Raw genomic sequence first — 71,755 nt, forward strand, 5'->3', positions numbered from 1 at the left:
AGCTGGGTGACTTGAGGGGAACTGCTTTATAGATGATGCAGCAAGACTTGAAGGTGATTTGCACATGCAGTGGGAGACAGTGAAGGTCGATGAGGGCCGGTGTTCGTATCTGCACAGACCCTTGATGAGACATGCAGCCATGTATAGGATACTTCTCACTTCTCATAGGATGACGGGAAGCCTTCAAGGAGTGCATTGCCCAAATCCAGGTGGGATAGAAATAGTGCTTGAGCACTGGATCTAAAGCTGTCCGGGGAGAGGAAGGGTTTGACTCATCGCAAGAGGGAGAGTTGATTCAAAGCGCTCTGAGTTTCCTTAGCTATGTGTGTCTTGAAGGAGAGGTTTTTGTCGATGTGGAACCCAATGGACTTGCGCCTTGGGTGAGCTTGGGTGTGAAGCCCTGAGAGTTCATGGTTGATAGCCAGGTCTGGGTGGTCGGTGTTGTCAGTGAGGAGTAGGAATTCTGTCTTGGAGGGGTAGAGCTTCAAGTATTCACTGAACATCCAAGACTGGATCAGCAAGAGGCATGCTTTGAGCCTATGGATGTCCTTGATAGAGTCAGTCATGAGGTATAGCTGTGTGTCGTTGGTGTATTGGTGGGTGTTGTGTGGCAAGCAGGGTTCCAAGTGGCTTTGTGTATAGATTGAAGATCACTGGGGAGAGGACGGAACTCTGCTGTACTCAACAGGAACAGGTGAAGGGTAGCAATCTAGAGGAGTCCATCGGAAACAAACTGCTTGCTGATGGTGAGGTAGGACTTGAACCCATATAGGACAAGGCTTGTGATCCCCATGCACCATTGTAAGGTGCCTGAGTTAGGGAGCTGTTGATGATGTCCAGTTAGGGAAGGAGAGCTTCTGTGAGGAGGATCTTGAGGATGGGTGCTGGAGGATGTCTTCTGTATACCATGTGTCTTTCAGGACAGCCAAGGTTTCGACCATGTCCTCTGTTGACAGTGTCTGGAATGTTGTCCAGGAGGTGGAAATTTCGCAAAGAGGGACGTGAGGTGGGTCTGTGAATGCAGAGCTGGTGTCAATATGCTGGTGAATCTTGCAGATTTTGTCGATGAAGACAATGTGGATGGCAGTGGATTTTTCGATGGAGTGTGGGTTGGCAGGGTTGGGTAAAAGATACAATGCCAGAAACATTCCTGGGGCATTGCATTTTTATGGGTCTATATATTACCACTGTTACTGCTGACACTGATATTGATAACGTCACACTAACAGGCATTTTTTCGTCCTTCACTTCCAACAGATGCGACTGTTGCTCTGAAGCTACTGCCCAAGAATCGCATACTTCGGCAATCCTTCCTGTTGGAGTTCAGCACATCCCTCCTACTCAGTGCCCACCCCAGCATCATAACTACCCTGATTGTTGCATGGCAGACTGTGGACCACTATATCCTCGCTCAGGAGGTGGCACCGGCTGGGAGTCTTCATTCTCTTCTAATACCTGAGGTACGGAAGCAAAAAAGGGACAAACTAGAATATAGGGCACTACTGCTTACATATTGTCACTTATTAAGCATTGCTAATTCCATAGCTTACACTAGAAGAACTTGGGGTTTACCTGATTAATGGCATGGTAATTTGTCTCCATTAGCCATTAAACATGCCAAATGTTTCGGCATATAGCTCTGAGCTCTTTCTTTGGACATAACGGGTGTACCAATAGAGTCTTGATATTGATCTAAAGACCACATTATCCTCGTCCATTGTCTGGAATACACAAGAAGTGAGCAGGCGCTGAGAACACAAATACATATGCAATGCAGTACAATGAATTGCAATTCTGATTGGTGCTAAATAAGGGCTGTATGAACGATTGATTAATGTTGCGTCTTTTGCTTTTTTCTTCTCTAGGTTGGAATTCCAGAAGCTATGGTGAAGCGGTGTGTGCTGCAGGTCACCAGCGCATTAGACTATATGCATGGACTGGGGCTTGTGCACCGGGATATCAAACCGGACAACATCATGCTCATGGACCCAGAGTGCCGCTGCGTCAAGTTGAGTGACTTTGGGCTTACAACTATGGCTGGCACCAGTATCCCTTCCATGAACTGCATCATCCCATACATGGCTCCTGAACTTTGCTGTCTCAGAAAGCCAGAAACGCTGTTCTTGCACCCCAGCCTTGATGTGTGGGCCATGGCTGTTGTCATTGTGACCACCTTGACTGGCTTCTTCCCCTGGAAACAGGCTTTGCCATCGGACAGGCATTACAAAGATTTTTACTGGTGGCAGATGAGTGGGTACAGTTCACCTGTTCCCGGTTACTGGCAGAGGTTCACCCCTGAAGCCGTGCAGGGCATCAAAGAAATGTTGAGCTTCCACCCACTGAGAAGGTGCTCCATCAAGAACATTCAGCAGTACCTCGATGTGCCTTGGAAAGCAGAGGACTTTGTGGCAGTGGTCAGTTCAGAAAGTGAGGTGGAGGAGGAAGAGCTGGAACTGCAGGAGCATAGCTCAGAAAGTGAGGCAGAGGAGGAAGAGCTGCTACAGCTGGTGCATAGTTCAGAAGGCGATGTACGGGCGATGGAGGGAGAGGTGGGGGATGAAGAAGAGGTGGTGCAGGAAGAAGATTTGGTGGTGGAAGGAGTGGTTATCCAGCCAGAAGAAGTGGTCGAGCACGAGCGAGCGGACATGGAACTTATCCTTGTGTTCACTGAGGGCATTGAGGACTTTCCCCCGGGGACGTCGTTTAGGTTGGAGGTCAAGAACGGGGAGATAACCGTCACTCTTGGACCCGAGGTGGAAGCCACGTGAGCATCAGTCCATTGTTGGGTGAGTAAAATGATGGGTGCCTCTATGGCTCATAGCTGTGTAAATCGTGGACCCCGTTGCAAAGATTTGTAATTCAGGGGATCCAGAACATGAACTGGTGACAGACTGCAGCATTCTGCCACATGCAGGGATCTCCCAAAGGCTTCCCCACCCTGAACACAATGAAGTAGAGTCCCTCCACAAATTTGCGCATAACAGGGCAGATGCTCCTTTGCCCATCCACTGTGCCCTTCCTAAAGCTTGATAACCCATTAAGCAATGCATGAAATTGACAGCTTAACCTCTGGCCTAAATGATGAAATCCCAGTGCTCTCAGTGCGTGCCAGCCGGGTGGTCTAAAAGTCTCTCTGGGGACTTACTCCCAGAATAGCTACTCTGACTTCTACCCTATTCTGGAGAAGTGGAGCAGTAACCAGGAATGGCAGGACTTCTGTTAACATAATACTAAACCCTGCAACTCAAAAGACGGGACAACAAAATCTCTGTGTAGACCTGCCCTTCATGCTTCTGGCCATGTATGGTTCTTCTATGGTCTTGCACACTAGTCCCCATCCATTTCATATTGGCTAGCTCCCTTTTACATAACATATAATTGTGACACATCACTGTCTGCACCAATCAAAATGAAGTTTGGCTCACAAAAATAATATTTAATAATTGAATTTGGTGGCTTCATAGTTTAAGAAAGAGGGTTTGTATGAGCTCTCAGTTGCTGGAACAACATTATTGAATCTCACTGACTCACAGTTTGGGTGAACAAAGGATACTTTATCTCAAGAAATCAGAAATCCCGCCTCTACAAGCAATTGTATTATTAACTAGTGTTTCCAATGTGAAATCCCGGGAATGCAATGTATTCCATTTTTCCACTTAATAGGTAATTGTTTCTTGGCAGAAGAGAACTGGGTTGGTTTTCCTTTGTTGATTTTGTTTTGTAATTTGTTTATGGTGATAGGATACCAGCTTTCACCAAAGAAATGTAAAGTTAGTTGTGGCAATAGTGGCATTTAAAGACCGACTTTTTAGCTTGGTTTGGAAGGCTTCACTCCACGTCATGCCTAGCTATTGTGATGATGTCAACATGTTTCGATCCTATTTAATAATGTTAGGTGTGTGCAGGTTCTTCAGTGCCTTCACACCACCTCTTATGGGGAATCCTTTGTTTTCTAAAGATTGTCTTCATCTTTTTTTGATAATGCTCCCAACGGCAACATTACGGTGTGAGTAGGGGGTTGTTTTTGTCCCTGGTGGGAATAGAAAACGTGCATATGTATTTTTCAGGCATGCGTTCTTCTGTGGGGGTGTGACTCCATGCTTGGTCTTTTCTCTTATGGTAGACGTCCAAATGCTCACCTGCTTTAATCATGCCATCTGCTCTCCTATAGATCTTCCATCACATATCTGAGATGCTACTCACCCTGTGCTACATCTGAGGCATCACACCAGACGATGGTTGATAACAATGGATTACTGGATCAATGGAGCCATCACTGAGAGCAATAGACTCTTTTTTGCGCTGTAGCTTTTCCTCCAACAGTGAAGGCTTTGTAAAAGAATTGTATCCATTGGCAACATCAGATGATGCATGATCTGAATTCAACTGATTTCAGAATTTACAGAAGAGATGGTGAACCCACGTAATGCCTTACCCACCCGGGAAACACGCTGGAAGCTGACACCCTTCATGGGTGGCCAGAATCATGGATGTGCAATTTGCAGTATGCCTAGGTGTAGAGTTAGTGACTTCTGGTTTAGGAGAAATGTCACTGTTTTCAACTGTGATCAGAGGGTGGTGCCAGGGTGCCTGGCTTCGATGTCAGAAGAGCGATGTGCAACCTGTGACTATAGACTATTGGAGTACCAGCAGGCAGTTACATCAACTCACTGAATGCAAGCCTAAATATTAGGAGACAGTCCAGCTGTTTCTGGCTGCAATGGTGTGTTGTTATTCAATGCATTTGACTAAGAAATTAAACACATGTGTTTGAAGACTGTCTAAGTGTGCTTTCTTCAGTGTGTCCCAATGAAATAGTACACAGAAGTTGTTGGCAGAAAGTTTGCCCATTTACATGCTACAGCACCCTGGCATGGACCCCAACATTGCTCACAGTCCATGGCACATTCTCATACTCAAACTTGTCAGGTAAAAGGCATTTATACTGCGCCCATTACCACGGTAGTTGTAGCAATACAACATTTATAAAACATGTGTACAGGGGGTGCCAGATCCTCCCTCCTCAACTGATATATAGATAAAATGGTAGGTAGGTCAAATAGTTCACTCTCCTGGCCATAATTGTAGAAATCAGGATTAGATTGCCTTTATTCAAAGTAAAAAGTCACACACTTAGTTTGGGGTAGCACAGGAAATGTAGTGCTTTAATATTACACACTCCAGAAGAGCACAAGGATATATTATGAATATTGTGTTTACAAAATGAGAGTCACTTAAATAAATGAAGAATATAGCTCCCTGGTAAGAAGAAAAGCAAAGTGCCAGATATATGTTTTTTTTTAATGGATAGTCAAATGTAAAATGGTTTCCAGTCCTACTCCAGGTGGGGAGAACTATAAACCATGCTAATTGCGAATGTAGCAGCTGCCAATGACTGTTCGCACGGAAAGTGTCCTCATAAATGGGGCTAAAATCCCACTGTAAGACGCAAAAGGCGGGTACCCCAATAGATTCCTCTGAGTAAATACGGCTGTCATGAGTGTCCCATTCGTGTGCAAAAAAAATAAAACTCCTCAGCTTAATTGGGAACTCCCAAAACGGGGTCTGTACAAATAGCTTTTTTCAACTCATCAAACCCTTCCTCCAGCGTCTCAGTCCATTCTATTGTTACCTTGTCCATCTGTGCTTTCTTTAAAGCCTGCAAAGAGGTCTTGTGTATGTCACATACCCAGGCTCTAACATAGTTGCATAGCCCCAAAAACTGTTGCATCTGTTTCACTGTGTTTGGCTTTGTGGTTTTCATAATCTCCTCAGACCTTTCAGGTGTCACCTTCTTTCCTTCATGTGAAATCAAATGCCCTATGTATAGCACCTCTTCTTGGGAATATTGCCATTTCTCCTTGTCTACCTTGTATCCCTTGTCTGCTAGAATAGTCATCAACTGAATTGAATCTTGTCTGCACTCATCTTCCGTCATTCTGCAATTTTAAAATGTCATTGACTCACTGTATCACCACGCTCTTCAGATCAATATTGCCTAAATCCATCTCTTAGGACTCTGTGAAAGAACGATGGAGACTCACAGTACCCCTGGGGCAAACGAGTATGTTTTAGACGAGATTGGCAAAAAGTAAAGGAAGTCAAGTCTTGTGAATCTTTGTGCAATGGGATCAAGAAAAATGTTTTTTTCGAGATTCCACGGGGATACTGCATAGAATCGTCACCGGGTTCGGAACAAAAGGAAATTCTGCCTCTACAATCTGGTTAATCTGTCTCATATCTTGTATAAATCTCCAAGAAGCTCCCTTCAATTGTTTGATAGGATACACTGCAGTATTACGGGATGATTCAGATGGCACCAGAATCCCTTGTTTCATCAGTGCTGAAATAGTCTGAAATATACCTTCATCAGCCTACCGAGACATGGGGACTACTGTCTGTCTTTATTTTCACCACTGCCGTCCCAATGTGTCTCTCCAACATTGTCTGCTCTATTGTCGATGAGCCGTCAATGTAAAGCACTTCTCCCCCCTCAAGTTGCTTTTCTCTTACTTTTGGAAGATCATCATTCTGCTCCATGTAGGTGTTGTAGTTGTGCATGTAGTCCCCTCCTACATTGGTTCTGCTACAAATGTCACCAGATTTACAGTCCTGCATCTTATTACCTATATGGCTGGATTTGAGAATATTACCTCGTTCCCTGAAGCCCTCTGCGTGGTCAAAGTACTCTTTGGTCATTTGAGTATTGCAAACATAGCACGTTCCATGAATAGGGTGGTACTGCACCTCATTGTACCCCAGTGTATGTGAATCATTAATCAGGTCCTGGCACCTCTGGTCCAACCGCGGACCACACTCGCTTTAACACTCTATGCTGCTCCAACCTAAGGGGTTTTACTGCTACAGGTCGGTGGAGGCTCAACCCAGGAAAAGTACTGCCACTGAAAACATACTACGACCACCAGTGACCTCCCTCTCCTTCACACTCCACGTGGGACTTTCATTCACTACTCATCTTGGCATTCTTGAAGAGCTGGGACCTCTTCTGCTTTAGTGATAGTGTGGAACCGAGTAGGAGTTTTATTAACTGCTCGTCCTGGCACTTCTGCAGAGCTGGGATCACTGCTGGCTTGGTAGTAGCGTGGGGAAGAGTATGAGGTTTATTCACTGCTCATCCCTGCACTCCTGGAGGGCTGGGATCACTGCTGGCTTGGTAGTAGTGTGGAGAAGAGTAGGGGGTGTATTCACTACTCATCCCTGCACTCCTGGAGAGCTGGGATCACTGCTGGCTTGGTAGTAGTGTGGGGAAGAGTAGGAGGTGTATTCACTACTTATCCCTGCACTCCTGGAGAGCTGGGATCCCTGCTGGCTTGGTAGTAGTGTGGGGCAGAGTGAGACTTTTATTCACTAGTCACCCCTGCACCCGTGGAGAGCTGGGATCACTGCTGGCTTGGTAGTAGTGTGGGGAAGAGTAGGAGGTTTATTCACCACTCATCTCTGCACTCCTCCGGAGCTGGAGTCACTGCTGCTTTAGTAGTAGTGATGGGCTGTGTAGGAGGTTTATTCACTACTCATCCCTACACTCCTGCAGAGGAGTAATTATTTAGTCAGCGTGCCTTTAGTATCAGTTTCTCTGGTCGAATGCATGGGAATATGTGTCATTAAAAGATGACGTTTCGCTAGAATTTCAGCAGAATGCTATATATGTTTAGCTATGGTTACGAGTTGATATGTTTCTCTGCGGCACTGAGTCATTTCGATTAAGCGTTATTATAAATCCTACACGTTCATGCAAGCTTTTCCCCGGGGCAAATGCGCCTTCAGGTCCGCGGACCCAGTCCTGCGGACATGCAAGTGCTGCCCCCCCCTCTTTCCTCTGATGTTTGAGGAAGGGGACTGTGTGACAGCACAATAAAGCTCTTCTCGCGAGATCTCGACTTGTTTTCTTAGCATATAGAAAACCACCCTTCCCCTCTCCCACGTCACCCACCCCACCCCCCTTCAGGTGCGGGGTGCCCTGGCCTGTGAAAGCTCTTCTTCTCCCCGGCGCCCCCCCTTTTCCGGGGGTCTTATCGTTTGCTATTCATGGTGATGGGTTTCCATGCTATTATTGTTGAGCTCATTTGTGCCATTGCCGAAGGGGGCGACCAGATGCCAACAGGTGTTTCGTGAAATGAGTCAGTAAAGGGGGCGTGTCATCTAAGCTAAGGGGTCTTCCAGGCAGGGTATGCGTTGTTTTCTCTGCATTTTAAACACTCCCTGCACCTCTCGCCTTCTGCCCTCCCTGTTCCGACCCTGAGGGGTGTGAAAGCCCCTCTTCTCCCCAGAGCCCGTCTTTCCGGGGGTCTGATCGTTTGCTATTCATGGTGATGAGTTTGGGGGCGGGGTGTGATCTGTGACAGTCTCCAGTAACACACCCTCCTAGATACAGCCGCAATGCACTCCCCCAAATACAGCTGTAATGCACTCTCCCCCAGATACAGCTGCAATGCAACCCCCAGATACAGCTGCAATGCAACCCCTAGATACAGATGCAATGCACCCCCTAGATACAGCTGCAATGCACCCTCCTAGATACAGCTGCAGTGCACCCCCTATATACAGCCGCAATGCACTCCCCCAGATACAGTTGTAATGCACCCCCTAGATACAGCTGCAATGCAACCCCTAGATACAGCAGCAATGCACCCCCTAGATACAGCTGCAATGCACCCTCCTAGATACAGCTGCAATGCACCCCCCTATATACAGCCACAATGCACCCCCCTATGTAAGCCGCAATGCACTCCCCCAGATACAGCTGCAATGCACCCCGTAGGTACAGCTTCAATGCAACCCCTAGATACTGCTGCAATGCACCCCGTAGATACAGCTGCAATGCAACCCCTAGATACAGCTGCAATGCACCCCGTAGATACAGCTGCAATGCACCCCGTAGATACAGCTGCAATGCACCCTCCTAGATACAGCTGCAATGCACCCCGTAGATACAGCTGCAATGCACCCCCTAGATACAGCTGCAATGCAACCCCTAGATACAGCTGCAACGCACCCCCTAGATGCAGCTGCAATGCACTCTTCTAGATACAGCTGCAATGAACCCTCCTAGATACCGCTGCAATGCAGCCTCCTAGATGCAGCTGCAATGCACCCCTAGATACAGCTGCAATGCACCCCCTAGATACAGCTGCAATGCACCCTCCTAGATACAGCTGCAATGCACTCTTCTAGATACCGCTGCAATGCACCCCCTAGATAGAACTGCAATGCACCCTCCTAGATGCAGCTTTTGCTTTAAAGGTGATGTGTTCTTGGTGCCTAGTATTCTACACTCGGGACATGTGCAGCGTCATGTGTGCGTCTGGAATATCTGTATGGAAAATGATTTCCAGGAGTGATGCGCGCCTGCAAACACTCCCGGTCCCATTGCAGGGGTGCAAGGCTGCTGCAGTGTACCCAGGAGGACGTGTGCCCAGGACATGGGTATATCTGGGCCGGGCAATGGGTGCTTGGGAACATGTTACATGGAGCGACTATCTGAAGAAAGAAACGATGTCACGATATCGGTACCCAGCTGATATATCATGATGCGATGTTTGTGTTTTAAAAGGTTATGGAAAGTCTGTATCTTGAAAAGCAATAATACATAAATAAATAATAAATGGCCGTGTGGTGTCTTCTAGGGAGAGCTGTGTCAAATCGAGGCCATTGGCTGTTCAGGGAGGGACACCCCCTTGCTTTTCAGTGTCTGGGATCGGAAACGTGTGATATTCGTTTTACTCCGTTTTTTAACGCCATAAACAAGACGCGCAATTCGCCCAATGATATTTTGAAGTGGCTCTGTCTGGATTTTGGAGATGGCATTTTCGGAATTATAAACCATTTTGAGGAATTACCCGCGTAGAGCGCGAGGGATGTCCGCGGACCCGGGTTCCGTGAATTGTTTGGGGGAAGGCACTGTGTGGTCTTTAAAGGTAGAAACAAAATAGGGGTCCCAAAAGCAAAGGGTTCTTCTTGGCGGTACAGAGTGAGCTTTTCTTTGCATGTAATCCCCTCCCCCCTGTTGCTGTTCAGCCCTCGAGGGGGTGTGAAAGCCCCTCTTCTCCCCGGCAACCCGCTTTCCGGGGGTCTGATCGTTTGCTAGTCATGGCGATGGATTTCAGGGCGGGGGTGTGATCTGTGTCAGTCACCAGTGACACACCTGCGAGGGGAATCAAGAACAGCCCCTCTTTACACTAACGGCGCAGAGAGTGGCATGGAGGGGGGGGGTAGGGGGCGGGGGGAAATGTGTGTAATGAGGGGGACTTCATGCGGACACTTCATCAGGGAATCAAGAGCTTAAGCTCTTTCACTTTCCGCCAGACTTGCCCTGGGTGGCGTCGTCCACGTGCACCAGCCAGACACCACCACCGTGTGCACACTGTACACAAGGGTGAAAAGAAAAGAAGGGTACCTGAGGCAATGGTTTGCTTTAGTATAAACGGGCCACCGTGTAAGGAGCATACTGGTGAAACACGGGGCCTACAGCAGTGTTCACACGGGGTAGAAACACGGCAAAGCACAGGTGCCCGCATGCACACACGGGCCCGCGGCGCCAACAGAGGGTGAGCACAGGGTTCAAACAGAGCGCTCACAGCCAGTTGGAGTCCGACTTCGATCGGGCTCCAGGGTAATTTGAATATACATATAATCGCACGTTCGAAATGAGACGCGGGAGCCGGGGTAAAGAGCTGCACTTCAATTTAATGTTGTCGCCAGAACTGGCGTCGGAGGCAGTAGCCCCGCCTCTTCCTTCTTCCGTGGCCACGCCGCAACCTCGGCGTAGACAAAGAGGAAGGACTCATTCTTTTTACAATGGACAAACCGATGTCCATGGAAATAGGACACAACATCTCCCCCCCACTTAAATGAGGAACTCAATTCTTACATTTCCTCTATCCACCTAGGTGGTCGGCGAATAGTCCGTTTGGATGGGCTTCTCCGTGGTGTCTTCTCCCACCGTACGGGGGTGTCGCTGTCGTCCGCATCCCGTGCTTCCATCTGATACTCTGACTCCACTTCTGATGATTCCTGGTCAGTCCTCGAGCGATCAGTGATTGGTTCGGAGTGTCCTTCAAAGTTCTTGAAGAATGATGAGTTTCTCGTGATGGACCCTGAGGGGCTGGCTGCTGTTATCATGGAGCCACTTACGTGCGTCACTTCTAGGGGCTCAGGTCTGAATGCCGGGGTGTCTTTGGTGTTTTGTTCTTGCCTTACCAGCACCACGTCGCCCACTTGAATGTGACAAGGCTTGGCCTGTCTCTTTAGGTCAGTGTAGGTCTTCGTTAATTGTTTGCTCCGCTTATCTCTTTTGATGGCGTCACCAACGGCCGTTGGCGACGGGCGGGCCTGAGGATTGTGTGGCAGTTGCGTGCGTATGATGCGCCCGAACATTAGTGTGGACGGACACACCCCTGTGGTGCTGTGTGGAGTGTTCCGGTACTCGCGTAGGAGGGTGCAGATGGCCTGCATGAATGAGCGGTTGGTGATGGAACATATTTGGAGGGTTCTCTTGAGAGAGCTCATGAATTTTTCAGCCATTCCGTTCGCTTGTGGCCACACTGGTGTGATTGTTCTATGCTGGAAACCAAGGTGTTCTGCGAACATTGCGAAGTCATGTCCGCTGAACGGTGGGCCATTGTCTGACTTAACTGTCGATGGTATACCATAATCAGCAAATGTCTTGTCCAGGGCGGGTATAACCGCTTGGGCACTAGTAGAGTGAATGAGATGCACCTCCGGGAACCTTGACATTTCGTCTATAATTACCAGGACATATTTCCCGTTTGCCAGGGGTCCAAACATGTCTACAGCCACGCGGTCCCATACTTGCGGGGGCATCTCTGATGGTTGTAGGGGTGCCGGGAATGTTCGGTGGCCCACCGCCTGGCAGGTAAGGCAATTGCCGAGAATCTGTTCTACTTGTTCGTCCAGTTTGGGGAACCAGACCTTTGTTCTGAGTTGTCTCTTGGTAGACACTATTCCGCGGTGGCCAGCGTGAGCTATGTCCAGTATTTGCTTCTGCAAGCTGGAGGGTATTACAATTCGGTTTTCCTTGAGCAGCAAACCTTCCGGGGACACAGATAGCGTGTGGCGTGTCAGTTTGAAAATACGGAGTTGAGCCTGTTCGGCTTCGGTCAGGTCTTTGACGTGCCACCGGTCCGTTCGCAGACACTCTTTGATGATGGGCATCATCTTATCTGTTGATGTGGCTTCTACGAGTTGAGCAACGGAGACATGCTTGGGTAGTGCATTGTTGACTAGAAAGTTGAGGTATTGATTTGCTTTTGTGGATTATCGTTCCACTTGAGCTGGTAGGGGATATCTGGAGAGAAAGTCAGCTGGGTTGGTCTCTTTCCCCGGGCGATGTATAATCTTGAATGAATACTCCTGTAAGCGTAGACCCCATCTGGCGATTCGGGGTGGCATTTTGGCCGTGGGTTTGCCATATATCGTTGTCAGTGCTTGGTGATCTGTCACGACCGTGAATGGGCGGCCATATAAGAAGAGATGGTAGTGCTCGCACGCCCATACAACTGCGAGACTCTCCTTTTCGGGTTGCGAGTACGCGCATTCTGCCTTTGATAGGCTCCGACTGGCGTAGGCTACTATGCGCTTGGGTGCATTGGGCGGTGCTCCCGGTCTGGATTGAGCTAGAATGGCCCCCAAACCTACGGGACTGGCGTCCACTGTGAGTTCCGTGTCATAATCAGGGTCGTAATAGGCCATGCATGACGCTGATGATATGCGTCGTTTGATTTCCTGGAAGGCCTTTTCGCATTCCGTTGTCCATTCAAATTCTTGGTCCTTCCCAGTGAGGACTCTTAGCGGGGTGCTCACAGACGCAAAGTCCTGAATGTACCTCGTGCAATAACTTGCCATGCCCAGAAAGGACCGTATGCCGGATGATGAAGTGGGAGTGGGGGCATCCACCAGGGCTTGCACCTTTTCGGGATCTGGGCGCATGCCCTTGTTTGAGAATATGTGTCCAAAGAACTTCAGAGTGGTCTTGTTGATCTCACATTTTTCCGGGTTGAGCGTGAGATTGGCGTTTTCTAGAGCCATGCAGACTCTTCGTAGCGTGTCATCGTGGCTTTCTTGGGAGGTGCCGAAGATAAGAATGTCATCGCTGTAATTCAGACAGTGCGGGATGTGCTTGATTATTTGGTGTATCTCGTTCTGAAAGATCTCGGCTGCAGATGACACACCAAAACTTAGTCTCTTGTATCTGAAGAGTCCTAGATGGGTTGAGAAGGTAGTTATGTATCGAGAAGACGGGTGAAGTTCGAGTTGGTGGTAACCCTTGTTCAGGTCAAGCTTCGAAAAGACGGTGGCCCCATGTAGGAGGTGTATCATGTCCGTTATGCGTGGAGCCAGATGCCGTTCTCTTTCAATGGCCACATTTGGAGCACGCATGTCTACACAGATGCGTATTTTGGAGGTGCCATCCTTCTTGGGTACCGGTACTATTGGTGAAACCCATGGAGTTGGGCCCGATGCTGGTTCTATTATGCCTTGTTGGAGTAGCGAGTGGATCTCATCTTCAACTTGCCGTTGTATATTGAGGGGAATGCCCCGATAGTGTTGGGCAATGGGTTTTACTTGCTGATTAATGTGCAGCTTGATTTGCTTGTCCTTTAGGCACCCTAGTCCTTTAAAGAGTGACGGGAATATCTTCTGTATCATGTCTTTGGCGCCGGAGGTGTATGCAGACATGATCTGATACATGATGCTGATGAGGCCCATCTGTATCGCTGTGCGGAAGCTTAGGATGCTTCCTCCTGGAACTTCGCCCTTGATTACGTATACCTTTACTTTCTGGCTCTGCTCCTTGTACGTGCAGCGTGCATTGAACATCCCGATACAGTCTAGCGGTCTGTTGGATCCGTAGGGGTATATTAGCGTGTCAGCTTTCTTTAGGTCTTTCTTGATTTTCAATGATTTGTATATCATGTCATTGATGACATTCACGGTGGCGCCCGTGTCTATCAGAAATTCTAGGTCTTGGCCGTTCAGTTGGAGTAGTAAGGTCGGACTGTATTCAGTCGCTGTGGCATTTCCAATGGCATGTACGTAGGCTCGTTTTCTTTCTCCACTGGATGAGGAGGACCTAATTATCTGTCGGTCCTGAGGCGAATCATCCACGTATCTGATCCTATGTCTTGGTCTGCGGTGTGGAGAGTAGCGTCTGCTCTCTCGGTGGTTGGATGTTTCTCTCTCTCTCCTCTCTTCTCGCCTCCTTGATGAGGGCGCTTGTTCTTTGGTTGAGCTGTGAGAGCGTCTCCTTCCATGTGTGGAGCCTCGATGTGAGTTTCTGCGCGGGCTCTCCCGCCTAAAGCGTCCGCCTTCTCTGTTGCTTCCCGAGTTGTGGAGGGATTTGATGTTCTTGCAGACGGACTGGAAGTGGTTGTTCCCCCCGCATTTGTCGCACTGGTGTCCAATCGCCGGGCATGGGCCTACATGGGGAAAACGGAAACCACATCGATAGCATTTCTTTTGTTCCGTCGGGCTAACAGGCGTGCGGATGGGGCAGAGAGAGGCTGATTTTGCATTTTGCGTGATGGAAATGTTGCTTAGAGATTCCGTTTGTAGAGTTAGTGCAGCATCGGCTCTTGCAATTTGAAGGATCTCTTCTAGTGTCCTGCTTTTTTGTAGCAATTTTCTTCGAAATTCAGGGGAGCCGCACCCTGCGATGGCTTGAGATTTCAGGGCCTCTTCGGTGGAGTATTTATCAAAGTCGCAGTATTTGGCTCTTTTCCTTAGCCTCATGATAAAGTTGTCCATGCTCTCATCTTTGTCTTGCGTCGTTGTGTGGAACACGTGTCTCTCGTAGTCGACGTTCCGTAAGGGTGCGAAATATGCATTTAATGAGTCAATTATGCCTTGGAATGAGTTGGTGTTGTCCTCGGGCATTTCGAACACGATGTCTCTCACCACGGGGCCCAATGAATGAAGCAGGATGCCTCGCAAGCGGCGTTCTTCTCGCACGCCCGAGGCGTCGATGTAGATGTGGAGTTCCTTTAGCCAGCGAGCCCATCTGGGTGCCAGGCTGTTGGTGTCCGTCATGTCAAAGTGAGGGACTGCTTGTAGTTGTAGAGATTCAGAGGAAGTGTCCTCTCCATTGTTGGCTGCTCTCGGAGTGGAGCTGGCTTGGGGGCTCTGTAGGCCGCTGTCAATGTTGTCAGTCGACATGTTGGTGGAAACGGCAGGGCTGCGTGGTTGTGGCACTCTGTTCACTGAGGTGGCATGTGCTGATGGTCCTTCGCTGCTTTCGACACCAGCACGACCTCGCCCTCTGAACGTAGGGGCTAGTGGTGACTTGGGCTGCATGGGAGTGACATGAGCAGCAGGCGGCCCTTGGGTGCTGGGCTGCAGAGTAATTTTCTGGTGTAAATGTGAGCTGGTGGGGGCTTCCTTCTCCCCTACTGCTGAATCAGGCAGTATGAAAGGCTGCCGTGCCTGGGCAGCAGCTTAATGATATGGCCCACACGTGGCTCTGTACCTGCCAGCTGATGACTGTGGAGCCGGCGGCAGCGACGCTGCTCCTTGGCCCACACACGATGCTGGAGCACTCTGCGGGTGGGCGTGGGCGGGCCGGCGATTAGTAACAGCGCCGGAGGCAGTAGCGTTGCTTCGCGCTCCACACGCGACGCTGGAGCAGCCTGCTGGTGGGCGTGGGTCGGACGTCCTCGTCGCCAGTGTTGGAGTCCGACTTCGATCGGGCTCCAGGGTAATTTGAATATACATATAATCGCACGTTCGAAATGAGACGCGGGAGCCGGGGTAAAGAGCTGCACTTCAATTTAATGTTGTCGCCAGAACTGGCGTCGGAGGCGGTAGCCCCGCCTCTTCCTTCTTCCGTGGCCACGCCGCAACCTCGGCGTAGACAAAGAGGAAGGACTCAACTTTTTACAATGGACAAACCGATGTCCATGGAAATAGGACACAACACCATGGCACTAGAGCGGCAGAAGCAGGAGGGTCCGCCTGGCAAAAGCACACGAAACAGGGCAAACACTGGGGCTGGGCTTCGATGGTACAAATCAGGCAAGTGCGCCCACCCCTGGAAGCCGGGCATCAGGGCGCTGGGGCGAATTACAGGGTATTCGGCGGATTCCACTGGGAGCAACATGGCAAGGTGGCATAGTGTCTATGAGTCCGGGCAGAGCTTGGGGCTCCATTCCTATATTATTTCAATAGCTTGACGCGGCGCTATCGCCAGCGATCGCCGACTTCTGGGCACTTTTCTGTAAAGTAAACTCGTACTCCCAATACATTGGATGCGCCCATGGCTGGCCTTATGTACCCCCTATTTTCTTGGTCTTCGAGTTGTTTCATTTGGAATATTGCTCATTTCTGCATCGCTTCCTCTTTGAAGATGTCCCCCCCTCCCCCCCAGGAGGGAGATGCCCGCACACCGATGATGGAGTGGAGGGTAAACGCACGGTGCCCTTTCCCATCTCCTGGCGAGCCGCCCCCTCCCCAATCCCCGCCCTCACCTGTGCTGCCCACCCAGAGCCCTGCCATAGGCATCCTGGGCTGTGATTGGCTGAGCGCAAAGGTGCCCAACCAGGGCGCCTCTTTGGAGAGGGGGCCGGCGGGCTCCTTGTCTTCTGGACCCAGGTACAAATGAAACCCTATTCTGGCTCCCACAGGTGAGAGAGACCCCGCCCAGTGAGGACACCCAAGCCTGCGCACCCCCAGACAGACATCCGAGGGCCACCGACCACCCAAGGAAAGCCCGACCCGGGGACCCAGGGCCACAGGGCCAGGAGTGTCCGAAGCCGGAACCCGAGGTAGCAGCACCGGCCTTGAGGTAAGGAGAAGCCGCCCGCTAAATGTAACGTAATGGCAGATCCTAAATGCATCATAATATGAACTCTTCACGCCCCCCAAACCCCGCCAAAAGTGAGATTTTTTTTTTAAAGTTGGTTTTGTTAAGTTTGTTTGATAAGTGCGCTGTTACTCGTCCTCGTGCCCCTGCGACAGCCCGTTTCCAAGGCGCCTCGCGCGCAAGGAGCTCAACACCCGGAGTTACGAGGTTGGGAATACATGTGAGGCTATCGCGCGCAATTTACACGCGTATAAGTGCAGTGACTCCTATGTGGCTTTATAGCGCCTAGATGCGGTGTTCATGGAACTGCGGCCAGCCGTTGCCAGTGGCCAGGACCAGGCTCGGTCGCCTGGCTTCTGTGCTCTAGTAGCGGGCTCACTAGTCGTCCTGGCAGTGCCCAGGCACCACCAGGCCGCTCGTGGAATTGGCTGAGTCCTCCGGCGCCTTCACTGGTCGCTGCGCGTCTGCTAACACCGTGTATCCAAAGGAGCGCCTTCACCCCTAGCATGCCCGACACACACCGAAACACACAGAAAACGCAACCTAGCGCCAACGTGCCTCACATCTCAATCTCACCGCTACAAAACGTTCTGTTATGGGGCCCGGCCACCCCCGTGAAATACAGAAAGCTAAGTCTGACCGTCGTTCCTTGTCTTTAAACTACCTCGCCTCCCCCCCAAACCCGTCACTCCCAGGAAATACAAGTGATCGCTTGCACCCGACCCCTCCCAACCACACGAAAGAGCCTTTCCAGGGCGCGTCAAACCTGCGCTGAGCGCAGAACCAGGTGGGGGTGAGAACGAGCGTTACGATAGCCATCCTGCAACGATAAGCCCCCCGCGACCCCAACATAAGGGCAGCGACAAATGCATTCCGAGGACCCTTGACACAATGCAGTATCGCGATAACTCCCCGGCTTTCCCAGTCCCCTGCGAACACATCCTTACAATATTAACACGCACCCCTTGCAAGCGTCTTCTCTGCTCAGTGACGCCAGAATTACAACACCGACCTTCATCACCTTGCAAGCGTCCCCAGTGTCACACTGCAAGCCTCCCAACCATGTGACAATGTCATTAGGCAGTAACCTGTGTCACAATACAAGCTTCCCCAGTGTTACACTGCAAGCGCAATGTCACATTGCCAGCTTCCCTAGTACCCAGTGTCACACTGCAAGTTTCTCCAGTGTCGCACTGCAAGCTTCCACACTGACACATTGTAAGCTTCCCTCGTGCCCAGTGTCACATTGCAAGCTTCCTGTGCTCTGTCACAATATCATTAAGGCATTTACGTGTGTCACATTGCAAGCTTCCCCAGTGCCCAGTGACAACAGCATTAAGAAAGTGGCGTGCATAGTGGTGGAAATGGAGAAAAAAATGGTGGGGGATCCCACAACGGCTGGGGTTGGGGCAGAGTTTGGAGGAGGCAGTGCCGAGAAGGCAGTGTTTAGCTGGGCTGGGCTGGCAGTTGACCTCCGCTCAAAGGAAATGTCCAAAATAATAGTTTTATAAACGGCGCTATTTCTTTCATGCTGCTTCTTTTCCAAACTATATATCAATTCCACTTTAAACCACTTCAATGGCACTCGTGTTGAGCTACTTCACGATGCGGAAAATAGTTGTGACCAGTGTTGCTGAGTAAATATTCTTAAAGATGCCCAATTTGCATCCCATTTTATTTAACAAGAAAAAAAACCCATGGGGTGGGTACTATTCAAACAGTGTGATTTCTGGTGGTCGCCATAAGCAACGTTTTCTTATACTTGAACCCCACCCTCCTGCAGCTCCCCACATAAAGCAGTTGGGTGGCTGCATCGTGTGTGATGGTTTCAATGTTAATAGGGGTATTTACTCATGCAATGTTGGTCAGATAACTGTATATTTATTTATGGAATATTTGATGGATGTAGGTATCCGTCAAATATTACATACATAAATAAATAATCTGGGTCCATGCATTGACAAACATTGCATAAATACTGTGTCGTGGCTTGAACGGGGTCACCAGAGGAAGTTACAGTTTGCCTGCAGGCGCTTTCTTTTTTTCTTCTTTTTTTGCCCCCAGTGCTGTCTCTGGCCGGATCTCAAGATCTGGCTACACATCTGGTGCCGGATCTCGCATCTGGTGGGAGCCGGCCCAAACGCGAACGCTGGACGTTCATGACATTGCAAGTGTCCCTCATACCCAATGACCACTGCGTAAAGACAGTGGCGTGCATTTCCACGCAAGATTCCCGTGCACACTGACAACAGCATTAAGACATTGACATGTGCCACACAGCAAGCTGCCCCTGGGACAAGTGCATTAAGGCACTGATCTGTATCCCCTGGCAAGCTTCTCATCCCTGTGTAATGTGATAATAGCATTAACAGACTGACGTGTATCATATATATATATATATATATATATATATATATATATATATATATATATATGGAACTATCAGGAGTCACTTTCTCACTCTCTGTAGAGAGTATGCTTTTAATCAAGGACCTCACTCTGCTTAACTTTGTGAAGACGCTTTTCCTCTGACACAAACCCAGATATTCAGTTGTGATTTGGAACCCCTCTGCTTTAAGTTACTGTTTGGGGATTGGGGAGCAATTGTGAATTTCATTTTTATGCACACCTCCCATTAGGGAGTTTTGGGTCTGGCAAAAGAAATAGGTGTACCAAATACTTTAACAGACTGTATTTCTATCCATACTGGAAGCAATGTTGATTTCGAACAGAATCATCCCGTGTCAGTTGGCTATGGGGGAATTTAATTTAATTACTTGGAAGACAAATGCTAGGAATTTGGTTTGGTTGGACAAGTTACTTACATAGAATTGCTCTGGGTTATGTGCTGAGGGAAAATAAAAACACCTAATTTCATAGGGAAAGGACAGGGATATTCCCAAATGGCCACTCCAGGTTCAGTCATGGATGCCTCCACCATCAATCCCCTTTGATTGGCCTCTCCTTGTATGGATCCCAGTTTCTGTCTTTCCCTGGTTTCCTCCAATTCCCGGCACCCAGGCACGGTTTGTTTCACAGAAATTTTTCAGTAGTGCCACTTAGATGGTACCAGGCAGTGCTTCCCTTTTCCCACTGAGCATCTCCATATACCATCTTTAACCACCCCCACCTTATCTATATTATCAGGTGCCAGCTTATTGGCTCTTTATCTGGATTGGACATCTACTTGAAGTAGGTGGGACTCTCCCCTCTTTATTCATATAACATCCCACCCCCCACTTCTGATGTCTGTGAAATGCTATCAGCTCAGGGAGAGGGTCTTGCATTTGATGTAATTCAAGGCTTTTAGAAAGTTCAACTCATTAAGAGCTCCTGTGTCAATTATGACCATCAGACAGATCATGTCACTTTGCAGTTATGGCCATCAATGGCAAGCTATTAAAACTTGCTCTCATAAGCAGCGATCTGTCATGAGCTTTATTACGTCATGTCAAGTATACTTGCAACATATCTGGGTTAGAAGTAACCACACAACTACAATTTGAATGAATTCAGAAATTTCTTGATTCACGTGCATTCTTACACTGAGAGATTGAAAGTGCTTTCTATTGCTTTTGCAGTTTTTGCTCCTTTATAATTGGTGGGGACATAAGCGCTTGTGCATTGATTTTCAATAGACTGTTTATGTTTTAAAACCATTGGATTTTAAAGGCATCATTCTAACAGTTCATGAATAAAGGCCTGTATGAGTATTGCCCTGGGGCTGGTCGTAATCTGTATCATAAATCCTCATTGGTATTATCTACTATGAATCCTCATATGTATCCTCTTCTGTGAAACTTTGACATGTGTTTCCCTAATTTCCCTAAATATGTAACAACTTCCAGGTGCCTCTTAGCAATTCCCTGTATGAAGATTTTAAAGCTATTTCCCAATGTGAAAAAAAATAACCATCTGATACATTGTGAATGCCTATTGATATCTCGGGTGCTCTCGTTGTCCACTATAGTGCCTAAAATAATTACTGTCAAAGTATTCATGAATATACATTTTTTAATCATTTAAAATTGGAACACCGAAAGCTGGGAACGAGAGCTCCATATTTGATTCAATTTCACCATCGCTCAGATAGAAATGCAATCATGCGATTTACATTTAGACCCTGATTCATGGGTTATTTGCCCCGAGAAAAATGGGATTTGTGCGCCATTCTGCCCGCAAATCCCCATTTGTTAAACAGGGATTTGTGGGCAGAATGGCGCTCAAATCCCGTTTTTTTCTGCACAAATAATCCATGAATCAGGGCCTGTATCTCATCATGAGGGACATTATTTATACCCAGGAAAAGCAAGACAATTCACGAGCAATGTGTTGGTATTGGTCAATAGAAAAAGGGAATTTGAAGCATCTTGCCCATGATTGTCTAAATATCATGATTTTTCATATCCTGTATTTAACTTCTTTTGTAAATGACCCTTATTTTATCGTGATAGATAATTTATGGGAAAGGATATCTAATAGGACTTCACCATCATTAATGTATAGTGATTTTTGCACGTACTCAATTTGATAAGCCTATAAATAAAGGCCTAGAATTTTGTAGATTTATGGGATCTTATCAAACAATCATGGATGTGATCAATCCCTCTACAAAAATTAAAAATTATCTGGGATACATTGTGTGTTTTAAAGTTTATTTCGTAAACTAAGCAGATTGAATTGGGAGTTCAATTTTATATGTTGATAATGTTCTATTTTTTGTATGAATTGCTTATACTTCTTTTGGCTTTGTGTAAGGATTGTTTAAACCATTAACATAATTAAAAAGATATACATCTGGTACAAACCATTTTAATAATTGTCATTGATACACCAAATTTGTCAGATGTTGATATTTTCACTTAAATGTATTTACTTGCAAATTGACAACCTGAAATGTGAGTCTTCTTTGCAAGGTCAACTTCAATAGCCTCATGTTTCCACTTGTATCCTAACATGTGTATATAAGAATGACCATTATCCTCTAATTGTAGAATGTACTTTTCCTTATATCATACTTTCTCCTAGATTTTCGCTCCTTTAGAATGTGTAAGTTTCCATAATCATCATCAAATGTGTTTATTTCAGAATTCGATTTTCCATAAAACAGCACATAATTCAAATACACCATTTTTACAACATACACCAAAATTGTTAAATACATACTGCACCAATAAAATTCTACCTTAACTTAACCCCTCTCTTAAATACACCAGGAAAGCCTAACTTGCACATTTTGAATTAGCTGTAAGCAAGTAAAAAAGAGTAGGTCAAAACAGATTACAATTCATTTGTTTTCAAAAGACAAAAATGGTTCTTCTTATGTGAAAATATGCCAGGAAAATGAATCCAAAGTGTAACAGATCGCCTTTGGCTTGGTTGTATAATTGACAACACGTTTCAACTATGACACTCCAAAAGGTCTTGTCACTTTGCAGTTATGGCAATCAATGGCAAGCTATTAAAGCTTGCCCTCATAAGCAGCCATCTGTCATGAGCTTTATTACTCCATGTCAAGAATGCTTGCATCATATCTGGGTTAGAAGTAACCACACAACTACAATTTGAATGAATTCAGAAATCTTTTGATTCACGTGTATTCTTACACTGAGAAATTAAAAGTGCTTTCTATTGCTTTTGCAGTGTTTGCTCCTTTAGACTTGGTGGGGACACAAGCGCTTGTGCATTGATTCTCAATTGGCTGTTTTTTATGTTTTAGCACCATTTGATTTTAAAGGCATCGTTCTAACAGTTCATGAATAAAGGCCTGTATGAGTATTGCTCTGGGGCTGGTCATAATCTGTATCATAAATCCTCATTGGTATTATCTACTATGAATCCTCATATGTATCCTCTTCTGTGAAACCTTGACATGTGTTTCCCTAATTGTGTAGTTCAATCGGAGTATGCATAGACACTCCTCAAGTGGAGTGTAAATTCTATAAAAAATTAAGAAAACAAAAACATGAACCAATTTATGTATAACATTAGAAACCTAATAATATAAACCCGACATGTGGTTTCATTTTTATTTTTTAAATTTTAAACATTGATTGTTCTCTTTAAGATTTTCCTTTTCACATTCTTTATATCTGAAAATAAAGGAAAATGATATAGATGTCTAAAGAGAATTAAATATGTAAATCAGTTTTGAAGATCTCTTATGTAATAGATAATATTGTATAAAAGTATCAAAAAAGATTTCAAGTTTGTTAATACAGTTGTTCAAATTAATTAAATTTAAGATGACTCTGCCATCTCAGTGAATTCAATAATAGGTAGAACTGAATTCAATAGTTGTAGTTGTAGCTATACGCGTCTGTGTCTGGACCGAATGAATTAAATGCAAGATGACTCTCCCATCTCATTGAAATCAATTATACAAGAGGCAGATTTGTAATTGCCATTAATTTGTGTGACTGTTGCAAGTAGGTGTAAATAAAGCTGTCTGTGTCTGTATTGAGTGAATTACATTTACGATAACTCTCACATCCCATTGCAAAAAATAATAGATAGAACTGAATACAATATCGGCAAAATATATATAACAGTGCATTTCAGGGCTCCAGAACTCCACAACTTCACTGTCATAGTTAAGTCATTTTTAGGGAATGTACATTTACATGTCCATCATATGTTAACAAAGTATACAATAGGCACCTTTGTAATTGCCTTTAATTTGAGGGTCTAGCAAGTAGTTGTAACTATAGCTGTCTGTTTCTGGAATGTTGGTTTTAGACAGCTGGGGCATATTTTGTTCCCTGAAGTAGGTGCTTTGCACTATGTAACACTTACTTTTTTGTTGAAATATTCTTATATATCTTGATCTAGTGGAACAAGGTCAGGTTATTTGTGTAAAACTTTTCCAAAATACAATTTTGTAAAGTATATATTGTTATCAGAATTATCTTTGAGCTTTTATTTTGTCGATTATTCACAGTAGAGGATACTTATGAGGATTCCCAGTGGATGGTGCAAATGAAGATATATGATAAATGAAACATACCATTTCTAAGGGGACTTATAGGAGTGGAAATCTCTCGAGGAATTATACCAATGGAAATTTACAAATTCTAATTAGAGGATATTGGACACTCATAACATTCTAATTGCAGGATACCGTTTTGGAAGTGAGGTTTTTGAAGTTGAATATAGAAAGACGACTCAAATTTCAGCATTTTGATTCACAAGTAAAGACTTATTTAAAAAAAAATCAGCATCTGATAGATTTTCTGTTTTTAGGACAATTAAAACTATTTCTACTAATTGTATAAATTCTAACTTTGTATAATATGCAATTAATAATTGTATTAAAATATATACTTTTTACACAATATTTGATATTTGTCTGGTCATGTATGTTGCATGAAGTAGGGCATATTAATAGCCAATCATAATGAGAATCCATATGCCATCAGCGATGATCTGCTTGTGACTGGAAGCTCTCAGTAGACATCAACTGATAGCACTCTTCAATATTTCCATCTCCAGCAAGATGTCTGCCATAGAATTGTCCCTGTCCACAGAACGTGCCCTGACGGACCTGCTATTGCTCACCGCAGAGCACATGGTCACCGTCGAGATTTCAGAGCACTTTGATGTCCTCCGTGAATTGGGGCGTGGAACATATGGACAAGTTGTGCTGGGCAAGCACCGGGGCTCAGGTAAGATATGCGGTTTTAAAATTATGATTATTATGATATTTATTGAGAATGGACTTGGCTTCGAGAAGCAACAGAGCACTTTGCAGAGGCATACACCAATACAGATACATAATGGAGCACTTTACAGAGGTGTACAACATTACAGATGCATAACGTACCGCTTTATACATCGTAACAACGGACAGATATACATCAGGGTAGGATACAGGGGGGTACAGCTGTACCGGGTGGCGGGAGGTAGAGGACCATGCAGCTTCTAACAAGTCGGTGGCACAAGAGGGCCTATGTATTGTGGAGGAGAGACTCCCTGAAGAGGTGGGTCTTGAGTTATTTTCTAAATTTTGGGGGTGAGTCTGATGCTGAAGGGGAGGATGTTCCATCATTTTGGGTTGTAGGCAGATAAGGCTTGTTTCTGGTCCTTTCCTTTTTGCAGTGGCGGATTTCAAATCTGCACCTTGTGAGACAGCCATGATAAAGAGAGACACAGACTCAAGTGGGTTCATTTGAAAACCTTTATTGACTAAAGTTCTGGGTATGGTGTAATGCCTGACTGGCACTAACTCTAAAGGGATAATTCCCTCAACTGATGCCTCTAATGGCCGTCGCTGAGTCCAAAATAAAAGTCACTCTGTGTCTAAACCTATGCTTGCCCTCATTCTATACAAAAATGTGATAGGAAGTCTTTTAAAAACTAAGAAAAAATAGTGGTTCAACAAAATTGGAAACCAGGGTTGTTTTCAGGTGGTCTTCTAACCAGGTGCTGCTGGGTCAATGTCACACAAATAAGTTCAATCCACAGTAAGACCGTCTTCCCAGGTCCCTTCTAGTTATCCCAACAACCTTCAGTATCTTTTAGTCCCTCAGGGTTCCCTTTACCCAGCTTCAGCTTTATCAAGTTTCAAAACACCAAATAGTAACGCAGTTCCTTTTGTAATCTTCCCAGGATTCCCTTCCCCAAGCTTCAATCGTGTTACCACTTCAACAAAAACTAACAAGTCTCTTGACTTGGTGAGGGCTCTTAGGGTTCCTGTCCCCAAGCCCAGGCCCCTTTCAGCTTACAAACACAACATATGATTTCTTGAATTCACAAACCATTCCTTCATGGGGTAGAAACAGAGGGCTTAGAAAATGCCAGGCTCTTCGGATGCTTTCTGCATCCTTTCTCCTTCTGCTTTCCTTTCAGTGCACACCTTCACTTTATTGATTTGCTGTTCTTTCCATGCAGACTTGCACCCTCTTTTTTTCCCGGGCACACGTGCACCTTCATTCGCCTGCCACAGGCACTCTTCTTTTCCTTTCTCGTGCCCCTCTCTCACTACGGGCCACTCGCTGCTTCTTTCCCAATTTCTATCACTTTCAGCTTCGATCAGGCTTTTCTTGCCTTTCACCCCAATCTGCTTTATGTCTCCTTGCTGCACTTTCAGACTTTTCACTTTACTTTCACATTTAACTTTCACACTTTTCTTTCTTCCCAAATCTGTCCTCCGATGGGCAGAGGGAGATGAGGTGAGAGTTTAAACATCCCACAAAGGCTGAGGGAGAGTAGGGTAAGGTGTTTTCAGGATTGGGAAGATACCACGTCTGGCCCTCGGGTATCCTCCCAATCCCCTTTGACCCTCCACTCAGGTGATTCTCAATGCTTGTCCACCCCCAGGGTCGGGCTATAAAAGCGATGGCCCATCCCATGCCACCTGAATGGAGGATCCAGAGGGAGTGGGTGGGAGAATACTGTCACGCTCCTCACAACGTGTCCTTGCTTCTGGTGGTGGGCTGTCCACCGGAGATGCTGAGTTTCCCTGCGAGGTAGCTGGGTGACTTGAAGGGAACTGCTTTATAGATGATGCAGCAAGACTTGAAGGTGATTTGCGCATGCAGTGGGAGACAGTGAAGGTCGATGAGGGCCGGTGTTCATATCTGCACAGACCCTTGATGAGACATGCAGCCACGTATAGGATACTTCTCACTTCTCATAGGATGACGGGAAGCCTTCAAGGAGTGCATTTCCCAAATCCGGGTGGGATAGAAATAGTGCTTGAGCACTGGATCTAAAGCTGTCCGGGGAGAGGAAGGGTTTGACTCATCGCAAGAGGGAGAGTTGATTCAAAGCGCTCTGAGTTTCCTTAGCTATGTGTGTCTTGAAGGAGAGGTTTTTGTCGATGTGGAACCCAATGGACTTGCGCCGGAAGTGAGCTTGGGTGTGAAGCCCTGAGAGTTCATGGTTGATAGCCAGGTCTGGGTGGTCGGTGTTGTCAGTGAGGAGTAGGAATTCTGTCTTGGAGGGGTAGAGCTTCAAGTATTCACTGAACATCCAAGACTGGATCAGCAAGAGGCATGCTTGGAGCCTATGGATGTCCTTGATAGAGTCAGTCATGAGGTATAGCTGTGTGTCGTTGGTATATTGGTGGGTGTTGTGTGGCAAGCAGGGTTCCAAGTGGCTTTGTGTATAGATTGAAGATCACTGGGGAGAGGACGGAACTCTGCTGTACTCAACAGGAACAGGTGAAGGGTAGCAATCTAGAGGAGTCCATCGGAAACAAATTGCTTGCTGATGGTGAGGTAGGACTTGAACCCATATAGGACAAGGCTTGTGATCCCCATGCACCATTGTAAGGTGCCTGAGTTAGGGAGCTGTTGATGATGTCCAGTTAGGGAAGGAGAGCTTCTGTGAGGAGGATCTTGAGGATGGGTGCTGGAGGATGTCTTCTGTATACCATGTGTCTTTCAGGACAGCCAAGGTTTTGACCAGGTCCTCTGTTGACAGTGTCTGGAATGTTGTCCAGGAGGTGGAAATTTCGCAAAGAGGGACGTGAGGTGGGTCTGTGAATGCAGAGCTGGTGTCAATATGCTGGTGAATCTTGCAGATTTTGTCGATGAAGACAATGTGGATGGCAGTGGATTTTTCGATGGAGTGTGGGTTGGCAGGGTTGGGTAAAAGATAAAATGCCAGAAACATTCCTGGGGCATTGCATTTTTATGGGTCTATATATTACCACTGTTACTGCTGACACTGATATTGATAACGTCACACTAACAGGCATTTTTTCGTCCTTCACTTCCAACAGATGCGACTGTTGCTCTGAAGCTACTGCCCAAGAATCGCATACTTCGGCAATCCTTCCTGTTGGAGTTCAGCACATCCCTCCTACTCAGTGCCCACCCCAGCATCATAACTACCCTGATTGTTGCATGGCAGACTGTGGACCACTATATCCTCGCTCAGGAGGTGGCACCGGCTGGGAGTCTTCATTCTCTTCTAATACCTGAGGTACGGAAGCAAAAAAGGGACAAACTAGAATATAGGGCACTACTGCTTACATATTGTCACTTATTAAGCATTGCTAATTCCATAGCTTACACTAGAAGAACTTGGGGTTTACCTGATTAATGGCATGGTAATTTGTCTCCATTAGCCATTAAACATGCCAAATGTTTCGGCATATAGCTCTGAGCTCTTTCTTTGGACATAACGGGTGTACCAATAGAGTCTTGATATTGATCTAAAGACCACATTATCCTCGTCCATTGTCTGGAATACACAAGAAGTGAGCAGGCGCTGAGAACACAAATACATATGCAATGCAGTACAATGAATTGCAATTCTGATTGGTTCTAAATAAGGGCTGTATGAACGATTGATTAATGTTGCGTCTTTTGCTTTTTTCTTCTCTAGGTTGGAATTCCAGAAGCTATGGTGAAGCGGTGTGTGCTGCAGGTCACCAGCGCATTAGACTATATGCATGGACTGGGGCTTGTGCACCGGGATATCAAACCGGACAACATCATGCTGATGGACCCAGAGTGCCGCTGCGTCAAGTTGAGTGACTTTGGGCTCACAACTATGGCTGGCACCAGCATCCCTTCCATGAACTGCATCATCCCATACATGGCTCCTGAACTTTGCTGTCTCAGAAAGCCAGAAACGCTGTTCTTGCACCCCAGCCTTGATGTGTGGGCCATGGCTGTTGTCATTGTGACCACATTGACTGGCTTCTTCCCCTGGAAACAGGCTTTGCCATCGGACAGGCATTACAAAGATTTTTACTGGTGGCAGATGAGTGGGTACAGTTCACCTGTTCCCGGTTACTGGCAGAGGTTCACCCCTGAAGCCGTGCAGGGCATCAAAGAAATGTTGAGCTTCCACCCACTGAGAAGGTGCTCCATCAAGAACATTCAGCAGTACCTCGATGTGCCTTGGAAAGCAGAGGACTTTGTGGCAGTGGTCAGTTCAGAAAGTGAGGTGGAGGAGGAAGAGCTGGAACTGCAGGAGCATAGCTCAGAAAGTGAGGCAGAGGAGGAAGAGCTGCTACAGCTGGTGCATAGTTCAGAAGGCGATGTACGGGCGATGGAGGGAGAGGTGGGGGATGAAGAAGAGGTGGTGCAGGAAGAAGATTTGGTGGTGGAAGGAGTGGTTATCCAGCCAGAAGAAGTGGTCGAGCACGAGCGAGCGGACATGGAACTTATCCTTGTGTTCACTGAGGGCATTGAGGACTTTCCCCCGGGGACGTCGTTTAGGTTGGAGGTCAAGAACGGGGAGATAACCGTCACTCTTGGACCCGAGGTGGAAGCCACGTGAGCATCAGTCCATTGTTGGGTGAGTAAAATGATGGGTGCCTCTATGGCTCATAGCTGTGTAAATCGTGGACCCCGTTGCAAAGATTTGTAATTCAGGGGATCCAGAACATGAACTGGTGACAGACTGCAGCATTCTGCCACATGCAGGGATCTCCCAAAGGCTTCCCCACCCTGAACACAATGAAGTAGAGTCCCTCCACAAATTTACGCATAACAGGGCAGATGCTCCTTTGCCCATCCACTGTGCCCTTCCTAAAGCTTGATAACCCATTAAGCAATGCATGAAATTGACAGCTTAACCTCTGGCCTAAATGATGAAATCCCAGTGCTCTCAGTGCGTGCCAGCCGGGTGGTCTAAAAGTCTCTCTGGGGACTTACTCCCAGAATAGCTACTCTGACTTCTACCCTATTCTGGAGAAGTGGGGCAGTAACCAGGAATGGCAGGACTTCTGTTAACATAATACTAAACCCTGCAACTCAAAAGACGGGACAACAACATCTCTGTGTAGACCTGCCCTTCATGCTTCTGGCCATGTATGGTTCTTCTATGGTCTTGCACACTAGTCCCCATCTATTTCATATTGGCTAGCTCCCTTTTTCATAACATATAATTGTGACACATCACTGTCTGCACCAATCAAAATGAAGTTTGGCTCACAAAAATAATATTTAATAATTGAATTTGGTGGCTTCATAGTTTAAGAAAGAGGGTTTGTATGAGCTCTCAGTTGCTGGAACAACATTATTGAATCTCACTGACTCACAATTTGGGTGAACAAAGGATACTTTATCTCAAGAAATCAGAAATCCCACCTCTACAAGCAATTGTATTATTAACTAGTGTTTCCATAGTGAAATCCCGGGAATGCAATGTATTCCATTTTTCCACTTAATAGGTAATTGTTTCTTGGCAGAAGAGAACTGGGTTGGTTTTCCTTTGTTGATTTTGTTTTGTAATTTGTTTATGGTGATAGGATACCAGCTTTCACCAAAGTCATGTAAAGTTAGTTGTGGCAATAGTGGCATTTAAAGACCGACTTTTTAGCTTGGTTTGGAAGGCTTCACTCCACGTCATGCCTAGCTATTGTGATGATGTCAACATGTTTCGATCCTATTTAATAATGTTAGGTGTGTGCAGGTTCTTCAGTGCCTTCACACCACCTCTTATGGGGAATCCTTTGTTTTCTAAAGATTGTCTTCATCTTTTTTTGATAATGCTCCCAACGGCAACTATCGGTGTGAGTAGGGGGTTGTTTTTGTCCCTGGTGGGAATAGAAAACGTGCATATGTATTTTTCAGGCATGCGTTCTTCTGTGGGGGTGTGACTCCATGCTTGGTCTTTTCTCTTATGGTAGACGTCCAAATGCTCACCTGCTTTAATCATGCCATCTGCTCTCCTATAGATCTTCCATCACATATCTGAGATGCTACTCACCCTGTGCTACATCTGTGGCATCACACCAGACGATGGTTGATAACAATGGATTACTGGATCAATGGAGCCATCACTCAGAGCAATAGACTCTTTTTTGCGCTGTAGCTTTTCCTCCAACAGTGAAGGCTTTGTAAAAGAATTGTATCCATTGGCAACATCAGATGATGCATGATCTGAATTCAACTGATTTCAGAATTTACAGAAGACATGGTGAACCCACGTAATGCCTTACCCAGCCGGGGAACACGCTGGAAGCCGACACCCTTCATGGGTGGCCAGAATCATGGATGTGCAATTTGCAGTATGCCTAGGTGTAGAGTTAGTGACTTCTGGTTTAGGAGAAATGTCACTGTTTTCAACTGTGATCAGAGGGTGGTGCCAGGGTGCCTGGCTTCGATGTCAGAAGTGCGATGTGCAACCTGTGACTATAGACTATTGGAGTACCAGCAGGCAGTTACATCAACTCACTGAATGCAAGCCTAAATATTAGGAGACAGTCCAGCTGTTTCTGGCTGCAATGGTGTGTTGTTATTCAATGCATTTGACTAAGAAATTAAACACATGTGTTTGAAGACTGTCTAAGTGTGCTTTCTTCAGTGTGTCCCAATGAAATAGTACACAGAAGTTGTTGGCAGAAAGTTTGCCCATTTACATGCTACAGCACCCTGGCATGGACCCCAACATTGCTCACAGTCCATGGCACATTCTCATACTCAAACTTGTCAGGTAAAAGGCATTTATACTGCGCCCATTACCACGGTAGTTGTAGCAATACAACATTTATAAAACATGTGTACAGGGGGTGCCAGATCCTCCCTCCTCAACTGATATATAGATAAAATGGTAGGTAGGTCAAATAGTTCACTCTCCTGGCCATAATTGTAGAAATCAGGATTAGATTGCCTTTATTCAAAGTAAAAAGTCACACACTTAGTTTGGGGTAGCACAGGAAATGTAGTGCTTTAATATTACACACTCCAGAAGAGCACAAGGATATATTATGAATATTGTGTTTACAAAATGAGAGTCACTTAAATAAATGAAGAATATAGCTCCCTGATAAGAAGAAAAGCAAAGTGCCAGATATATATGTTTTTTTTAATGGATAGTCAAATGTAAAATGCTTTCCAGTCCTACTCCAGGTGGGGGGAACTATAAACCATGCTAATTGCGAACGTAGCAGCTGCCAATGACTGTTCGCACGGAAGTGTCCTCATAAATGGGCCTAAAATCCCACTGTAAGATGCAAAAGGCGGGTACCCCAATATATTCCTCTGAGTAAATACGGCTGTCATGAGTGTCCCATTCGTGTGCAAAAAAAATAAAACTCCTCAGCTTAATTGGGAACTCCCAAAACGGGGACTGTACAAATAGCTTTTTTCAACTCATCAAAACCTTCCTCCAGCGTCTCAGTCCATTCTATTGTTACCTTGTCCATCTGTGCTTTCTTTAAAGCCTGCAAAGAGGTCTTGTGTATGTCACATACCCAGGCTCTATCATAGTTGCATAGCCCCAAAAACTGTTGCATCTGTTTCACTGTGTTTGGCTTTGTGGTTTTCATAATCTCCTCAGACCTTTCAGGTGTCACCTTCTTTCCTTCATGTGAAATCAAATGCCCTATGTATAGCACCTCTTCTTGGGAATATCGCAATTTCTCCTTGTCTACCATGTATCCCTTGTCTGTTAGAATAGTCATCAACTGAATTGAATCTTGTCTGCACTCATCTTCCGTCATTCTGCAATTTTAAAATGTCATTGACGCACTGTATCACCACGCTCTTCAGATCAATATTGCCTAAATCCATCTCTTAGGACTCTGTGAAAGAACGATGGAGACTCACAGTACCCCTGGGGCAAACGAGTATGTTTTAGACGAGATTGGCAAAATGTAAAGGAAGTCAAGTCTTGTGAATCTTTGTGCAATGGGATCAAGAAAAATGTTTTTTTTCGAGATTCCACGGGGATACTGCATAGAATCGTCACCGGGTTCGGAACGAAAGGAAATTCTGCCTCTACAATCTGGTTAATCAGTCTCATATCTTGTATAAATCTCCAAGAAGCTCCCTTCAATTGTTTGATAGGATACACTGCAGTATTACGGGATGATTCAGATGGCACCAGAATCCCTTGTTTCATCAGTGCTGAAATAGTCTGAAATATACCTTCATCAGCCTACCGAGACATGGGGACTACTGTCTGTCTTTATTTTCACCACTGCCGTCCCAATGTGTCTCTCCACCATTGTCTGCTCTATTGTCGATGAGCCGTCAATGTAAAGCACTTCTCCCCCCTCAAGTTGCTTTTCTCTTACTTTTGGAAGATCATCATTCTGCTCCATGTAGGTGTTGTAGCTGTGCATGTAGTCCCCTCCTACATTGGTTCTGCTACAAATGTCACCAGATTTACAGTCCTGCATCTTATTACCTATATGGCTGGATTTGAGAATATTACCTCGTTCCCTGAAGCCCTCTGCGTGGTCAAAGTACTCTTTGGTCATTTGAGTATTGCAAACGTAGCAATTCCATAAATAGGGTGGTACTGCACCTCATTGTACCCCAGTGTATGTGAATCATTAATCAGGTCCTGGCACCTCTGGTCCAACCGCGGACCACACTCACTTTAACACCCTATGCTGCTCCAACCTAAGGGGTTTTACTGCTGCTGGTCGGTGGAGGCTCAACCCAGGAAAAGTACTGCCACTGAAAAAATACTACGACCACCAGTGACCTCCCTCTCCTTCACACTCCACGTGGGACTTTCATTCACTACTCATCTTGGCACTCTTGCAGAGCTGGGACCTCTTCTGCTTTAGTGATAGTGTGGAACCGAGTAGGAGTTTTATTAACTGCTCGTCCTGGCACTTCTGCAGAGCTGGGATCACTGCTGGCTTGGTAGTAGCGTGGGGAAGAGTATGAGGTTTATTCACTGCTCATCCCTGCACTCCTGGAGGGCTGGGATCACTGCTGGCTTGGTAGTAGTGTGGGGAAGAGTAGGGGGTGTATTCACTACTCATCCCTGCACTCCTGGAGAGCTGGGATCACTGCTGGCTTGGTAGTAGTGTGGGGAAGAGTAGGAGGTGTATTCACTACTTATCCCTGCAATCCTGGAGAGCTGGGATCCCTGCTGGCCTGGTAGTAGTGTGGGGCAGAGTGAGACTTTTATTCACTAGTCACCCCTGCACCCGTGGAGAGCTGGGATCACTGCTGGCTTGGTAGTGGTGTGGGGAAGAGTATGAGGTTTATTCACTAGTCACCCCTGCACCCGTGGAGAGCTGGGATCACTGCTGGCTTGGTAGTAGTGTGGGGAAGAGTAGGAGGTTTATTCACCACTCATCTCTGCACTCCTCCGGAGCTGGGGTCACTGCTGCTTTAGTAGTAGTGATGGGCTGTGTAGGAGGTTTATTCACTACTCATCCCTACACTCCTGCAGAGGAGTAATTATTTAGTCAGAGTGCCTTTAGTATCAGTTTCTCTGGTCGAATGCATGGGAATATGTGTCATTAAAAGATGACGTTTCGCTAGAATTTCAGCAGAATGCTATATATGGTTAGCTATGGTTACGAGTTGATATGTTTCTCTGCGGCACTGAGTCATTTCGATTAAGCGTTATTATAAATCCTACACGTTCATGCAAGCTTTTCCCCGGGGCAAATGCGCCTTCGGGTCCGCAGACCCAGTCCTGCGGACATGCAAGTGCTGCCCCCCCCCCTCTTTCCTCTGATGTTTGAGGAAGGGGACTGTGTGACAGCACAATAAAGCTCTTCTCACGAGATCTCGACTTGTTTTCTTAGCATATAGAAAACCACCCTTCCCCTCTCCCACGTCACCCACCCCATCCCCCTTCAGGTGCGGGGTGCCCTGGCCTGTGAAAGCTCTTCTTCTCCCCGGCGCCCCCCCTTTTCCGGGGGTCTTATCGTTTGCTATTCATGGTGATGGGTTTCCATGCTATTATTGTTGAGCTCATTTGTGCCATTGCCGAAGGGGGCGACCAGATGCCAACAGGTGTTTCGTGAAATGAGTCAGTAAAGGGGGCGTGTCATCTAAGCTAAGGGGTCTTCCAGGCAGGGTATGCGTTGTTTTCTCTGCATTTTAAACACTCCCTGCACCTCTCGCCTTCTGCCCTCCCTGTTCCGACCCTGAGGGGTGTGAAAGCCCCTCTTCTCCCCAGAGCCCGTCTTTCCGGGGGGTCTGATCGTTTGCTATTCATGGTGATGAGTTTGGGGGTGGGGTGTGATCTGTGACAGTCTCCAGTAACACACCCTCCTAGATACAGCCGCAATGCACTCCCCCAGATACAGCTGTAATGCACTCTCCCCCAGATACAGCTGCAATGCAACCCCCAGATACAGCTGCAATGCAACCCCCAGATACAGCTGCAATGCAACCCCAAATACAGCTGCAATGCAACCCCTAGATACAGATGCAATGCACCCCCTAGATACAGCTGCAATGTACCCCCTATATACAGCCGCAATGCACTCCCCCAGATACAGTTGTAATGCACCCCCTAGATACAGCTGCAATGCAACCCCTAGATACAGCAGCAATGCACCCCCTAGATACAGCTGCAATGCACCCTCCTAGATACAGCTGCAATGCACCCCCCTATATACAGCCACAATGCACCCCCTATATAAGCCGCAATGCACTCCCCCAGATACAGCTGCAATGCAACCCCTAGATACAGCTGCAATGCACCCCGTAGATACAGCTGCAATGCAACCCCTAGATACAGCTGCAATGCACCCTCCTAGATACAGCTGCAATGCACCCCCTAGATACAGCTGCAATGCACCCCCTAGATACAGCTGCAATGCACCCCGTAGATACAGCTGCAATGCAACCCCTAGATACAGCTGCAATGCACTCTTCTAGATGCAGCTGCAATGCACTCTTCTAGATACAGCTGCAATGAACCCTCCTAGATACTGCTGCAATGCAGCCTCCTAGATGCAGCTACAATGCACCCCTAGATACAGCTGCAATGCACCCCCTAGATACAGCTGCAATGCAACCCCTAGAAACAGCTGCAATGCACCCCGTAGATACAGCTGCAATGCAACCCCCAGATACAGCTGCAATGCACCCCCCTAGATACAGCTGCAATGCACCCCCTAGATACAGCTGCAATGCACCCCCCTAGATACCGCTGCAATGCACCCCGTAGATACAGCTGCAATGCAACCCCCAGATACAGCTGCAATGCAACCCCTAGAAACAGCTACAATGCACCCCTGGATACAGCTGCAATGCACCCCCTAGATACAGCTGCAATGCAACCCCTAGAAACAGCTGCAATGCACCCCGTAGATACAGCTGCAATGCACCCTCCTAGATGCAGCTTTTGCTTTAAAGGTGATGTTTTCTTGGTGCCTAGTATTCTACACTCGGGACATGTGCAGCGTCATGTGTGCGTCTGGAATATCTGTATGGAAAATGATTTCCAGGAGTGTTGCGCGCCTGCAAACACTCCCGGTCCCATTGCAGGGGTGCAAGGCTGCTGCAGTGTACCCAGGAGGACGTGTGCCCAGGACATGGGTATATCTGGGCCGGGCAATGGGTGCTTGGGAACATGTTACATGTAGCGAATATCTGAAGAAAGTCACGATGTCACGATATCGGTACCCAGCTGATATATCATGATGCGATGTTTTTGTTTTTAAAGGTTATAGAAAGTCTGTATCTTGAAAAGCAATAATACATAAATAAATAATAAATGGCCGTGTGGTGTCTTCTAGGGAGAGCTGTGTCAAATCGAGGCCATTGGCTGTTCAGGGAGGGACACCCCCTTGCTTTTCAGTGTCTGGGATCGGAAACGTGTGATATTCGTTTTACTCCGTTTTTTAACGCCATAAACAAGACGCGCAATTCGCCCAATGATATTTTGAAGTGGCGCTGTCTGGATTTTGGAAATGGCATTTTCGGAATTATAAACCATTTTGAGGAATTACCCGCGTAGAGCGCGAGGGCTGCCCGCGGACCCGGGTTCCGTGAATTGTTTGGGGGAAGGCACTGTGTGGTCTTTAAAGGTAGAAACAAAATAGGGGTCCCAAAAGCAAAGGGTTCTTCTTGGCGGTACAGAGTGAGCTTTTCTTTGCATGTAATCCCCTCCCCCCTGTCGCTGTTCAGCCCTCGAGGGGGTGTGAAAGCCCCTCTTCTCCCCGGCACCCCGCTTTCCGGGGGTCTGATCGTTTGCTAGTCATGGCGATGGATTTCAGGGCGGGGGTGTGATCTGTGTCAGTCACCAGTGACACACCTGCGAGGGGAATCAAGAACAGCCCCTCTTTACACTAACGGCGCAGAGAGTGGCATGGAGGGGGGGGGTAGGGGGCGGGGGGAAATGTGTGTAATGAAGGGGACTTCATGCGGACACTTCATCAGGGAATCAAGAGCTTAAGCTCTTTCACTTTCCGCCAGACTTGCCCTGGGTGGCGTCGTCCACGTGCACCAGCCAGACACCACCACCGTGTGCACACTATACACAAGGGTGAAAAGAAAAGAAGGGTACCTGGGGCAATGGTTTGCTTTAGTATAAACGGGCCACCGTGTAAGGAGCATACTGGTGAAACAAAGGGCCTACAGCAGTGTTCACACGTGGTAGAAACACGGCAAAGCACAGGTGCCCGCATGCACACACGGGCCCGCAGCGCCAACAGAGGGTAAGCACAGGGTCCAAACGGAGCGCTCACAGCCATGGCACTAGAGCGGCAGAAGCAGGAGGGTCCGCCTGGCAAAAGCACACGAAACAGGGCAAACACTGGGGCTGGGCTTCGATGGTACAAATCAGGCAAGTGCGCCCACCCCTGGAAGCCGGGCATCAGGGCGCTGGGGCGAATTACAGAGTATTTTCTGACACAGGGCCCGGCGGCGGATTCCACTGGGAGCAACATGGCAAGGTGGCATAGTATCTATGATTCTGGGCAAAGCTTGGGGCAGTATTCATTTATTATTTCAGTCTATTGACACGGCGCTATCGCCACCGATCGCCGGCTTCTGGGCGCTTTTCTGTTAAGTAAAAACCGTACTCCCAATACACCGGATGCACCCCAGACTGGCCTTATGTAACCCCTATTTTCCTGGTCTTCGAGTTGTTTCATTTGCAATGTTGCTCATTTCTGCATCGCTTCCTCTTTGAAGATGACCCCCCGCACCCCCCCCCCCTCAGGAGGGAGATGCCCGCACACCGATGATGGAGGGTAAACGCAGGTGCCCTTTCCCATCTCCTGGCGAGCCGCTCCCTCCCCAATCCCCGCCCCTCACGGGGTAAACTAAGGGGGCTTGCATTGGTATAAACGGACTACAGCGTAAGGGGCATCCATGGTAACAAAACAAAAAAAGTAAAACGGGGCCTACACCCCAGTGTTCACACGGGGTAGAAACGCGGGCAAAGGACAGGGGCCGGCGACACGAACAGGGCCTAAAGCACGGGGTCCAAACAGAGCGCTCACAGCCATGGCACTAAGGAGGGCAAGAGCAGGGGGCTCCCCCTGGGCAAAGCTCACGAAACCGGGCAAACACCAAAAGCACCGACAGCTCTGGTGAGGCTGGGATTCGATGGTAGAAATCAGCAACCAGGGCATCAGGGCGCTGCATTGCGGGCGGTATTGGTATTTTCTGACACAGGGCCCGCGGTGCAATTCCACTGGGAGCAACGTGGCAAGGTGGCATAGAGTCTATGAGTCCGGGCAGAGCTTGGGGCTCCATTCCTTAATTATTTCAATAGCTTGACGCGGCGCTATCGCCAGCGATCGCCGACTTCTGGGCGCTTTTTTGTAAAGTAAACCCGTACTCCCAATACACCGGATGCGCCCATGGCTGGCCTTATGTACCCCCTATTTTCCTGGTCTTGGAGTTGTTTCGTTTGGAATGTTGCTCATTTCTGCATCGCTTCCTCTTTGAAGATGCCCCTCCACCCCCCAGGAGGGAGATGCCCGCACACCGATGATGGAGGGTAAACGCACGGTGCCCTTTCCCATCTCCTGGCGAGCAGCCCCCTCCCCAATCCCCACCCTCACCTGTGCTGCCCACCCAGAGCCCTGCCATAGGCATCCTGGGCTGTGATTGGCTGAGCGCACAGGTGCCCAACCAGGGCGCCTCTTTGGAGAGGGGGCCGGCGGGCTCCTTGTCTTCTGGACCCAGGTACAAATGAAACCCTATTCTGGCTCCCACAGGTGAGAGAGACCCCGCCCAGAGAGGACACCCAAGCCTGCGCACCCCCAGACAGACATCCGAGGGCCACCGACCACCCAAGGAAAGCCCGACCCGGGGACCCAGGGCCACAGGGCCAGGAGTGTCCGAAGCCGGAACCCGAGGTAGCAGCACCGGCCTTGAGGTAGGGAGAAGCCGCCCGCTAAATGTAACGTAATGGCAGATCCTAAATGCATCATAATATGAACTCTTCACGCCCCCCAAACCCCGCCAAAAGTGAGAAGCTTTTTTTTTTTTAAAGTTGGTTTTGTTAAGTTTGTTTGATAAGTGCGCTGTTACTCGCCCTCGTGCCCCTGCGACAGCCCGTTTCCAAGGCGCCTCGCGCACAAGGAGCTCAACACCCGGAGTTACGAGGTTGGGAATACATGTGTCAGGCTATCGCGCGCAATTTACACGCGTATAAGTGCAGTGACTCCTATGTGGCTTTATAGCGCCTAGATGCGGTGTTCATGGAACTGCGGCTAGCCGTGGCCAGGACCAGGCTCGGTCGCCTGGCTTCTGTGCTCTAGTAGCGGGCTCACTAGTCGTCCTGGCAGTGCCCAGGCACCACCAGGCCGCTCGTGGAATTGGCTGAGTCCTCCGGCGCCTTCTCTGGTCGCTGCGCGTCTGCTAACACCCTGTATCCAAAGGAGCGCCTTCACCCCTAGCATGCCCGACATACACTGAAACACACAGAAAACGCAACCTAGCGCCAACGTGCCTCACATCTCAATCTCACCGCTACAAAACGGTCTGTTATGGGGCCCGGCCACCCCCGTGAAATACAGAAAGCTAAGTCTGACCGTCGTTACTTGTCTTTAAACTACCTCGCCTCCCCCCCAAACCCGTCACTCCCAGGAAATACAAGTGATCGCTTGCACCCGACCCCTCCCAACCACACGAAAGAGCCTTTCCAGGGCGCGTCAAACCTGCGCTGAGCGCAGAACAAGGTGGGGGTGAGAACGAGCGTTACGATAGCCATCCTGCAACGATAAGCCCCCCGCGACCCCAACATAAGGGCAGCGACAAATGCATTCCGAGGTCCCTTGACACAATGCAGTATCGCGATAACTCCCCGGCTTTCCCAGTCCCCTGCGAACACATCCTTGCAATATTAACACGCACCCCTTGCGCGTGTCTTCTCTGCTCAGTGACGCCAGAATTACAGCACTGACCTTCATCACTTTGCAATCGTCCCCAGTGTCACACTGCAAGCCTCCCTACCATGTGACAATGTCATTAGGCAGTGACCTGTGTCACAATACAAGCTTCCCCTGTGTTACACTGCAAGCTCAATGTCACATTGCCAGCTTCCCTAGTACCCAGTGTCACACTGCAAGTTTCTCCAGTGTCGCACTGCAAGCTTCCACACTGACACATTGCAAGCTTCCTGTGCTCTGTCACAATATCATTAAGGCATTTACGTGTGTCACGTTGCAAGCTTCCCCAGTGCCCAGTGACAACAGCATTAAGAAAGTGGCGTGCATAGTGGTGGAAATGGAGAAAAAAATGGTAGGGGATCCCACAACGGCTGGGGTTGGGGCAGAGTTTGGAGGAGGCAGTGCCGAGAAGGCAGTGTTTAGCTGGGCGGGACTGGCAGTCGTCCTCCGATCAAAGGAAATGTCCAAAATAATAGTTTTATAAACGGCGCTATTTCTTTCATGCTGCTTCTTTTCCAAACTATATATCAATTCCACTTTAAACCACTTCAATGGCACTCGTGTTGAGCTACTTCACGATGCGGAAAATAGTTGTGACCAGTGTTGCTGAGTAAATATTCTTAAAGATGCCCAATTTGCATCCCATTTTATTTAACAAGAAAAAAAACCCATGGGGTGGGTACTATTCAAACAGTGTGATTTCTGGTGGTCACCATAAGCAACGTTTTTTTATACTTGAACCCCACCCTCCTGCAGCTCCCCACATAAAGCAGTTGGGTGGCTGCATCGTGTGTGATAGTTTCAATGTTAATAGGGGTATTTACTCATGCAATGTTGGTCAGATAACTGTATATTTATTTATGGAATATTTGATGGATGTAGGTATCCGTCTACTATTACATACATAAATAAATAATCTGGGTCCATGCACTGACAAACATTGCATAAATACTGTGTCGTGGCTTGAACGGGGTCACCAGAGGAAGTTACAGTTTGCCTGCAGGCGCTTTCTTTTTTTCTTCTTTTTTTGCCCCCAGTGCTGTCTCTGGCCGGATCTCAAGATCTGGCTACACATCTGGTGCCGGATCTCGGATCCGGTGGGAGCCGGCTCAAACGCGAACGCTGGACGTTCATGACATTGCAAGTGTCCCTCATACCGAATGTCCACTGCGTAAAGACAGTGGCATGCATTTCCACGCAAGATTCCCGTGCACACTGACAACAGCATTAAGACATTGACATGTGCCACACAGCAAGCTGCCCCTGGGACAAGTGCATTAAGGCACTGATCTGTATCCCCTGGCAAGCTTCTCATCCCTGTGTAATGTGATAATAGCATTAACAGGCTGACGTGTATCTCATATATATATATATATATTGAACTATCAGGAGTCACTTTCTCACTCTCTGTAGAGAGTATGCTTTTAATCAAGGACCTCACTCTGCTTAACTTTGTGAAGACGCTTTTCCTCTGGCACAAACCCAGATATTCAGTTGTGATTTGGAACCCCTCTGCTTTAAGTTACTGTTTGGGGATTGGGGAGCAATTGTGAATTTCATTTTTATGCACACCTCCCGTTAGGGTGTTTTGGGTCTGGCAAAAGAAATAGGAGTACCAAATACTTTAACAGACTGTATTTCTATCCAGACTGGAAGCAATGTTGATTTCGAACAGAATCATCCTGTGTCAGTTGGCTATGGGGGAATTTAGGAGTTTGGTTTGGTTGGACAAATTACTTACATAGAATTGCTCTGGGTTATGTGCTGAGGGAAAATAAAAACACCTCATTTCATAGGGAAAGGACAGGGATCTTCTCAAATGGCCACTCCAGGTTCAGTCATGGATGCCTCCACCATCAATCCCCTTTGATTGGCCTCTCCTTGTATGGATCCCAGTTTCTGTCTTTCCCTGGTTTCCTCCAATTCCCGACACCCAGGCACGGTCTGTTTCACAGCAATTTTTCAGTAGTGCCACTTAGATGGTACCAGGCAGCGCTTCCCTTTTCCCACTGAGCATCTCCATATACCATCTTTAACCACCCCCACCTTATCTATATTATCAGGTGCCAGCTTATTGGCTCTTTATCTGGATTGGACATCTACTTGAAGTAGGTGGGACTCTCCCCTCTTTACTCATATATCATCCCACCCCCCCACTTCTGATGTCTGTGAAATTCCATCAGCTCAGGGAGAGGGTCTTGCATTTGATGTAATTCAAGGCTTTTAGAAAGTTCAACTCATTAAGAGCTCCTGTGTCAATTATGACCATCAGACAGATCATGCCACTTTGCAGTTATGGCCATCAATGGCAAGCTATTAAAGCTTGCTCTCATAAGCAGCCATCTGTCATGAGCTTTATTACGTCATGTCAAGTATACTTGCAACCTATCTGGGTTAGAAGTAACCACACAACTACAATTTGAATGAATTCAGAAATTTCTTGATTCACGTGCATTCTTACACTGAGAGATTGAAAGTGCTTTCTATTGCTTTTGCAGTTTTTGCTCCTTTATAATTGGTGGGGACATAAGCGCTTGTGCATTGATTTTCAATAGACTGTTTATGTTTTAAAACCATTGGATTTTAAAGGCATCATTCTAACAGTTCATGAATAAAGGCCTGTATGAGTATTGCCCTGGGGCTGGTCGTAATCTGTATCATAAATCCTCATTGGTATTATCTACTATGAATCCTCATATGTGTCCTCTTCTGTGAAACCTTGACATGTGTTTCCCTAATTTCCCTAAATATGTAACAACTTCCTGGTGCCTCTTAGCAATTCCCTGTATGAAGATTTTAAAGCTATTTCCCAACGTGAAAAAAAATAACCATCTGATACATTGTGAATGCCTATTGATATCTCGGGTGCTCTCGTTGTCCACTATAGTGCCTAAAATAATTACTGTCAAAGTATTCATGAATATACATTTTTTAATCATTTAAAATTGGAACACCGAAAGCTGGGAACGAGAACTCCATATTTGATTCAATTTCACCATCGCTCAGATAGAATGCAATCATGCGATTTACATTTAGACCCTGATTCATGGGTTATTTGCCCCGAAAAAAATGGGATTTGTGCGCCATTCTGCCCGCAAATCCCCATTTGTTAAAAGGGATTTGTGGGCAGAATGGCGCTCAAATCCCGTTTTTTTCTGCACAAATAATCCATGAATCAGGGCCTGTATCTCATCATGAGGGACATTATTTATACCCAAGAAAAGCAAGACAATTCACAAGCAATGTGTTGGTATTGGTCAATAGAAAAAGGGAATTTGAAGCATCTTGCCCATGATTGTCTAAATTTCATGATTTTTCATATCCTGTATTTAACTTCTTTTGTAAATGACCCTTATTTTTTCGTGATAGATAATTTATGGGAAAGGATATCTAATAGGACTTCACCATCATTAATGTATAGTGATTTTTGCACATACTCAATTTGATAAGCCTATAAATAAAGGCCTAGAATTTTGTAGATTCATGGGATCTTATCAAACAATCATGGATGTGATCAATCCCTCTACAAAACTTAAAAATTATCTGGGATACATTGTGTGTTTTAAAGTTTATTTCGTAAACTAAGCAGATTGAATTGGGAGTTCAATTTTATATGTTGATAATGTTCTAATTTTTGTATGAATTGCTTATACTTCTTTTGGCTTTGTGTAAGGATTGTTTAAACCATTAACATAATTAAAAAGATATACATCTGGTACAAACCATTTTAATAATTGTCATTGATACACCAAATTTGTCAGATGTTGATATTTTCACTTAAATGTATTTACTTGCAAATTGATAACCTGAAATGTGAGTCTTCTTTGCAAGGTCAACTTCAATAGCCTCATGTTTCCACTTGTATCCTAACATGTGTATATTAGAATGACCATTATCCTCTAATTGTAGAATGTACTTTTCCTTATATCATACTTTCTCCTAGATTTTCGCTCCTTTAGAATGTGTAAGTTTCCAAAATCATCATCAAATGTGTTTATTTCAGAATTCGATTTTCCATAAAACAGCACATAATTCAAATAAACCATTTTTACAACATACACCAAAATTGTTAAATACATACTGCACCAATAAAATTCTACCTTAACTTAACCCCTCTCTTAAATACACCAGGAAAGCCTAACTTGCACATTTTGAATTAGCTGTAAGCAAGTAAAAAAGAGTAGGTCAAAACAGATTACAATTCATTTGTTTTCAAAAGACAAAAATGGTTCTTCTTATGTGAAAATATGCCAGGAAAATGAATCCAAAGTGTAACAGATTGCCTTAGGCTTGGTTGTATAATTGACAACACGTTTCAACTATGACACTCCAAAAGGTCTTGTCACTTTGCAGTTATGGCAATCAATGGCAAGCCATTAAAGCTTGCCCTCATAAGCAGCCATCTGTCATCAGCTTTATTACTCCATGTCAAGTATACTTGCATCATATCTGGGTTAGAAGTAACCACACAACTACAATTTGAATGAATTCAGAAATCTTTTGATTCACGTGTATTCTTACACTGAGAAATTAAAAGTGCTTTCTATTGCTTTTGCAGTGTTTGCTCCTTTAGACTTGGTGGGGACACAAGCGCTTGTGCATTGATTCTCAATTGGCTGTTTTTTATGTTTTAGAACCATTTGATTTTAAAGGCATCGTTCTAACAGTTCATGAATAAAGGCCTGTATGAGTATTGCCCTGGGGCTGGTCGTAATCTGTATCATAAATCCTCATTTGTATTATCTACTATGAATCCTCATATGTATCCTCTTCTGTGAAACCTTGACATGTGTTTCCCTAATTGTGTAGTTCAATCGGAGTATGCATAGACACTCCTCAAGTGGAGTGTAAATTCTATAAAAAATTAAGAAAACAAAAACATGAACCAATTTATGTATAACATTAGAAACCTAATAATATAAACCCGACATGTGGTTTCATTTTTATTTTTTAAATTTTAAACATTGATTGTTCTCTTTAAGATTTTCCTTTTCACATTCTTTATATCTGAAAATAAAGGAAAATGATATAGATGTCTAAAAAGAATTAAATATGTAAAACAGTTTTGAAGACCTCTTATGTAATAGTTAATATTGTATAAAAGTATCAAAAAATTTCAAGTTTGTTAATACAGTTGTTCAACTTAATTAAATTTAAGATGACTCTGCCATCTCAGTGAATTCAATAATAGGTAGAACTGAATACAATAGTTGTAGTTGTAGCTATACGCGTCTGTGTCTGGACCGAATGAATTAAATGCAAGATGACTCTCCCATCTCATTGAAATAAATTATACAAGAGGCAGATTTGTAATTGCCATTAATTTGTGTGACTGCTGCAAGTAGGTGTAACTAAAGCTGTCTGTGTCTGTATTGAGTATCAGATTTATCTTTGAGCTTTTATTATGTCAATTATTCAAAGAAGAGGATACTTATGAGGATTCACAGTGGATGGTGCAAATGAAGATATATGATAAATGAAACATACCATTTCTAAGGGGACTTATAGGAGTGGAAATCTCTGGAGGAATTATACCAATGGAAATTTACAAATTCTAATTAGGGGATATTGGACACTCATAACATTCTAATTGCAGGATACCGTTTTGGAAGTGAGGTTTTTGAAGTTGAATATAGAAAGACGACTCAAATTTCAGCATTTTGATTCACAAGTAAAGACTTATTTAAAAAAAAATCAGCATCTGATAGATTTTCTGTTTTTAGGACAATTAAAACTATTTCTACTAATTGTATAAATTCTAACTTTGTATAATATGCAATTAATAATTGTATTAAAATATACACTTTTGACACAATATTTGATATTTGTCTGGTCATGTATGTTGCATGAAGTAGGGCATATTAATAGCCAATCATAATGAGAATCCATATGCCATCAGCGATGACCTGCTTGTGACTGGAAGCTCTCAGTAGACATCAACTGATAGCACTCTTCAATATTTCCATCTCCAGCAAGATGTCTGCCATAGAATTGTCCCTGTCCACAGAACGTGCCCTGACGGACCTGCTATTGCTCACCGCAGAGCACATGGTCACCGTCGAGATTGCAGAGCACTTTGATGTCCTCCGTGAATTGGGGCGTGGAACATATGGACAAGTTGTGCTGGGCAAGCACCGGGGCTCAGGTAAGATATGCGGTTTTAAAATTATGATTATTATGATATTTATTGAGAATGGACTTGGCTTCGAGAAGCAACAGAGCACTTTGCAGAGGCATACACCAATACAGATACATAATGGAGCACTTTACAGAGGTGTACAACATTACAGATGCATATGTAGTGATACACGAAATTGCAACCTTGCCAATCAGGGCTTTAGATGACAGCATTAGCCGCTGAAAACCAATAGTGTATTCAAAGTATGTGCTAAAAATGCTGACAGTAGTCTGTTGTAGCACTTCCATTATGCAGTAGTGAGCTACAAGGAATATGCAGGCCTAGTATGAAATAGGTCACATTATGCATTGTTGATAGACAGGCAGGGAGAGGGCCCCTAGCTCTGTAGCTAATAGGTATTTTTGGAGTGTTTGGAACATCATGGCACCTATATAGCGCTTAGATAGCCAGTCTTAAGCGCTATAAACACTAAGCTATGAGTGCATGCCTTTTAGAGCTTGCAGATGGGGTTAATACATCCCTGCTTCCATCTGAATATTCTGCCTTTCTAACTGTAGCCCTGCATGGCTTTGTAAACAAATCCTGTTCCCCTGAGAAGGCCTGGTACGGCCTTGCCCACACGCTGATAAGGACATTCCAGTGCTTTCGCGGAGAGGGCTCCAAGGGAGGGGTAGGAGCGAGCAGGGAGCATCTCAGAGAGAGTTGGGTTTTTTCCATGAGCAAGCCCATATTTTGCACAGGGAAAGTTCTGGAACTGTGCGTCATGGTGACTGACAGCACGAGATTATAAAATATCCATGCTCCCATGACTGAGGGGGAGATCGTCCTGTGGACTTGATTCGTGCAGAAACAAGTGCCCGGAATTGGCTCTGACGGCGTCCTGCAGCATTGTTTCTCTGAGCGGGGCTTGTTTAGAGCTAGCTTATGAGAGCCCAGGGTCTCCCAGTGCTGATTAAAGGGACGTAAGACTGTGTTTCTCTATGCTTCTCTATATTTCTCTATGTTTATCTAAGTTCCATGTTTCACTATATTTTGCATTTCTCTAAGTTTCATGCTTTGTAATATTCTCTAACTTGAATCCCAAATGTATATGAAATTCACTGCTTAGAATAAATATGCTAAAACTTTGAAAGTGTCATTTGTCACTAGCATGAGATCACTGCTCAGCACAATAGAACCTGTATTTTGGGCTGAATTGGGTATTTTTTGCTCTCAAAGGGCTGGCCCCGAGGAAGATTTTGCCCAGATCACGACAGCATAACGTACCGCTTTTCACATCGTAACAACAGAGCAGATATACATCAGGGTAGGATACAGGGGGGTACAGCTGTACCGGGTGGCGGGAGGTATAGGACCATGCAGCTTCTAACAAGTCGGTGGCACAAGAGGGCCTATGTATTGTGGAGGAGAGACTCCCTGAAGAGGTGGGTCTTGAGTTATTTTCTAAATTTCGGGGGTGAGTCTGATGCTGACGGGGAGGATGTTCCATCATTTTGGGTTGTAGGCAGATAAGGCTTGTTTCTGGTCCTTTCCTTTTTGCAGTGGCGGATTTCAAATCTGCACCTTGTGAGATAGCCATGATAAAGAGAGACACAGACTCAAGTGGGTTCATTTGAAAACCTTTATTGACTAAAGTTCTGGGTATGGTGTAATGCCTGACTGGCACTAACTCTAAAGGAATAATTCCCTCAACTGATGCCTCTAATGGCCGTCGTTGAGTCCAAAATAAAAGTCACTGTGTGTCTAAACCTATGCTTGCCCTCATTCTATACAAAAATGTGATAGGAAGTCTTTTAAAAACTAAGAAAAAATAGTGGTTCAACAAAATTGGAAACCAGGGTTGTTTTCAGGTGGTCTTCTAACCAGGGGCTGCTGGGTCAATGTCACACAAATAAGTTCAATCCACAGTAAGACCGTCTTCCCAGGTCCCTTCTAGTTATCCCAACAACCTTCAGTATCTTTTAGTCCCTCAGGGTTCCCTTTACCCAGCTTCAGCTTCATCAAGTTTCAAAACACCAAATAGTAACGCAGTTCCTTTTGTAATCTTTCCAGGATTCCCTTCCCCAAGCTTCAATCATGTTACCACTTCAACAAAAACTAACAAGTCTCTTGACTTGGTGAGGGCTCTTAGGGTTCCTGTCCCCAAGCCCAGGCCCCTTTCAGCTTACAAACGCAACATATGATTTCTTGAATTCACAAACCATTCCTTCATGGGGTAGAAACAGAGGGCTTAGAAAATGCCAGGCTCTTCGGATGCTTTCTGCATCCTTTCTCCTTCTGTTTTCCTTTCAGTGCACACCTTCACTTTATTGATTTGCTGTTCTTTCCATGCAGACTTGCACCCTCTTTCTTTCCCGGGCACACGTGCACCTTCATTCGCCTGCCACAGGCACTCTTCTTTTCCTTTCTCGTGCCCCTCTCTCACTACGGGCCACTCGCTGCTTCTTTCCCAATTTCTATCACTTTCAGCTTCGATCAGGCTTTTCCTTGCCTTTCACCCCAATCTGCTTTATGTCTCCTTGCTGCACTTTCAGACTTTTCGCTTTACTTTCACATTTAACTTTCACACTTTTCTTTCTTCCCGAATCTGTCCTCCGATGGGCAGAGGGAGATGAGGTGAGAGTGTAAACATCCCACAAAGGCTGAGGGAGAGTAGGGTAAGGTGTTTTCAGGATTGGGAAGATACCACGTCTGGCCCTCGGGTATCCTCCCAATCCCCTTTGACCCTCCACTCAGGTGATTCTCAATGCTTGTCCACCCCCAGGGTCGGGCTATAAAAGCGATGGCCCTTCCCATGCCACCTGAATGGAGGATCCAAAGGGAGTGGGTGGGAGAATACTGTCACGCTCCTCACAACGTGTCCTTGCTTCTGGTGGTGGGCTGTCCACCGGAGATGCTGAGTTTCCCTGCGAGGTAGCTGGGTGACTTGAGGGGAACTGCTTTATAGATGATGCAGCAAGACTTGAAGGTGATTTGCACATGCAGTGGGAGACAGTGAAGGTCGATGAGGGCCGGTGTTCGTATCTGCACAGACCCTTGATGAGACATGCAGCCACGTATAGGATACTTCTCACTTCTCATAGGATGACGGGAAGCCTTCAAGGAGTGCATTGCCCAAATCCAGGTGGGATAGAAATAGTGCTTGAGCACTGGATCTAAAGCTGTCCGGAGAGAGGAAGGGTTTGACTCATCGCAAGAGGGAGAGTTGATTCAAAGCGCTCTGAGTTTCCTTAGCTATGTGTGTCTTGAAGGAGAGGTTTTTGTCGATGTGGAACCCAATGGACTTGCGCCGGAAGTGAGCTTGGGTGTGAAGCCCTGAGAGTTCATGGTTGATAGCCAGGTCTGGGTGGTCGGTGTTGTCAGTGAGGAGTAGGAATTCTGTCTTGGAGGGGTAGAGCTTCAAGTATTCACTGAACATCCAAGACTGGATCAGCAAGAGGCATGCTTGGAGCCTATGGATGTCCTTGATAGAGTCAGTCATGAGGTATAGCTGTGTGTCGTTGGTGTATTGGTGGGTGTTGTGTGGCAAGCAGGGTTCCAAGTGGCTTTGTGTATAGATTGAAGATCACTGGGGAGAGGACGGAACTCTGCTGTACTCAACAGGAACAGGTGAAGGGTAGCAATCTAGAGGAGTCCATCGGAAACAAATTGCTTGCGGATGGTGAGGTAGGACTTGAACCCATATAGGACAAGGCTTGTGATCCCCATGCACCATTGTAAGGTGCCTGAGTTAGGGAGCTGTTGATGATGTCCAGTTAGGGAAGGAGAGCTTCTGTGAGGAGGATCTTGAGGATGGGTGCTGGAGGATGTCTTCTGTATACCATGTGTCTTTCAGGACAGCCAAGGTTTCGACCATGTCCTCTGTTGACAGTGTCTGGAATGTTGTCCAAGAGGTGGAAATTTCGCAAAGAGGGACGTGAGGTGGGTCTGTGAATGCAGAGCTGGTGTCAATATGCTGGTGAATCTTGCAGATTTTGTCGATGAAGACAATGTGGATGGCAGTGGATTTTTCGATGGAGTGTGGGTTGGCAGGGTTGGGTAAAAGATACAATGCCAGAAACATTCCTGGGGCATTGCATTTTTATGGGTCTATATATTACCACTGTTACTGCTGACACTGATATTGATAACGTCACACTAACAGGCATTTTTTCGTCCTTCACTTCCAACAGATGCGACTGTTGCTCTGAAGCTACTGCCCAAGAATCGCATACTTCGGCAATCCTTCCTGTTGGAGTTCAGCACATCCCTCCTACTCAGTGCCCACCCCAGCATCATAACTACCCTGATTGTTGCATGGCAGACTGTGGACCACTATATCCTCGCTCAGGAGGTGGCACCGGCTGGGAGTCTTCATTCTCTTCTAATACCTGAGGTACGGAAGCAAAAAAGGGACAAACTAGAATATAGGGCACTACTGCTTACATATTGTCACTTATTAAGCATTGCTAATTCCATAGCTTACACTAGAAGAACTTGGGGTTTACCTGATTAATGGCATGGTAATTTGTCTCCATTAGCCATTAAACATGCCAAATGTTTCGGCATATAGCTCTGAGCTCTTTCTTTGGACATAACGGGTGTACCAATAGAGTCTTGATATTGATCTAAAGACCACATTATCCTCGTCCATTGTCTGGAATACACAAGAAGTGAGCAGGCGCTGAGAACACAAATACATATGCAATGCAGTACAATGAATTGCAATTCTGATTGGTGCTAAATAAGGGCTGTATGAACGATTGATTAATGTTGCGTCTTTTGCTTTTTTCTTCTCTAGGTTGGAATTCCAGAAGCTATGGTGAAGCGGTGTGTGCTGCAGGTCACCAGCGCATTAGACTATATGCATGGACTGGGGCTTGTGCACCGGGATATCAAACCGGACAACATCATGCTGATGGACCCAGAGTGCCGCTGCGTCAAGTTGAGTGACTTTGGGCTCACAACTATGGCTGGCACCAGCATCCCTTCCATGAACTGCATCATCCCATACATGGCTCCTGAACTTTGCTGTCTCAGAAAGCCAGAAACGCTGTTCTTGCACCCCAGCCTTGATGTGTGGGCCATGGCTGTTGTCATTGTGACCACCTTGACTGGCTTCTTCCCCTGGAAACAGGCTTTGCCATCGGACAGGCATTACAAAGATTTTTACTGGTGGCAGATGAGTGGGTACAGTTCACCTGTTCCCGGTTACTGGCAGAGGTTCACCCCTGAAGCCGTGCAGGGCATCAAAGAAATGTTGAGCTTCCACCCACTGAGAAGGTGCTCCATCAAGAACATTCAGCAGTACCTTGATGTGCCTTGGAAAGCAGAGGACTTTGTGGCAGTGGTCAGTTCAGAAAGTGAGGTTGAAGGAGGAAGAGCTGGAACTGCAGGAGCATAGCTCAGAAAGTGAGGCAGAGGAGGAAGAGCTGCTACAGCTGGTGCATAGTTCAGAAGGCGATGTACGGGCGATGGAGGGAGAGGTGGGGGATGAAGAAGAGGTGGTGCAGGAAGAAGATTTGGTGGTGGAAGGAGTGGTTATCCAGCCAGAAGAAGTGGTCGAGCACGAGCGAGCGGACATGGAACTTATCCTTGTGTTCACTGAGGGCATTGAGGACTTTCCCCCGGGGACGTCGTTTAGGTTGGAGGTCAAGAACGGGGAGATAACCGTCACTCTTGGACCCGAGGTGGAAGCCACGTGAGCATCAGTCCATTGTTGGGTGAGTAAAATGATGGGTGCCTCTATGGCTCAGCTGTGTAAATCGTGGACCCTGTTGCAAAGATTTGTAATTCAGGGGATCCAGAACATGAACTGGCGACAGACTGCAGCATTCTGCCACATGCAGGGATCTCCCAAAGGCTTCCCCACCCTGAACACAATGAAGTAGAGTCCCTCCACAAATTTGCGCATAACAGGGCAGATGCTCCTTTGCCCATCCACTGTGCCCTTCCTAAAGCTTGATAACCCATTAAGCAATGCATGAAATAGACAGCTTAACCTCTGGCCTAAATGATGAAATCCCAGTGCTCTCAGTGCGTGCCAGCCGGGTGGTCTAAAAGTCTCTCTGGGGACTTACTCCCAGAATAGCTACTCTGACTTCTACCCTATTCTGGAGAAGTGGAGCAGTAACCAGGAATGGCAGGACTTCTGTTAACATAATACTAAACCCTGCAACTCAAAAGACGGGACAACAAAATCTCTGTGTAGACCTGCCCTTCATGCTTCTGGCCATGTATGGTTCTTCTATGGTCTTGCACACTAGTCCCCATCCATTTCATATTGGCTAGCTCCCTTTTACATAACATATAATTGTGACACATCACTGTCTGCACCAATCAAAATGAAGTTTGGCTCACAAAAATAATATTTAATAATTGAATTTGGTGGCTTCATAGTTTAAGAACGAGGGTTTGTATGAGCTCTCAGTTGCTGGAACAACATTATTGAATCTCACTGACTCACAATTTGGGTGAACAAAGGATACTTTATCTCAAGAAATCAGAAATCCCACCTCTACAAGCAATTGTATTATTAACTAGTGTTTCCATAGTGAAATCCCGGGAATGCAATGTATTCCATTTTTCCACTTAATAGGTAATTGTTTCTTGGCAGAAGAGAACTGGGTTGGTTTTCCTTTGTTGATTTTGTTTTGTAATTTGTTTATGGTGATAGGATACCAGCTTTCACCAAAGAAATGTAAAGTTAGTTGTGGCAATAGTGGCATTTAAAGACCGACTTTTTAGCTTGGTTTGGAAGGCTTCACTCCACGTCATGCCTAGCTATTGTGATGATGTCAACATGTTTCGATCCTATTTAATAATGTTAGGTGTGTGCAGGTTCTTCAGTGCCTTCACACCACCTCTTATGGGGAATCCTTTGTTTTCTAAAGATTGTCTTCATCTTTTTTTGATAATGCTCCCAACGGCAACTATCGGTGTGAGTAGGGGGTTGTTTTTGTCCCTGGTGGGAATAGAAAACGTGCATATGTATTTTTCAGGCATGCGTTCTTCTGTGGGGGTGTGACTCCATGCTTGGTCTTTTCTCTTATGGTAGACGTCCAAATGCTCACCTGCTTTAATCATGCCATCTGCTCTCCTATAGATCTTCCATCACATATCTGAGATGCTACTCACCCTGTGCTACATCTGAGGCATCACACCAGACGATGGTTGATAACAATGGATTACTGGATCAATGGGGCCATCACTGAGAGCAATAGACTCTTTTTTGCGCTGTAGCTTTTCCTCCAACAGTGAAGGCTTTGTAAAAGAATTGTATCCATTGGCAACATCAGATGATGCATGATCTGAATTCAACTGATTTCAGAATTTACAGAAGAGATGGTGAACCCACGTAATGCCTTACCCACCCGGGAAACACGCTGGAAGCCGATACCCTTCATGGGTGGCCAGAATCATGGATGTGCAATTTGCCGTATGCCTAGGTGTAGAGTTAGTGACTTCTGGTTTAGGAGAAATGTCACTGTTTTCAACTGTGATCAGAGGGTGGTGCCAGGGTGCCTGGCTTCGATGTCAGAAGAGCGATGTACAAACTGTGACTATAGACTATTGGAGTACCAGCAGGCAGTTACATCAACTCACTGAATGCAAGCCTAAATATTAGGAGACAGTCCAGCTGTTTCTGGCTGCAATGGTGTGTTGTTATTCAATGCATTTGACTAAGAAATTAAACACATGTGTTTGAAGACTGTCTAAGTGTGCTTTCTTCAGTGTGTCCCAATGAAATAGTACACAGAAGTTGTTGGCAGAAAGTTTGCCCATTTACATGCTACAGCACCCTGGCATGGACCCCAACATTGCTCACAGTCCATGGCACATTCTCATACTCAAACTTGTCAGGTAAAAGGCATTTATACTGCGCCCATTACCACGGTAGTTGTAGCAATACAACATTTATAAAACATGTGTACAGGGGGTGCCAGATCCTCCCTCCTCAACTGATATATAGATAAAATGGTAGGTAGGTCAAATAGTTCACTCTCCTGGCCATAATTGTAGAAATCAGGATTAGATTGCCTTTATTCAAAGTAAAAAGTCACACACTTAGTTTGGGGTAGCACAGGAAATGTAGTGCTTTAATATTACACACTCCAGAAGAGCACAAGGATATATTATGAATATTGTGTTTACAAAATGAGAGTCACTTAAATAAATGAAGAATATAGCTCCCTGGTAAGAAGAAAAGCAAAGTGCCAGATATATGTTTTTTTTTAATGGATAGTCAAATGTAAAATGATTTCCAGTCCTACTCCAAGTGGGGAGAACTATAAACCATGCTAATTGCGAACGTAGCAGCTGCCAATGACTGTTCGCACGGAAAGTGTCCTCATAAATGGGGCTAAAATCCCACTGTAAGACGCAAAAGGCGGGTACCCCAATAGATTCCTCTGAGTAAATACGGCTGTCATGAGTGTCCCATTCGTGTGCAAAAAAAATAAAACTCCTCAGCTTAATTGGGAACTCCCAAAACGGGGACTGTACAAATAGCTTTTTTCAACTCATCAAACCCTTCCTCCAGCGTCTCAGTCCATTCTATTGTTACCTTGTCCATCTGTGCTTTCTTTAAAGCCTGCAAAGAGGTCTTGTGTATGTCACATACCCAGGCTCTAACATAGTTGCATAGCCCCAAAAACTGTTGCATCTGTTTCACTGTGTTTGGCTTTGTGGTTTTCATAATCTCCTCAGACCTTTCAGGTGTCACCTTCTTTCCTTCATGTGAAATCAAATGCCCTATGTATAGCACCTCTTCTTGGGAATATCGCAATTTCTCCTTGTCTACCTTGTATCCCTTGTCTGCTAGAATAGTCATCAACTGAATTGAATCTTGTCTGCACTCATCTTCCGTCATTCTGCAATTTTAAAATGTCATTGACTCACTGTATCACCACGCTCTTCAGATCAATATTGCCTAAATCCATCTCTTAGGACTCTGTGAAAGAACGATGGAGACTCACAGTACCCCTGGGGCAAACGAGTCAAGTCTTGTGAATCTTTGTGCAATGGGATCAAGAAAAATGTTTTTTTCGAGATTCCACGGGGATACTGCATAGAATCGTCACCGGGTTCGGAACGAAAGGAAATTCTGCCTCTACAATCTGGTTAATCTGTCTCATATCTTGTATAAATCTCCAAGAAGCTCCCTTCAATTGTTTGATAGGATACACTGCAGTATTACGGGATGATTCAGATGGCACCAGAATCCCTTGTTTCATCAGTGCTGAAATAGTCTGAAATATACCTTCATCAGCCTACCGAGACATGGGGACTACTGTCTGTCTTTATTTTCACCACTGCCGTCCCAATGTGTCTCTCCAACATTGTCTGCTCTATTGTCGATGAGCCGTCAATGTAAAGCACTTCTCCCCCCTCAAGTTGCTTTTCTCTTACTTTTGGAAGATCATCATTCTGCTCCATGTAGGTGTTGTAGTTGTGCATGTAGTCCCCTCCTACATTGGTTCTGCTACAAATGTCACCAGATTTACAGTCCTGCATCTTATTACCTATATGGCTGGATTTGAGAATATTACCTCGTTCCCTGAAGCCCTCTGCGTGGTCAAAGTACTCTTTGGTCATTTGAGTATTGCAAACATAGCACGTTCCATGAATAGGGTGGTACTGCACCTCATTGTACCCCAGTGTTTGTGAATCATTAATCAGGTCCTGGCACCTCTGGTCCAACCGCGGACCACGCTCACTTTAACACTCTATGCTGCTCCAACCTAAGGGGTTTTACTGCTGCAGGTCGGTGGAGGCTCAACCCAGGAAAAGTACTGCCACTGAAAACATACTACGACCACCAGTGACCTCCCTCTCCTTCACACTCCACGTGGGACTTTCATTCACTACTCATCTTGGCATTCTTGCAGAGCTGGGACCTCTTCTGCTTTAGTGATAGTGTGGAACCGAGTAGGAGTTTTATTAACTGCTCGTCCTGGCACTTCTGCAGAGCTGGGATCACTGCTGGCTTGGTAGTAGCGTGGGGAAGAGTATGAGGTTTATTCACTGCTCATCCCTGCACTCCTGGAGGGCTGGGATCACTGCTGGCTTGGTAGTAGTGTGGGGAAGAGTAGGGGGTGTATTCACTACTCATCCCTGCACTCCTGGAGAGCTGGGATCACTGCTGGCTTGGTAGTAGTGTGGGGAAGAGTAGGAGGTGTATTCACTACTTATCCCTGCACTCCTGGAGAGCTGGGATCCCTGCTGGCTTGGTAGTAGTGTGGGGCAGAGTGAGACTTTTATTCACTAGTCACCCCTGCACCCGTGGAGAGCTGGGATCACTGCTGGCTTGGTAGTGGTGTGGGGAAGAGTAGGAGGTTTATTCACTAGTCACCCCTGCACCCGTGGAGAGCTGGGATCACTGCTGGCTTGGTAGTAGTGTGGGGAAGAGTAGGAGGTTTATTCACCACTCATCTCTGCACTCCTCCGGAGCTGGAGTCACTGCTGCTTTAGTAGTAGTGATGGGCTGTGTAGGAGGTTTATTCACTACTCATCCCTACACTCCTGCAGAGGAGTAATTATTTAGTCAGAGTGCCTTTAGTATCAGTTTCTCTGGTCGAATGCATGGGAATATGTGTCATTAAAAGATGACGTTTCGCTAGAATTTCAGCAGAATGCTATATATGGTTAGCTATGGTTACGAGTTGATATGTTTCTCTGCGGCACTGAGTCATTTCGATTAAGCGTTATTATAAATCCTACACGTTCATGCAAGCTTTTCCCCGGGGCAAATGCGCCTTCAGGTCCGCGGACCCAGTCCTGCGGACATGCAAGTGCTGCCCCCCCCTCTTTCCTCTGATGTTTGAGGAAGGGGACTGTGTGACAGCACAATAAAGCTCTTCTCGCGAGATCCCGACTTGTTTTCTTAGCATATAGAAAACCACCCTTCCCCTCTCCCACGTCACCCACCCCACCCCCCTTCAGGTGCGGGGTGCCCTGGCCTGTGAAAGCTCTTCTTCTCCCCGGCTCCCCCCCTTTTCCGGGGGTCTTATCGTTTGCTATTCATGGTGATGGGTTTCCATGCTATTATTGTTGAGCTCATTTGTGCCATTGCCGAAGGGGGCGACCAGATGCCAACAGGTGTTTCGTGAAATGAGTCAGTAAAGGGGGCGTGTCATCTAAGCTAAGGGGTCTTCCAGGCAGGGTATGCGTTGTTTTCTCTGCATTTTAAACACTCCCTGCACCTCTCGCCTTCTGCCCTCCCTGTTCCGACCCTGAGGGGTGTGAAAGCCCCTCTTCTCCCCAGAGCCCGTCTTTCCGGGGGTCTGATCGTTTGCTATTCATGGTGATGAGTTTGGGGGCAGGGTGTGATCTGTGACAGTCTCCAGTAACACACCCTCCTAGATACAGCCGCAATGCACTCCCCCAAATACAGCTGTAATGCACTCTCCCCCAGATACAGCTGCAATGCAACCCCCAGATACAGCTGCAATGCAACCCCTAGATACAGATGCAATGCACCCCCTAGATACAGCTGCAATGCACCCTCCTAGATACAGCTGCAATGCACCCCCTATATACAGCCGCAATGCACTCCCCCAGATACAGTTGTAATGCACCCCCTAGATACAGCTGCAATGCAACCCCTAGATACAGCAGCAATGCACCCCCTAGATACAGCTGCAATGCACCCTCCTAGATACAGCTGCAATGCACCCCCCTATATACAGCCACAATGCACCCCCCTATGTAAGCCGCAATGCACTCCCCCAGATACAGCTGCAATGCACCCCGTAGGTACAGCTTCAATGCAACCCCTAGATACTGCTGCAATGCACCCCGTAGATACAGCTGCAATGCAACCCCTAGATACAGCTGCAATGCACCCCGTAGATACAGCTGCAATGCACCCCATAGATACAGCTGCAATGCACCCTCCTAGATACAGCTGCAATGCACCCCGTAGATACAGCTGCAATGCACCCCTAGATACAGCTGCAATGCACCCCGTAGATATAGCTGCAATGCAACCCCTAGATACAGCTGCAATGCACCCCCTAGATGCAGCTGCAATGCACTCTTCTAGATACAGCTGCAATGAACCCTCCTAGATACCGCTGCAATGCAGCCTCCTAGATGCAGCTGCAATGCACCCCTAGATACAGCTGCAATGCACCCCCTAGATAAAGCTGCAATGCACCCCCTAGATACAGCTGCAATGCACCCCGTAGATACAGCTGCAATGCACTCTTCTAGATACCGCTGCAATGCACCCCCTAGATAGAACTGCAATGCACCCTCCTAGATGCAGCTTTTGCTTTAAAGGTGATGTGTTCTTGGTGCCTAGTATTCTACACTCGGGACATGTGCAGCGTCATGTGTGCGTCTGGAATATCTGTATGGAAAATGATTTCCAGGAGTGATGCGCGCCTGCAAACACTCCCGGTCCCATTGCAGGGGTGCAAGGCTGCTGCAGTGTACCCAGGAGGACGTGTGCCCAGGACATGGGTATATCTGGGCCGGGCAATAGGTGCTTGGGAACATGTTACATGTAGCGAATATCTGAAGAAAGTCACGATGTCACGATATCGGTACCCAGCTGATATATCATGATGCGATGTTTGTGTTTTAAAAGGTTATGGAAAGTCTGTATCTTGAAAAGCAATAATACATAAATACATAATAAATGGCCGTGTGGTGTCTTCTAGGGAGAGCTGTGTCAAATCGAGGCCATTGGCTGTTCAGGGAGGGACACCCCCTTGCTTATCAGTGTCTGGGATCGGAAACGTGTGATATTCGTTTTACTCCGTTTTTTAACGCCATAAACAAGACGCGCAATTCGCCCAATGATATTTTGAAGTGGCTCTGTCTGGATTTTGGAGATGGCATTTTCGGAATTATAAACCATTTTGAGGAATTACCCGCGTAGAGCGCGAGGGCTGCCCGCGGACCCGGGTTCCGTGAATTGTTTGGGGGAAGGCACTGTGTGGTCTTTAAAGGTAGAAACAAAATAGGGGTCCCAAAAGCAAAGGGGTCTTCTTGGCGGTACAGGGTGAGCTTTTCTTTGCATGTAATCCCCTCCCCCCTGTCGCTGTTCAGCCCTCGGGGGGGGGGGGGGGGGGGGGTGAAAGCCCCTCTTCTCCCCGGCACCCCGCTTTCCGGGGGTCTGATCGTTTGCTAGACATGGCGATGGGTGATGGATTTCAGGGCGGGGGTGTGATCTGTGTCAGTCACCAGTGACACACCTGCGAGGGGAATCAAGAACAGCCCCTCTTTACCCTAACGGCGCAGAGAGTGGCATGGAGGGGGGGTAGGGGTGGGGGGAAATGTGTGTAATGAGGGGGACTTCATGCGGACACTTCATCAGGGAATCAAGAGCTTAAGCTCTTTCACTTTCCGCCAGACTTGCCCTGGGTGGCGTCGTCCACGTGCACCAGCCAGACACCACCACCGTGTGCACACTATACACAAGGGTGAAAAGAAAAGAAGGGTACCTGAGGCAATGGTTTGCTTTAGTATAAACGGGCCACCGCGTAAGGAGCATACTGGTGAAACAAAGGGCCTACAGCAGTGTTCACACGGGGTAGAAACACGGCAAAACACAGGTGCCCGCATGCACACACGGGCCCGCAGCGCCAACAGAGGGTAAGCACAGGGTCCAAGCAGAGCGCTCACAGCCATGGCACTAGAGCGGCAGAAGCAGGAGGGTCCGCCTGGCAAAAGCACACGAAACAGGGCAAACACTGGGGCTGGGCTTCGATGGTACAAATCAGGCAAGTGCGCCCACCCCTGGAAACCGGGCATCAGGGCCCTGGGGCGAATTACAGAGTATTTTCTGACACAGGGCCCGGCGGTGCAATTCCACTGGGAGCAACGTGGCAAGGTGGCATAGTGTCTATGAGTCCGGGCAGAGCTTGGGGCTCCATTCCTATATTATTTCAGTAGCTTGACGCGGCGCTATCGCCAGCGATCGCCGACTTCTGGGCGCTTTTCTGTAAAGTAAACCCGTACTCCCAATACACCGGATGCGCCCATGTCTGGCCATATGTACCCCCTATTTTCTTGGTCTTCGAGTTGTTTCATTTGGAATATTGCTCATTTCTGCATCGCTTCTCTTTGAAGATGCCCCCCCCCCCCCCCAGGAGGGAGATGCCCGCACACCGATGATGGAGGGTAAACGCACGGTGCCCTTTCCCATCTCCTGGCGAGCCGCCCCCTCCCCAATCCCCGCCCTCACCTGTGCTGCCCACCCAGAGCCCTGCCATAGGCATCCTGGGCTGTGATTGGCTGAGCGCAAAGGTGCCCAACCAGGGCGCCTCTTTGGAGAGGGGGCGGCGGGCTCCTTGTCTTCTGGACCCAGGTACAAATGAAACCCTATTCTGGCTCCCACAGGTGAGAGAGACCCCGCTCAGAGAGGACACCCAAGCCTGCGCACCCCCAGACAGACATCCGAGGGCCACCGACCACCCAAGGAAAGCCCGACCCGGGGACCCAGGGCCACAGGGCCAGGAGTGTCCGAAGCCGGAACCCGAGGTAGCAGCACCGGCCTTGAGGTAAGGAGAGGCCGCCCGCTAAATATAACGTAATGGCAGATCCTAAATGCATCATAATATGAACTCTTCACGCCCCCCAAACCCCGCCAAAAGTGAGAAGCTTTTTTTTTTTTAAAGTTGGTTTTGTTAAGTTTGTTTGATAAGTGCGCTGTTACTCGCCCTCGTGCCCCTGCGACAGCCCGTTTCCAAGGCGCCTCGCGCGCAAGGAGCTCAACACCCGGAGTTACGAGGTTGGGAATACATGTGTCAGGCTATCGCGCGCAATTTACACGCGTATAAGTGCAGTGACTCCTATGTGGCTTTATAGCGCCTAGATGCGGTGTTCATGGAACTGCGGCTAGCCTTTGCCAGTGGCCAGGACCAGGCTCGGTCGCCGGGCTTCTGTGCTCTAGTAGCGGGCTCACTAGTCGTCCTGGCAGTGCCCAGGCACCACCAGGCCGCTCGTGGAATTGGCTGAGTCCTCCGGCGCCTTCACTGGTCGCTGCGCGTCTGCTAACACCCTGTATCCAAAGGAGCGCCTTCACCCCTAGCATGCCCGACACACACCTAAACACACAGAAAACGCAACCTAGCGCCAACGTGCCTCACATCTCAATCTCACCGCTACAAAACGTTCTGTTATGGGGCCCGGCCACCCCCGTGAAATACAGAAAGCTAAGTCTGACCGTCGTTCCTTGTCTTTAAACTACCTCGCCTCCCCCCCAAACCCGTCACTCCCAGGAAATACAAGTGATCGCTTGCACCCGACCCCTCCCAACCACACGAAAGAGCCTTTCCAGGGCGCGTCAAACCTGCGCTGAGCGCAGAACCAGGTGGGGGTGAGAACGAGCGTTACGATAGCCATCCTGCAACGATAAGCCCCCCGCGACCCCAACATAAGGGCAGCGACAAATGCATTCCGAGGACCCTTGACACAATGCAGTATCGCGATAACTCCCCGGCTTTCCCAGTCCCCTGCGAACACATCCTTACAATATTAACACGCACCCCTTGCAAGCGTCTTCTCTGCTCAGTGACGCCAGAATTACAACACCGACCTTCATCACCTTGCAAGCGTCCCCAGTGTCACACTGCAAGCCTCCCTACCATGTGACAATGTCATTAGGCAGTGACCTGTGTCACAATACAAGCTTCCCCAGTGTTACACTGCAAGCTCAATGTCACATTCCAAGCTTCCCTAGTACCCAGTGTCACACTGCAAGTTTCTCCAGTGTCGCACTGCAAGCTTCCACACTGACACATTGCAAGCTTCCTGTGCTCTGTCACAATATCATTAAGGCATTTACGTGTGTCACATTGCAAGCTTCCCCAGTGCCCAGTGACAACAGCATTAAGAAAGTGGCGTGCATAGTGGTGGAAATGGAGAAAAAAATGGTGGGGGATCCCACAACGGCTGGGGTTGGGGCAGAGTTTGGAGGGGGCAGTGCCGAGAAGGCAGTGTTTAGCTGGGCGGGACTGGCAGTTGACCTCCGATCAAAGGAAATGTCCAAAATAATAGTTTTATAAACGGCGCTATTTCTTTCATGCTGCTTCTTTTCCAAACTATATATCAATTCCACTTTAAACCACTTCAATGGCACTCGTGTTGAGCTACTTCACGATGCGGAAAATAGTTGTGACCAGTGTTGCTGAGTAAATATTCTTAAAGATGCCCAATTTGCATCCCATTTTATTTAACAAGAAAAAAAACCCATGGGGTGGGTACTATTCAAACAGTGTGATTTCTGGTGGTCGCCATAAGCAACGTTTTCTTATACTTGAACCCCACCCTCCTGCAGCTCCCCACATAAAGCAGTTGGGTGGCTGCATCGTGTGTGATAGTTTCAATGTTAATAGGGGTATTTACTCATGCAATGTTGGTCAGATAACTGTATATTTATTTATGGAATATTTGATGGATGTGGGTATCCATCAAATATTACATACATAAATAAATAATCTGAGTCCATGTATCTGACAAACATTGCATAAATACTGTGTCGTGGCTTGAACGGGGTCACCAGAGGAAGTTACAGTTTGCCTGCAGGCGCTTTCTTTTTTTCTTCTTTTTTTGCCCCCAGTGCTGTCTCTGGCCGGATCTCAAGATCTGGCTACACATCTGGTGCCGGATCTCGCATCTGGTGGGAGCCGGCTCAAACCCGAACGCTGGACGTTCATGACATTGCAAGTGTCCCTCATACCCAATGACCACTGCGTAAAGACAGTGGCGTGCATTTCCACGCAAGATTCCCGTGCACACTGACAACAGCATTAAGACATTGACATGTGCCACACAGCAAGCTGCCCCTGGGACAAGTGCATTAAGGCACTGATCTGTATCCCCTGGCAAGCTTCTCATCCCTGTGTAATGTGATAATAGCATTAACAGGCTGACGTGTATCTCATATATATATATATATATACATATATATATATATATATATATATATATATATATATATATATATATATATATATATATATATTGAACTATCAGGAGTCACTTTCTCACTCTCTGTAGAGAGTATGCTTTTAATCAAGGACCTCACTCTGCTTAACTTTGTGAAGACGCTTTTCCTCTGACACAAACCCAGATATTCAGTTGTGATTTGGAACCCCTCTGCTTTAAGTTACTGTTTGGGGATTGGGGAGCAATTGTGAATTTCATTTTTATGCACACCTCCCATTAGGGAGTTTTGGGTCTGGCAAAAGAAATAGGTGTACCAAATACTTTAACAGACTGTATTTCTATCCATACTGGAAGCAATGTTGATTTCGAACAGAATCATCCCGTGTCAGTTGGCTATGGGGGAATTTAATTTAATTACTTGGAAGACAAATGCTAGGAATTTGGTTTGGTTGGACAAGTTACTTACATAGAATTGCTCTGGGTTATGTGCTGAGGGAAAATAAAAACACCTCATTTCATAGGGAAAGGACAGGGATATTCTCAAATGGCCACTCCAGGTTCAGTCATGGATGCCTCCACCATCAATCCCCTTTGATTGGCCTCTCCTTGTATGGATCCCAGTTTCTGTCTTTCCCTGGTTTCCTCCAATTCCCGGCACCCAGGCACGGTTTGTTTCACAGAAATTTTTCAGTAGTGCCACTTAGATGGTACCAGGCAGTGCTTCCCTTTTCCCACTGAGCATCTCCATATACCATCTTTAACCACCCCCACCTTATCTATATTATCAGGTGCCAGCTTATTGGCTCTTTATCTGGATTGGACATCTACTTGAAGTAGGTGGGACTCTCCCCTCTTTACTCATATAACATCCCACCCCCCACTTCTGATGTCTGTGAAATGCCATCAGCTCAGGGAGAGGGTCTTGCATTTGATGTAATTCAAGGCTTTTAGAAAGTTCAACTCATTAAGAGCTCCTGTGTCAATTATGACCATCAGACAGATCATGCCACTTTGCAGTTATGGCCATCAATGGCAAGCTATTAAAGCTTGCCCTCATAAGCAGCCATCTGTCATGAGCTTTATTACGTCATGTCAAGTATACTTGCAACCTATCTGGGTTAGAAGTAACCACACAACTACAATTTGAATGAATTCAGAAATTTCTTGATTCACGTGCATTCTTACACTGAGAGATTGAAAGTGCTTTCTATTGCTTTTGCAGTTTTTGCTCCTTTATAATTGGTGGGGACATAAGCGCTTTTGCATTGATTTTCAATAGACTGTTTTTTATGTTTTAAAACCATTGGATTTTAAAGGCATCATTCTAACAGTTCATGAATAAAGGCCTGTATGAGTATTGCCCTGGGGCTGGTCGTAATCTGTATCATAAATCCTCATTGGTATTATCTACTATGAATCCTCATATGTGTCCTCTTCTGTGAAACCTTGACATGTGTTTCCCTAATTTCCCTAAATATGTAACAACTTCCTGGTGCCTCTTAGCAATTCCCTGTATGAAGATTTTAAAGCTATTTCCCAATGTGAAAAAAAATAACCATCTGATACATTGTGAATGCCTATTGATATCTCGGGTGCTCTCGTTGTCCACTATAGTGCCTAAAATAATTACTGTCAAAGTATTCATGAATATACATTTTTTAATCATTTAAAATTGGAACACCGAAAGCTGGGAACGAGAGCTCCATATTTGATTCAATTTCACCATCGCTCAGATAGAAATGCAATCATGCGATTTAGATTTGGACCCTGATTCATGGGTTATTTGCCCCGAAAAAAATGGGATTTGTGCGCCATTCTGCCCGCAAATCCCCATTTGTTAAAAGGGATTTGTGGGCAGAATGGCGCTCAACTCCCGTTTTTTTTCTGCACAAATAATCCATGAATCAGGGCCTGTATCTCATCATGAGGGACATTATTTATACCCAGGAAAAGCAAGACAATTCACGAGCAATGTGTTGGTATTGGTCAATAGAAAAAGGGAATTTGAAGCATCTTGCCCATGATTGTCTAAATATCATGATTTTTCATATCCTGTATTTAACTTCTTTTGTAAATGACCCTTATTTTATCGTGATAGATAATTTATGGGAAAGGATATCTAATAGGACTTCATCATCATTAATGTATAGTGATTTTTGAACATACTCAATTTGATAAGCCTATAAATAAAGGCCTAGAATTTTGTAGATTTATGGGATCTTATCAAACAATCATGGATGTGATCAATCCCTCTACAAAAATTAAAAATTATCTGGGATACATTGTGTGTTTTAAAGTTTATTTCGTAAACTAAGCAGATTGAATTGGGAGTTCAATTTTATATGTTGATAATGTTCTATTTTTTGTATGAATTGCTTATACTTCTTTTGGCTTTGTGTAAGGATTGTTTAAACCATTAACATAATTAAAAAGATATACATCTGGTACAAACCATTTTAATAATTGTCATTGATACACCAAATTTGTCAGATGTTGATATTTTCACTTAAATGTATTTACTTGCAAATTGACAACCTGAAATGTGAGTCTTCTTTGCAAGGTCAACTTCAATAGCCTCATGTTTCCACTTGTATCCTAACATGTGTATATAAGAATGACCATTATCCTCTAATTGTAGAATGTACTTTTCCTTATATCATACTTTCTCCTAGATTTTCGCTCCTTTAGAATGTGTAAGTTTCCAAAATCATCATCAAATGTGTTTATTTCAGAATTCGATTTTCCATAAAACAGCACATAATTCAAATACACCATTTATACAACATTCACCAAAATTGTTAAATACATACTGCACCAATAAAATTCTACCTTAACTTAACCCCTCTCTTAAATACACCAGGAAAGCCTAACTTGCACATTTTGAATTAGCTGTAAACAAGTAAAAAAGAGTAGGTCAAAACAGATTACAATTCATTTGTTTTCAAAAGACAAAAATGGTTCTTCTTATGTGAAAATATGCCAGGAAAATGAATCCAAAGTGTAACAGATCGTCTTTGGCTTGGTTGTATAATTGACAACACGTTTCAACTATGACACTCGAAAAGGTCTTGTCACTTTGCAGTTATGGCAATCAATGGCAAGCCATTAAAGCTTGCCCTCATAAGCAGCCATCTGTCATGAGCTTTATTACTCCATGTCAAGTATACTTGCATCATATCTGGGTTAGAAGTAACCACACAACTACAATTTGAATGAATTCAGAAATCTTTTGATTCACGTGTATTCTTACACTGAGAAATTAAAAGTGCTTTCTATTGCTCCTTTAGACTTGGTGGGGACACAAGCGCTTGTGCACTTGTCGGGGGGAAATTCTGCCGGGGTCGGCCGGGCCGTCTGCAGACCTCCGGGCAGGGAGGCCCCAACTCCTCCCGTATATCCCAAAAGAGATAGAGTATGAGACACACACAAGAAGCAAGGTTACTCTGCTGTTTATTAAACACAAACGGCAGGGATGGGTCAAGGATCATACGCGTCTGACCTGACACACACACAATCGTGGGGCTCGCAGGCCCTTTTTACTGTAATATGACGCGCTACCTGCGTCACTTTAGAAATTTAACAAAAAACCTATCGCCACTCTTAATTGGTTGCTCGAGTGGTAGGGTTAGTATAGCATACGTATAGAGAATAATATGAGTGGACGAGGGTTAGTCAGGTAATATATCTGGGTTGTCCCTACAATTAGATACATGAGAATTGTTACATGAAGACTCCTAATGATTGGTTGATGTTAATGGCGTCAGTGATAAGAACCCCATGTTCTGATTGGTGCGCCCGTGAGCTTCCCAGCCTGGGACCATCGCTGTTCCCAGCTCTCGGTGTACCTGCAATGTGCAACAATGTTTCACTATGGGTGCATGCAGACAATGTGAAGACTTATTCATGAGCTGGACGGCCGACTACTCCCACTGTCGCAGATGTCCATTGATCCTTTCAAGTGTATCTGCCTGTGTCTTGTAATGAGGGATCCAGACGCCTCCTTCCTCCTGGGCTTGGCATCTCGACAGGTTCGGCTTGGTCACGTGAGGTGGGACCGTGTTTGAGGCAGAATTCTGCACAATTAATATTGTTTTTTCCACTGTGTGCCTGGTTTAATTGCAGGTGCGACTTTGATGTTGGTGCACGGCGTGCGAGGTTGCAACATCGTGCCCTTGATGGTCTGCTTTTGGAATGTGGGTTTGCAACATTACGACCTTGGCTGTCTGCTTTCGCCAGGCTCATTCTGCAGGATCAGCAACCTGACTCTTGCTCTGTTAACGTCCACGGGAGCTCTTGCTTGCGGCCTACTTAGGCCTGGTGTATAGGTGGAACCGTTTGGTGCACAGGCGCTTTAGGTTATAGTCTCATATTGTCTTATGACCAGTATCGTGTCTTCGTTATAATTCTCATTATGGCACCTAGGTTTAGAAGAAGCGTAAGCAAGCTCTTTAGATAAGTTCATGGTGCGTCTTGCGTTTCTGCATTTTGAGAGCCTAAGTGAAAAATAATAAAGATGCACGTCTGTGAGTATGTCTGTTGACTACGTCATAGCACTGAGTATATTCTTCGTGTAGATTGGTGCGGGAGTGTCCAGTGTGTATGTTGGCACAGGTGTGCTATCCGTTGGCTAGGTCGTCATGGCATCTCTAACGACGTATAGTTTTTAGTCTAGTTGATCCATGCCGCAGGCATCGGCATGGGCAGGGCGGGCTGCTGGGCAGGCAGATGGACACATCCTTATGTTCCTGTACCAGGGTATCTGGGCATCTGGTAGATGGGCAAACTCTTCTCGTGGCGGGTGCTTGGGCCGTGAACCTTTAGGCCAGGCGCAAGAGGGGGAAGATGGGAGCCTGTTTTTCCATTTTCCCACTTCAGTCCCCCCTCTGGTCGACTTGTCGACCACAAACATATCCTTTTCGTTATCTCCTCTTACTCTCCATATTTTAGTTATTCCTCCTAAATGTCCATAATGGTTAACATGATCTTCAAATGACCAATACATATATTCACAGGTTCCTCCAGGAGTACAGTATACCCATTTCCCTATGTAACTCCTGGGGTTTCTTGGGTTCTCGACCTTCACCGATGGTGGGTCCAGGTGGTTGGTGATGATCTGGTTGCGCAATTTCTCTCTCTCTTGTATTATTATGCCTGTGTTTTGGCCGTCATCTGCTGGCATCAGTGGGTGCATACCGACCATTTCAAGCAACTCGTCAGTGGTGCGTGCCTTCCGGGCTTTCCAAAATCTTATTATGATCAGTGTAGCTCCAGCCAAAATAATACAACCAACTATAATTTTCAGTCCATCTGACAGCCAAGATGGCATCCATGACCATAATAGCGAAAACCAGCTCTCATCCTTTTTCACACCTTTACTTTCATCCACCATTTTGGAGTGCAACTGGGCCAATTGTGAAATTGCTTCTGTCAGTGTACCGTTGTCAGCATCGTTGGCAGGAATGAATGTGCAGCATGATTGTCCTATCTTTGCGCAAACTCCTCCTTCCATGGCAGTGAGGAGGTCCAATACATATCTGTTCTGCAGTGCTACCATCCTTATTGCTCGCAGCTCCTCTTTTATCGCGTTGAATCCGTTTACTGTAGAATTGATGGTCATCATAAGTTCCCATCTAGTTATCTGGAGCCATTTTGCATTTGCGTAAGCCTGTAGTCCCGGATGTATTATTGAGGAGAAGAACATTGCTGCTCTGCTGAATAGTCTGTGTTCTGGCGGGATTGAAGTGAGTGCCGTTTCTGACCTTCCCCATAGGTAATTTCCTGTCAGAGGTTCTCCTTGTCTTTTCCGTCTATTTAGGACAGTATCATTGCCGCTGGTCCTGTTCCCTGGCTCCTCCTGAGGTGGTGCAGATCTCTTATTTCTCTTGTCCCCTTCATCCATCTTGGGAAAGTTCGCCACATTCACATGCTTCTGGGGTACCACTAGTGATGGTACATTGACGTGCACCATCGTGCATACACCATTCCACAGAGGGGGCAGTGTGTGATATGCCTTTTCTCCACAGGCCCAGTAATGGTCCATTATCACTGCTGTTCCTGCTCTCCCCTCAGGTAACCCCATCACGCTTCCACAATTGGTGTTGTATCCTATGTCCACCTCTCCTTTATGTTGGTAGCATACTTTAGGCGCAGTCAGCGGCAGTATTGTTATCGGGTCTTCATCCGTTTCTATCCATGTGAGCATAGGCACGTATTTGATCCAAGTCGTCCAACATCTGTGGTTGTGTGCATGGGGGCGTGGCCTGGAGTCGATGGCGAGCAGAGGCTGATTCGCCGAGCTCCGGCCGAGACGCCGTTTTCGAATCATTTATCTCCGGCTTCAGCGGGTTAGCAGCCCTCTGAATAGAACGCAGCGGTGTGTGAGGTGATCCCGCATAAATCCTCCTTGAGGGGTCGGACTCTCCGGCCCCCCAGACGCCGGCGCTGATCACCGAACGCACTCCCTCCCCCCACCGCGCCTGGATTCAAGATGGCGGCTCACGGAGCCTAGCGAAGCCTCCGCATAGCACCCCCGCCAGCACATCCAGGCGGGGAACACCGCGGAGGAGCATCACAGCGGAGCGGCCCTCATCCCAACACCTGACCGCGGCTGGCACCCGATCCTCGCCCTACTCCCCTATCACCACTTCGGAAGGCCCCGGTTGACACTACGTGCCGGAGTTGCCCTATTTCCGGAGCTCCACCGAGGCACAAACTGCATTTTGGAGACGGCGGTGGGGAGCTCACCTGCCTTCAACTTTCTCCCCTCTACCGGAGACCCAGCCGAAAACGAACACGCCGCGTACTCCGGGGTCAGGAGCACGCGGCGACACCATCGGCCTCCCCCTACTGGGCCTACAATCTTCTGCAGGGAGGCCGCTGCCGGGTGGCCGGACCGGAGGAGCTGCTGGGGCACTGGGCCGCTGTGGCCCGTTGCTTCGCCCAGTGTCCCGGAATCAGGAATGACCCGGAGGGCCGCGACGAAGCGCCAAGCCACGGAGCAATCGTGAGCACAGCCCCGGCTGCACTCCCCAACCACAGCCTGCATCGTCCATGCAGCTGGGCCGCCCAACTGGACTCCTCCACCAGGGGGGGACAACTCCGGCCTTCCCCCTCCTGGGCCTACATCCAACTGCAGGGAGGCCGCCGCTCGGTGGCTGAGCCGGAGGAGCTGCTGGGGCACTGGGCCACTGTGGCCCGTTACTTTGACCAGGCCTGGAAATCGGAAACGACCCGGAAAGCCGTGACGGTGCGCCGAGCCAAGGAGCAACTGTGAGTACGGCCCCAACTACCCTCCCCAACCACAGCCTGCATTGTCCCCGTGGTCGGGCGGCCCAGCAGGACTCCCTCACCAAGAGGGGACAACTTCTACCCTAAGCGCCCCAACACTATCACCCCTAAGCCCAGGGACAGCGACGCAGGTGCTAGGATAGCGGATAGAGCACCTGGAAGTACGGAGGAGCGCCCCACCTCATGCGCCCTGGACAGCCTCCAACTACTGAAATAACAACTTCCCAGGGCACAACCCACCCTAGAACACCGCTCCGGGCTACATAAGAGAGCGGCCCCGAACTTCACCCCTCCAGACTCAAGACTTCGGGGCAACCACTATTACGTCCCCAACATGGCCGCCAAAAATAAAACCAGGGCCGCCACCATGGACTCCTTTGTCTCAGCCAGGGCAAAGACTCCCACCCAAGCCAGGGCCAGCTCCACCGAAACCATTCGCTCACAAGAGACGGACCCCAAAGATAACCACTCCCAGATAATGGATGCTATTGCCTCATTAAAGACCCACATCGACTCCAAGATAGACGAGTTTAAAATAGACATACAACTCATTCGCCAAGATGCCCGCAACTTAACGGAAAGGGTGACGGCCATGGAGAAAACCACAGAGGCGGGGTCCGCGGCCGCGGCGACCCTACAATCTGAAGTTTCGGACCTGAAAAGGAAGGTCACATTCCTAGAAGAAAGGGCGGAGGAGGCCGAGGGCCGGGCCAGACGAGGGAACATCAGAATCCTAGGTATCCCGGAGGGGAATGAAGGCCTAAATACCACGTCCTATGTTGAAACCCTGCTGCTACAGGAAATTGGGGCCGGCAAATTGACTCAGGGATTTTCGGTGGAGAGGGCCCACAGGTCCCTACAGAAACGACCCCCCCCTGGATCACACCCACGGCCAATTATAGCCAAGATACTAAATTTCCAGGACAGGGAAACCATATTAAGATATTCCAGGGAAACTGGCCCTATCACACGGGGCGAAGCTAAGATTTCCATATACCCGGACTACACCCAGAAAGTACAAAGGGAGAGGAACTCGTTTGTTCCGGTCAAAGCGAGGCTTCGCCAACTGAACCTTAAATATAGATTGCTGTACCCGTCCCGCCTGAAAGTTATCCACAAAGGGCGAGCAATCTTTCTCGAAAATCCAGAAGCGGCCAACATGTGGCTAGAAGACAATAACCTTGCCGACGGTGCAGATAACCCAGGTGGGGAAGACTGAACCTTGGGGGAGCAGGGCCGGACCCCAGGGACCCTCCACACCACCCACACATGAAGCATAAACAGCCGGACCCAAGCAGGTAACTCAATTAACAGTATATCATATGGAAACGACCCTCGTTTGGCCTCGCCGCCTCGCAGCAACCCCGCCCCCAGCGAAAGAACCAACCGGGCGAGTTTCTGCCCGACCCAACTCGCGCCCGACTCCCGGATGGGTACAGACGGCGCGAGAGCGCCTGAGCACCGCGACATAGTTGTAGTCGCTGGGCGCACCAGTTTGAGTTATGTTATCAGTTCAGTTAGTACCATAGTCTTCGCTCCACTGATGCTTGAAAATACCGTGATGGCCACAAGATACGCTTCAAGAATTGATGAACCA

General features: G+C 46.8%; 4 protein-coding genes across 4 annotated transcripts in view; 3 read left to right on the top strand and 1 right to left on the bottom strand.

The window, feature by feature from the left end:
• The window catches only part of LOC138453198 (serine/threonine-protein kinase SBK1-like), a 4,722-nt gene extending 1,954 nt beyond the window's left edge, over positions 1 to 2,768 (top strand). The window contains exons 2-3 of the mRNA XM_069605860.1: positions 1,258 to 1,460; positions 1,866 to 2,768. Of these exons, the coding sequence (XP_069461961.1) occupies positions 1,258 to 1,460; positions 1,866 to 2,768 (1,106 nt within the window). The remainder of the gene's footprint in view (positions 1 to 1,257; positions 1,461 to 1,865) is intronic.
• Positions 2,769 to 24,329: 21,561 nt separating this feature from the next.
• Positions 24,330 to 29,071, top strand: LOC138453263 (serine/threonine-protein kinase SBK1-like). The gene is made up of 3 exons (XM_069605976.1): positions 24,330 to 24,498; positions 27,561 to 27,763; positions 28,169 to 29,071. Exons 1-3 carry the CDS (start codon positions 24,330 to 24,332, stop codon positions 29,069 to 29,071), a joined length of 1,275 nt encoding a protein of 424 aa, XP_069462077.1.
• A 2,770-nt stretch (positions 29,072 to 31,841) lies between these two features.
• LOC138453330 (uncharacterized) lies at positions 31,842 to 32,240 on the bottom strand. Its single transcript, XM_069606096.1, has one exon. The coding sequence runs from the start codon at positions 32,238 to 32,240 to the stop codon at positions 31,842 to 31,844; it is 399 nt and encodes a 132-aa protein (XP_069462197.1).
• Positions 32,241 to 45,827: 13,587 nt separating this feature from the next.
• LOC138453389 (serine/threonine-protein kinase SBK1-like) lies at positions 45,828 to 51,373 on the top strand. Its single transcript, XM_069606223.1, has 3 exons — positions 45,828 to 45,996; positions 50,163 to 50,365; positions 50,771 to 51,373. Exons 1-3 carry the CDS (start codon positions 45,828 to 45,830, stop codon positions 51,371 to 51,373), a joined length of 975 nt encoding a protein of 324 aa, XP_069462324.1.
• Positions 51,374 to 71,755: the final 20,382 nt, after the last annotated feature.

This window comes from Ambystoma mexicanum, chromosome 1p (assembly GCF_040938575.1).
Source record: "Ambystoma mexicanum isolate Mex_15411 chromosome 1p, UKY_AmexF1_1, whole genome shotgun sequence".
Lineage (NCBI taxonomy): Eukaryota > Metazoa > Chordata > Amphibia > Caudata > Ambystomatidae > Ambystoma > Ambystoma mexicanum.

What these genes read in the sequence shown, in the direction of transcription:
- LOC138453389 (XM_069606223.1), top strand. Translation starts at nt 45,828, where the DNA reads ATGTCTGCCATAGAATTGTCCCTGTCCACAGAACGTGCCCTGACGGAC. An exon ending in GGGCAAGCACCGGGGCTCAG is followed by an intron (nt 45,997 to 50,162) that starts GTAAGATATGCG and finishes CACTTCCAACAG; the next exon opens with ATGCGACTGTTGCTCTGAAG. An exon ending in ATTCTCTTCTAATACCTGAG is followed by an intron (nt 50,366 to 50,770) that starts GTACGGAAGCAA and finishes TTTCTTCTCTAG; the next exon opens with GTTGGAATTCCAGAAGCTAT.
- LOC138453330 (XM_069606096.1), bottom strand. Translation starts at nt 32,240, where the DNA reads ATGACGGAAGATGAGTGCAGACAAGATTCAATTCAGTTGATGACTATT.
- LOC138453263 (XM_069605976.1), top strand. Translation starts at nt 24,330, where the DNA reads ATGTCTGCCATAGAATTGTCCCTGTCCACAGAACGTGCCCTGACGGAC. An exon ending in GGGCAAGCACCGGGGCTCAG is followed by an intron (nt 24,499 to 27,560) that starts GTAAGATATGCG and finishes CACTTCCAACAG; the next exon opens with ATGCGACTGTTGCTCTGAAG. An exon ending in ATTCTCTTCTAATACCTGAG is followed by an intron (nt 27,764 to 28,168) that starts GTACGGAAGCAA and finishes TTTCTTCTCTAG; the next exon opens with GTTGGAATTCCAGAAGCTAT.